The sequence below is a fragment of the Thunnus thynnus genome, chromosome 1 (genome assembly GCF_963924715.1).
Source record: "Thunnus thynnus chromosome 1, fThuThy2.1, whole genome shotgun sequence".
Lineage (NCBI taxonomy): Eukaryota > Metazoa > Chordata > Actinopteri > Scombriformes > Scombridae > Thunnus > Thunnus thynnus.
Window position 1 is genome coordinate 17046541 of NC_089517.1, and position 55558 is coordinate 17102098.

The window sequence follows — 55558 nt, forward strand, 5'->3', positions numbered from 1 at the left end:
GACAGTGTTTTCAGTTTCAATGACAAATAATGCCATTCGGTGGAGTTTCCTTTCACCTCCACTCACAAGTCATGTTGTCCACCACTGCTGGCTCCCTTCACTCGTGTAGTGAACTGCAACTTGGTGACGAGTGAAAAATAACCTCTGTGACTGCATAAAGAAACAGACATGAAATTCAATAAGTCCTATTTAACTCTGAGCCTTGTCATATTTGTGAATTTTGGTGAAACCGCGTGTCAAAACACCTGGCAGAAATGGAGGCGCTGTTAGACATCCGTCATGTTAATAGAGACCCTGTGACAAGTACAAGGCTGGTTGGATCTTTTGCAGCTGTACGTTGAGAGGGCGCAGGAAATATTTACATTAAAGGCATCAAAGGGATAACTATGACGCTACGACAGCCCCTAGCTGCTTGACGAAAACCACCATGTGTTCCACTTCCCTGACAGATGTCCTCTGTGGTAAAAGGACATTCCAGCTATTCCAACCCTTCACACACATCCATCTGTGGTGTGGACATTAGGCACATGCCTCACACCTTTGGCTTTAGCACGGCTTTGCTACAATAAAACTAAGCCCTCGACAACTTTTGTTCATTCCACTGGACTTCTGAGTATCAGTGGCATGCTTTATGCATTTTCTGTATACCATGGTTGCTACAGTAATCATGTTGGCAATTTCAGGAGCACCACCTGTGCACTATTACTCTTGCAGAATACTGCTACTGCTAATATAAATGAAGGAAACCACTCAGTGTTTTGGGTTTTTGAAGCAAATATATTGACCTTTGTATGCACACAAACAAAACCAAACATTACAATCAAATTTTTTCCTCTGTTAATTGAAGTAAGTGAGAAACAGGATGACAAATCATAAATAAATTTCATAAATAGAGTTACTTTCTTTGGCTATTATCCATATTTACTAGACACATTTTTTCATTTAAATATAGTCTTTGAAATGGATGAGGAATAGAGTGACAAAGCATGAATGAATTTGACAAATAATACAGAAATACTACTGTTTCTCTATTAATGAACAGCGGACATGACCCTCAGTAGGTTCAGAAACCCAGCGCTACACATCATAACATACATTGAGGATGACGAGATGCAAGATGATTGCAGAAGAGGGAAATTACGCGAATACAACAATGTCTGTGAAGCAGGTGAAGAGTTTCTCGTGGCACAAAACAGTCAACATGCAGGAGTCGCTGAGGACAAATCCTCCGTCTTCTCTTCATTCCTCCTCTTTTTTCACCTTCTTTTCTTCTTTAGTTATTTGAGCTGCGAGCAAGGAACATAAATCAAGGCACAGAGCTGTTAATAAATGAATTTCACATAGTTGAAGTGAAATACAAAAATAAATTCACTGAAAAATAAATATCAGTCAGTTCTTGTCGATATGTACATTAATGCCATTAATTTATATAAACCATATAAAAAAATTATATTAAAGCTATCCAAAGATTTTCGTTTTGTGTGCCTCATGTTAGATTGAGGTGATTGAGGGAGTAAAGAAGTGATTGATATCTAGATCAGGTAATTTTCTTTAATCGTGGATGATTTTACAAATCCTTCTAAAGCATTAATCACTGTGTCGGGTGGGGTCGGGTCTTACCTCGGGATCACAGGTTGGATTCATGCATGGCAGGGCAAAACATTGTAAGCAATGGGTGGGAGTTCTAAGAGGTAAGGAGTCACCCATTTACAGTAAATGGATTATGCCTTTGTGAGTACCAACAGTAATTAATCTTTTTCTAATCCATAAGATTTATTTAAAACTTTTGAAATATATTCAGAAATACATTTGAACAGTGCTAATCTTGAGATTTTGACCATACTGTATGACAATGTGCTTTTATATTTGTATTTTCTGTGTAGAAACTGTATGATACTGTAACATATCTTCTAAAAGGTGATGCTAGAGAGAGCATGTAGAACCTAAGCAGGTGATGAAAAAGGGGACACATGCGCTCCTGTTACTTACGGCGAACCTCCAGCTTACACTCCACGACGTCCTCTCCACTGTCATTGACTGCTTTGCACATATACACTCCCCCATCGAACGGACAGGGCTTACGGATCTCCAGCGTCAGAACACCCTGCCTACTGAGCATCCGGTACTTGGCTTCATTTGAGATGTCCATCTTGTTTTTGTACCAGGTCACTTTGGGCTAACAAGGTAGGATAAAGTGTTACATCAGGTGTTGTTTTCTTCAACCTGCTGTACTCTTACTATTGCACAATGTGGTAATGGTCTATTAGTAACAACCATAATCACTGGATTTATTTGGTGGATATCGTTTCACTAAGAATAGGGTGTTTATCACTTGCTACTAATCCCTAATTGTTTGCATGAAAGAGGACACAGGAATGTTTGTGTGTGTGTGTGTGTGTGTGTGTGCTCACGTGCATATGTGTGTATGTTTGTGTACCAGGTATTCCTCATGTTGTGGGGACATCTGTTTACAAAGTCACGTGGGGACTGGCACCCCTTTTGGAGATAAAAAGCATGTCCCCATAAAGTAACTCATTACTTTTAGGGTGAAGACTTGGTTTAAAGTTAAGATATGGTTAGTTTAAGTTTCCAGGAAATGAATGCATGTCAGTGTAAAATGTAAATGTAAGTTTCGGTCCAGTATTTTTTCCTTTGGGGTTTGAAATCATAATAGCTACTGAACTGATGAAGACCATGTAACATAATTAAATGCTCCGGAGAAAGTCAGTAAGTGGACCTTAAATTGGGATTGTTTTGTCCAAATTTAAATATTTCATTACAAAAACATGTTATAATGGCAGCTGTTTCCATAACTGCATTCAGTCGGCAGATCACATTCAAGATTTGTGTTGGGTTTGATCAAATTGATTGGCGATCATTTGCGCATTTTCATTTAATGACTCCACTGACCTTTGGTATGCCGCTGACTGAGCAGCTGAGGGTTGCGTTGTATCCTGCTATAATAGAACGGTTCACCAAAGGATGTGTGAACTTGGGAGCCTTTGAGAAGTCGTGCTCCTTGTAGGATGGTGGCTTGTATACGATACCTGAGGAGAGAGATAATACTTAGTTTGGTTTTTGCGGGTATGTTTTCTTCAGTTTATAATACTTTATTGTATTAATAATGACCACTCAGATTTCAATACTTCTTTGTCCTAGATGCATGTGTCCAAGCCCACCTGTTTTCTGGATGTAGGCACTGTCTTTTGTGTTGCAGGGCTCTGGGCTGAGGCCTACCAAGTTCATGGCATAGACACGGAAGACGTACTCATTACCCATGATGAGGTCGGAAACCCCACAGTTGGTTCGCCGGTAGTGTTCATAGACTGTGAACCACTCCTTGATAGGAATCACACAAAAATTCAGTTTTCCCATTCAATATAAAGTATATATGTTGTTGTATGTGCTTAATGCGCACACACAATTAAGACTGAGTCCCTGTTGACATTTCTGACATGCTTGTATATACAACACTTGACAACATTTCCTGTATCTAATTGGAAGGCTGTATTCACTCCCATGAAACCTACACCTGATGATGTAAGTACAGCCTCAGTAGTAGCAAGAAGGACTCATCCCACCCAAATCTCCATCCTCATCGCTCTCTTTACAAACTGAAACTGTAAAAAGTAGAATAATAATTTACATGGCATGTACTGCAGTGACTTTAAGTCAAATATTTGAGAAATGCGAATGTGTAGCTTGTTGGTGAGGTGAGTAAGGAGCTGCTGTGATTAAGAAACTCATCTTTTAATTATTAACTATGACTAAAACCATAAAAAAATAGGCTAAAACTTTGTAAAGTGTGTGGTCAGATTTGCATCACATCATGTATGTGTTTAGCCAGTTAATGCCATAGGGCTTAACACTATTATGGCCCACCTGAATTGACACAGTCTAAATTAAATCTGTTATTTGTTCAATCAGATAAATCCTATTTGGCAAATCAAATGTGACAAATCTCATTTAACAATTATGATTCAGAGATATCACTGCACCTTTGAACAAAATAATTTGTAAGTAGTTGAGTAATTACTGACAGAATTTACATATTTATATCTAATATTAATAATTATATTCAATACATAATTATCTGTCTAACTAATATTTAACTGATACCCTGTATATTGTCTTTGGCAACATAATAATTAATATCCCCAGGCTTGCTATGAAGAGATGCAAGTGAAATTAATTTGATCTAATAATGACTTCAGTGAAACATGAACCATCAGCCACACTGGGCAGGAGAACAATGGCCCCGCTTCACTGTACAGACAGTCCAGACCAGGTCAAGGCTACAAGGATAAGATTAGGACATTCCTGGCCGCCCCAGTTGCTGGCAGCTCGAGGTGGCGAATGGTGGCAGTTGGAGCTCTTGCCAGCCGGCCCATAATGCATCACTCCTGGCCCACGGAGGAGCACGTTTGCTCAGCGTTGGCTCACTACAGTATATGTTTATTTATTTTTATACATATATGTGTCACAAGGGAGGTTAAAATATCCCTCTGTGTCCATGCAGCATTTAGCCTGTACAGACACACTCATTCATGTTCACAGAAAGGGGAGGTTTGCAAATGTGACGGAGCAGCAGCTCCGTTGAAGGTTGTCAGAGGTAAAACTAAGGGCTCAGTTTCAGTGAACATGACAACTATGAGCTGCTATGACAAAGGGTGATTTCACAGCTCACTTGTTAGGATTTAGGTAATTGGTTTGGTTTGGTTAGGTCAGTGATACAGCTGTCAATGAATTTGGTGCACTGACCAAACCACCTAGACCTATTGAAAAGCCTTGGTCCACCTCCAATCAAACTTTAGTTCAGTTTGTTTGTGGTGTGAAAGCAAAGCAGGCCAACCACAGGATTTTGTGATGGTAGATATGTGATTTTATCATAAATTAAAAAGCTAAACTATCATAAATCCATCTGTTGATCATGGGAACTGTCAAGAAAGTGGTCTCCTAAGCACTCTGAATAAGCAATCTATAAACTGGTAGAAGATGCCTCTTTTTCATGCTGTTCCTCATTATTCATGACATATAAGATTTAATCTCAGTCTTGATTTAGAATGCTCATAATCAATCATTTCTTTGTAAGCAATATGTCGCCACCAGAGAGACAATACAGACATAAAGTGAGGCGCAGTTCAGTGCAGCATGACTTGCTGGCAGCCCATTTGATTGGCCCTTAAATTAATGAGTTACAGTCAGAATGACTTCATGTTTACACCTCTTGGTTTGTTTGTAATAAACACAAACTAAACTAAAAGGCAACAATGTATGATTTTTTCCCCTCGATCTGGACTAAATAATCCAAACTACAAGTGTGAAAGTAACCATAGAGACCCCGAGATGTCATATGAATATAAATCCTGTGAAGGTTTCTTCTGGCTAATTGCTGTAAAATTATTTAATTTGGATAATAATTACCCGCCATTGACAACAGAGGCTTAATTTGAATGTACTAGAAAAACAGATGTAAGCTGTGTGTTACCATGGTCTTTTTGTCAGCTTTCTGAACGGTGTAACCGGTTATTTCACAGTTTCCATCGTCCTTAGGCGGCTTCCACTCTAGAGCCACATTGAAGCCCCAGACATCCGTGATCTTCAGGGCCTCAGGGGGCCCTGGGACATCTACAGAAGAGAAAAATGTGCTCTTACAGTCTCATCCAAATATCGTATTTACTCCTGTTAACACCCACAGTCAGCTCTGTATGTCTCCAGTCCTGCTTACCAACAATCTGCAGTGTGATGCTTGCTGTGTCTTCCACGTTCTCAATCTGCACCTGGAGATCATACTTCCCCGAGTGTTTTCTCTCCGACTTGCGGATGAAGAGGATCGAATCTACCTCACTGTTCCTCACGTTGGCGAATGAGGGTTCAAGAACCTCCCCATCTTTACTCCATGTAACCTTAGGCCTGGGCTTACCCTGCATCACAAAAAAAGAAAAAGGAAATGTTTTGAATTGTCAAATTTGGATTAAAAAAATCTACATTTTAGTGTTAGTAATATTAATTATGCACTTTCAGTTCATTGGAGGATCAGCATGGCCCTAGTATGTTGATACTTTGGACACGTCAGAGTGGAAACTCAACTATCGGAGAGTTTGCTATAAAATTTGACACAGACATTCATAGTCCTCAGTTGATGAATCCTAATGGTCTTGGTGATGTAGTGCCACCACAAGGTCTAAATTTCCTCTTTCCCAACATTTCAGATGGTAACACTTACACATTAATATCATACTATGCATGCAAACATTAGCATGTTAGCATGCTGTGTAGCCATTCCACTGGTGTCACCCTGAAGCTATAATTTACATTTCTTGCCCCACTGGTGGTAAAATCTAAGAAGTGCAAACTCGCCTCCCCATTTTTCATCCATCTCACATTTTCTGTTTTGTAATCTGTCGTGGTTCAGTATGTTTATGTAGCTGTATGACATAAGTAGAAGTAAAAGTAAAAAAACATTGTGCCAAACAAAAGACATGGGGAAGACCAAAGACAAAAAGTACAAAAGGGGGTTTGTACACCCAAATCAATTAGTTTATAATTATTTCATCTAAATCGTCCAATACAAGCACACGGGGGAAATGCACAGATGTTTCAGCTATGCCTTCCTCAGTGTGCAATAGTCCTCTAGTTTCCTGGTTTGGTCCTCTTTTCACCAACAATGACAATCAACTTATTACCAAGTGGCTCCCTGTAAACCTTAAAACCTCACAAGGCCCCTTCCCAATGTTAAATCGCATACGTTTACAAACCAAAAAACAAAATTATACACACATTCACAGTAGTTGTAGATATAAGAAAAGCATTTGTGATGATTCGTGGCTTCCGCCTGGTTGATACTGCACCTGGAATGGAATCACAAGGTTGATGGTGTCTCCAACTTTCTTGATCAGAGTCTGGCGGAGATTTCTGGGAAGCCAAATTTTAGGGCGTTCTGTGTAAGACAAAACACAAAACATAAAGAAGGAAACATGAAAGGGACTGAAAAATGGAAGATGGATGAGTTGAAGGGAGGAGAAATGTTTGGCTATATGAGAAAAAACTGTTGTCATGTATCACTATTTTTTTATATTTACATCACTCTACCACAGATGAATCAATCAGGTGATTTCAACTTTAATCTTGAATACATTCCTGGTGCTGAAATAAAAAGTGGAGCAGACAGTCAACAAAAGGAATAAATCTGTAACTACTGACGCATTATCTCTCTGATGGTGACGGGCTGAGCCAGAGTGGCGGGAGTGCTCGGTCCTGCCATGTTATAAGCCCGCACGCGGAACTGCAGCTTGTCTCCGGTGGTGAGGTCTCTGATGATCAGTGATGTCCTGTCTGTCAGACCCTCAATGGCTGGTATCCACTCATCCGCTGTGGCCAGAAAACACACAACAAAACTGAAATAACATGATCCACTTAATTGCAAATGTTTCACATGTTCTAACAGTTTGGACATTTGAAGTAATTAGTCATTAAAAAAAGTTTTTTTGAATGAAGACTCGGGCATTAATCTAAACTAGTAAGTTGAAAGAAGCACAAAAATGCTAAATTTTTGCTCATAGCTTATAACCTTTAAGTTTTAAATTAAATTGTGAATTTAATTGAGTACTTTGTCAGATATTTTCTGAGGATTTTTCTCTCTGACAGTAGATTTTGGCAAGTCCACACCTTCCTATGTGGGCAGCTTGAAATTTTAGAGAGATCACTTATGTTTGACTGTTATTAACTGATTGCTGTATATAAACGTCCATATTATATGCTATTAAAAAACTTCCTTATCAAAAGCATGCAGGGGTTTGGCTCCAGCACTTACTGCCCTCCTTGCAGTACTCAACCCCGTAACCCTCGAGTTCAGCTGCGCCGATCCTCTCAGGCGTTCGCCACTTCAGCGAGATGGAAGTGTCACTGATGTCGTCCACGCAGAGTCCGATGGGCTCACTTGTAGGAGCTAAGAGAGAGGCAAAGGGCAGATTAACGGGCTCTGGTAGTCAGTTATAGCATTACGGCAATGATTTTAGAATGAACGAGTGAGAAAGTGGACCTAATCAGGAGTTTATGAATTATGTGAGTTACTTTGTAAGAAACCATTATCCATTTCAACTTTACTTTTCACTGCAGCATCTGCTCATAAACCACCATCAAATGAGAAAGGAGGGGTTATTTTATAAAGAGCAATCTGGAAATTAACAATTGGCTTGATGGTTTTTAAATACAGTAGTTTCTTGCAGATTTACTAATATGTCATCTGATTTCACAATAGTTTCAGTGACATCATCACTGTATAAAGATTGACTGATATCTATCACAGGACCCATATATTACTGGACACAGTGATGACCTAGCTCATACAATGACACAGAACTACTGGCAATGAAATATGCTGTCCTAGATTTAGTGTTATATAGTGTTAGATAAGTGTTATTAAAGTTGATGATTGATATACAAGCTCGGTAATGAAATCCTGAGAATGACTGATCAATGACAAATTACAGGTCAGAGTGTATTTCAGCACTTCTCTGCCATAAATGTCCACTGACATATCTAATTTCAGAGGCATGACCACATGTAGTCTGAGGTATGCATCACACCACATTGGGTATCATTCAAAACATCTTTACAAGCAGCATGTGAGCGAGCTCTAAATGTAGCAGGTGCTGCAATCATAAAACCCTTAAGTAAAATGTGATTACTAAATGCAGACACACGATTAGACTTGGCCATTAACACACGGTCCTACGGGTCATTACAGTGTCTCTGTGCTCGAAATATAATATTACTGTCATGTTGCTTGTAGTTTTGAGAGTAATTTTAACTTTTTGGTGGCTCCTTAATTTGATTTGAACTTTGGCTTGTTTACAGGCAAGTAGCACAACAGAAATTCTAGTGCTGCAACAATTCGATCAACAGAAAATTAATCAGGAATTATTTCGATAATCAGATAATAATTTGTCATTTTTTTATACCAAATATTTGCTGGTTTCAGTTTTTCAAATTTAAGGATTTTAAGCTTTTCTGTGTCATACATAATCATAAACTGAATTTGGATCTGGATTTTGGACTGTTGATCAGACATTTAAAGACATCACATTGGGCTCTAAGAACAGAATAGAACAGGCATTTTTCACTATTTTCTGACATTTTATATACAAAACAATCAATTCAGAAAATTATCTGCAGATTAATGGACAATAAAAATAATCGTTAGTTGAAATTCTTCCTAGGAAAATGAACAATGCTGCCATAGCAGTGGCAGATTAGTTCATTTGTTTGATCTTTGAATCAGTTAAAGGGGAATCAGAGGTACGTGGCTATATGGACCTGGTGATTCACAAACTTATTTTGTGCATTAATTGCAAGTCCAGTTGTAAAGTAGAGAAGAGTTATATTTATAATTCGTAATTGTATGTTATATAACCTTTTTGGTTTGGGACGTTGCATCTACTGCATTAGTGTAGCTACATTTATCTTCAAGAAATGTTCACCATCCAGGGCCTGTGCTGCCTGCTTGTGTTGGAAACCACATTTAATTTACTTAAAGTGATGTAAAATGATTAAATATGTAGGTGATCTACAGTCTGCTCATGGTGATAGTCCCAGTCCAATTAACAACAAAAACAATATTCATTTCATCTTTGAATATTCGTGGCTATGTCATCACTTATCAAAACAGTCTATTAGCCTTTTGTCATCTGGGGAAAGATGAGCTGTCTGGCTGACCTGATGTGTCTGCTGTACTTTCTGTCCCGCAGGGATGAAATTACACGATATAAGTCCATTTTGGTTCATCAGCTACTTCCCACGCATTGCTTTCACCACAGAAGTGCCAAAAGCAAACAACCAATGTCACAACAAATTTTAGCTGCAAAGACTAAAAAGCCCTGATCTCAGGCAAAAAAGCAAATGGCAAAGCAATACTATCATTACAGTGTTTAGAACTGGGATTTGGGACCTGTACTATAATTTGCATAATTTATGTCTGTTATAAAACTGTAGGGGTCAGGGAGACTACATACTAGTACTATTGGTTGTACATGGTGCAGTGTGCAAATCAACAATCCTCCAAGAATATACTATCACTGTCATACTGCAGTAATATTTAGTTGACCATATATTGGTATGTTGATGCAAACACTTGTTGAAAACAGACTGTAAGGTGTTGATTTTTAGTTCTGGCCCTGTCACCAGTAAGACCAGGACTTGAAGTATACTGTGCAAGCAGATGATAGGAACACCTGTGAGAGGTCAAGGGTTTCCATGTGTGTTGAAAGTTACAGCAGCAGGAACAAAAAAGGTGCAAGAATCTCATTCAAATTTGTTTTAAAAGCAAAATAGAAAATTTTCATGATGGACCACTTGCAACATCAACCCTACAAATATCACACCATGCCTGACACTTTCAAATATGTACTCCTCTGAAAAAAAAGACTCTGCCTGTTTGAAGGGCTGAAATGCAGCCAATTCTCCAATTAATGTCATGCATGTATAAACAAAACGAAGTCTAATTTCTATTTTAAAACCTACGTGTCAATCCAACATCTCAAAATGAATAATGCCTACTGCTAACAGGTTGCGGCTCTGGCTCTGGTTCAGCAGCAGGAACAGGCTCCATGGGGGACCCCTCTGCCGGGGGTGCAGCTGCTTCCTCTGCTGGTGGTGTCTCACTCTCAGCTGGAGCTCCATCTTCCCCACTGTGGGCTGCTTCTGCTGGTTCACCACTGGCTTCTGGTTCCAGCTGCACCTCAGGCGGTGGGGGTGCCTCTTCCTCAGGCTTGTTGGCTTCCACCTCTGCTGGTGCCTCCACTGGAGCATCAGCTGGACTCTCCTCTGCCGCTGGCTTCTTTTCAGCCGTTTTTGGAAGCTTAGGCTTTGTCATTCTGTCTCAGTGTGTAGCAGTCTTACTGCTGGTTGAAGTTGTTGGTGGTACTTATCCGCCTCTTCTGCTCTCTAACCTATCCTCTCATTCCCTCTCGGAGGCCCACTCCCCCATTCTCTTCCCCATTGTCTTTGCTGCAGTGACAACATAGCTTCTTCTGCAGCAGCCTCCACAGTAGCGAAGAACCCCTCTGTGTTAAGCAGCTGGTCCCAGCGGAGCCAAGTGCTTCCAGAACATTATTTATAGGGAGGAATGCCATGGATAGTTTCCCAATCAGCTGCCTTACTAGCAACCAGCCATCTGGAGACAATGATGTACACTCTTATATCAACAAGTTTTGGATGAGATGTGAGAAAAAACTCATTCAAACCTGGGCCTGTCACAGATAATACATCTTACCCTCAGATTCGGCGTACACATCTATGATTTGTTCAACGATTCGTATAACTGAAGTGAAACAAAATATCAATTCAGTCCGATTAACAGGTTAACATCTTACTTGTTTTTCTCCTCATGTCTCTACTTTATGTACAGTTTAAACATGACTGTAAAATATCAGAATATCAAGGTGTTGTTGTGCGTTGACTACTGCGTGGCAAATATGAAAAGGCTGCTCCTCTCCCTTTTCACCAGGCTGCATGGGTCCCAACATTACTTGCATTGTTTTGTGTAATAAATCTCTAATTTTAGTCCAATGTTTCTGTTTATAAGTCATGTTACACAAATAACAAATATTTTTATAACAAATAACAAAGCAAGCAGGTGGCAGCTTGCTGAGAGGCTACAGATTTTGTTTTTTAGGTTTTTTTTTGTATGTTTTGCTTCAGCTTAAGGTATTTTTTTGAATTTCCCGAGGGTTCATTTTTGCATCAGTTTCATTAATATTTGGTTAATAAAATCACCTTTTTTGGACAAACTCCTGCCTGCTAGACTGCTTTCTCAACATCCTTTTTAAAGTTTTCCAATGCCAAACAACATCATCTGCCCTTATACAGGGCAACGGCACGACAGCATACCTTACTTGACATACAGTAAACATGTGCAGTAGGAATCTACAGAAGAGCACCTTAAAGAAAAAAGTGGATTCCCTAGAACAACAAAGTAGAGGAAAAATAAGACATTATGAGAGGTCCAAAAGAAAAAGGAATGTAAACTCATTGAAAAGGATTTTAGCTCTGACTGCTGCAGTGGTGGTTCATGACAATTAGCAGGATTTGTCTGTAATTACAGGAAAAAGACCTGAAACAGCTCAGCTCTTTGATATGACAGTTTCAGTTTTCAAAGCAACAGGAGAAAACAAGCAGAGCTCAGAAGAGGTCAAAGCATGACCAAAGTGATCATTAGGGTAAAGACTATTTAGATTCAATACATCAAGGTAGAATTTCTACACCAAGTCAGTGTGAGACTCAAACTATCCAAGACAGAATTTGATCATACAAGAAGGAGAAAAAAAATACACAACACTTTTTTTAGATTTGATTGAAAATGCAATTACCAGTCAATATTGTTGCCATGTGATATGGGTTATATCAGCACTACAGAATTCACATTGATGCAATGTTATGAACGCTAGAGAGGGGAAGGTTCACTAATGCCCGAGTTAACATGCCTTTGGTGTGTTATTTCCTCATCTGATTATAATCACAGTAACATTTGTACGGCACTAATTCCTCTAACTGTTCTATGTGGTAATGACACACACAGCACCTTCATGACTGATGGTACTCAGGAATGACACGAATATGATGTATGTTCAACCTATATTTCTGTTATGCCTTGGATTACAACAAACATACAACAAACATGACCCCATCTTGTCATGACCACAAGTCAGCCGCGACCCCCGTGAACCGAGCGAAACCTTAGATGGACCAAACGGGCACGACACAACTTCAGAGTCATCAGAAGTCAAACACATCACGCTCTACCATCACTCATCAAGAAGGAACATCAATCAACATCGTTGTGACACTTTAGTGTCCTAAAATAGATCCTTTTATGTTAGTTTACAGTGAGATTTATCTGATAAATGAATGATCTCTATTACGGAGGAATTAGATTGAACATTTTTAACTGTGAAAAGCTCTTTTAATGAATTTACTGTGGGACTTTTGGGGAAAGACTCACCGACTGGCACGAAAGGTTGTGAGGGAGAACTGTGGCGTGACATGCCGATGCCATTGACAGCATAGACTCGCATCTCATATTCCACTCCTTCAATCATCCGCTTGGCCTCATAGGTTGTTTCAGTGTAAGGGTCAAAGTTCAGTCTCATCCACCTGTAGCTTCTCTTCTTCTTTCTCTCCAACACATAGCCTGAGAATTAAAAAATGAAGCATTACAAAAGTCTAATGTAGTTTTTATATCATTTGCTTGACTTGGAGGAAACCTAAAAATAACCTAATAATTTCAACAAATGAAGCATTTTAATATGTTTTTACCAATGATTGGCTGTCCACCATCAAACTTAGGGGGATCCCACTGGACAACGCAGGAGTCCTCACCCACACTGAGGATTCTGGGAGCCTGGGGAGGATCTGGAACATCTGGGGAAAATAATGTTCACATGATCAGGAAAAAAACAAAAAACGAATATTTACACCTATGAATGGCTGAACTAATTGGCCTGACAGATTGGCTTTATGCATACATCAAGAGATTTTGCTCCTAGTTATTGTCAGTGTTAAAAGCTAATGTTCATACACACTCTGTCTTACCAACAACTTTAACATTGATATCCGCAGTGTCTTCCCCAGCAGGGTTGCGAACCACAACAGAGTAGATTCCCTCATCCTGCCTCTCAGCCCCCTCGATGGTGAAGACACAGTGGCCTTGGGTGGTTTCCACATGGACCCTCCCATCTCCCTCTGTGACGATCTGCACCATATGAACCAGAGCAGCGTTAATGGAGTTTGCCTGAATGGATTATATATATTGGTGAGTCTCTTCACACTTTAAACTGATTGATGCACATACTGTAGGTCAAGTCGCTGCATACTGTAGTAGATGTGGTGGCATATTAACATTATGCCATGTTTGTATCCAGAGAAAGAGAACGTTCTTCTTTCCAATACAAACTTTCTTTGAGTATTTGGGCAAATCATGCTTTTCAAGGTCACATTTGAAAACACAACTCCAGATGTCACCATGCGGATGCAGGACCATTACTGGACAATGTCTAAACTTACTCCAAGTTCCATGAGTTGCAATAAATACATTTGTATTCACACTTCTTGAAGTTTGAAAATTCTTTGCATTGTTATTTATACTTATGTTAACAGTGGTTGACAATCAGACAATCAGATTGCTGCCCTTTAAAAGAGAATACCTCAGCATGTAATGCAAAAACAAAGGAGGCTGGGTTGTGCCATTATTGCACATGCTTGTTCCAAAATGTATGAGTAATTCATTAAAACTTCTGACTCTGTATGTTGTTTCTTTTCTTGATTATATAATCGATTATTGAAGGTTGTTATACACAAATGTACTTACTGTCCAGTCTCCTCTGACATGTGTATGCTGAAGGGAGATTAAGAACATGCTCTTACCTCATGAACATGGATGGATACTGAATAACGCCACATGCAGCTTTTAACTTGCACTTGCTGTGTGACTATAAAACTGCATCACATCAAATCAAAACACACGTGTACAGTGGAAAACCACTGGAGAAGTTGTTTTTCATGTGTCTGTCTGCATCTGTTCATCACTGTTACTGCTGCGGTCTGTTTCTCCAGAGGTGTAAAGCAGTAAATCAATCAAACAAACGCACAACCTGTTCAATCAAGTTGTTGCAAGATCAATTCAGTTCATGGGTGTTTTGATGGCTGCATGCTGATCTTTTCAAAATTGCAAGTTTATATGGGATGTAATGTATGTGGATTGCGCCTTCTACCATGACTACATCTGAGCCTGCGGTGTCAAGTACAAGAGTCAAAGAGTCAAAATGCACACACAAGCAAAGGTTGAAAAACAACGTACTGACAGACCATGCCTGAAGAAAAACGATTCTGGAGTCTGAGTCTGGATGCTACAAACAGGCACAGTAAAAAACCCCAAAAAAAAAAAAATCATAAAGGACATGCACACTTACCTCCCCATCCTTCATGGTCCAAGAGGATGTCCGCTCTCCTTTCTCTTCTCCGTCAGGTTTTACAGAACTAGCCTACATTTGAGCAGAGCAAAGCAGTAAAAGCCGTAGAGAACAGAGAGGACATGTGTCCTCTCCTTCTCCTCTATAGATCAAGCAAACTACGAGGCATCAATGAATTAAGCTGTTAGTGGCATGGCACCTGTTCAGCTTAAGTATCAAAGTTTAATAGCAAGGAGGATTGCAGACTTTTGTAAAAATAACTAACCTATGCCACTTAATAGTTATTTTTATGTTCAAAATAGTCAATAAGGAAATTATCTTGCTTGTATTATTGTATATATATTTTTTAAATATGCTAATATTTCTCTGACTTTTACATGTAAAATTGTGGTATTAGTAGGACTGTCTTAACTGTGAATGAGACAATGCTTTCTGAGTGAGTCTCATACCTTACATACTGTGTTCTGGACAGATGGAACATGTCACACAAAAGGTGTGCAGCTGACTGAACACTTAAGTCTATTTGTCTTGTTTTACCTTCTCTCCTTTGGTCCAGATCACAGTGGGAGCAGGATCTCCAGTGATAGGGACATCTAGACGCAGTTTGTTGCCAGCCACCACCACAATGGTTGAGTCGGCAGTGCGCCCCATACAGTCCAGGTGGATCTTAGGAGGATCTTAGGAAGTGAGACAAATGGTTATAATGAACAGGCCACTGAATTTCAACTGGCATAGTCCATGTAGTACAAGAGATAAAGTTTGTGGCACCTTGGCGTGGCACATAATCAATCTTCACCTCTGGGAAAAAACAAGACAAAAAAGGCAGTGAGAAACTCATTAAAGAAAAATGTGGCTTGTCTTGCTATGAATGTTAATTGTGAAGCGTAAAAGCATCAATATTACCCAAGAAATTGAGTTTGGCAGAAAGGTTGAAAGCGTGGCCATCTGGCACAAAATTGTAGTCTCCCTCATCCTCAGGTTTGACCTCATCAATGGTCAGTTTGTGGATCCTAAAAATGTCCAGAATTTTCAAAGGCTCTTGTGCTCTGTGTAACACATTTGATGAACTAGAAGGTGCATGCATAAAAGTATCCTCACCTGCCAATATGTGTGATATTTATCCTGGCATCAGGTTTGACTTCTACCCCGTTCTTGTACCAGGTGCCCCTCACATTCTCATCCGAAACCTCACACTTGAAAACTGCCTCATCCTTTGCCTTCACCGTAAGGTCGGCAATGCTCTGGTAGACCTCCAGGTTTTTCTCTACACAGTCAGAGAAACAAAAGCTTAGAGTGCAGATAATGGAAACTGTCGAGGCCTTCAGACATCAGAAGAGGTGGTACTGTGTGAGATGATGGAGTAAGATGCAATAAGATGATGATGTGTGAGGATAATATGCTAAAAAATTAGATGCAACTACTGTATGTGAGGATAATATGGTAATAATATGTTTGAGCATGAGGTGTTCATTATTTTTGTGAGGCCTTTGTGTGTTGTATCTTAGCAACAAGGGGAGTAGTTAATTGGATTCATGATAGAAAATAAAGTGGGAGGATATGAGGACCAGATGCAGGAGCCTCAAGCTCTTACCGTATATCACAAGAAATAATGTACATGGGAGTTAATAAAGTTATCCCAAAGAAATTGTTATCTGCATGAGATAACTCACACCACGCTCCTCGTAAAGGTTACAGGAATTTCACGTCAGCTTGCTGCCAGGGAGGGCAAATAAGGCAGAATGGCATTATAATGGGAGTTGTGCTGTGGACTGAGGTGTTGATCCCTGCTGGTAATTCTTGGCAGGCTCTGTGTTCGATTAACGGGACAGATAAACTTAGCTGGACCCAGACCAGGAACAAAGATCAGGTTTAAATCTACACACAACAACCTCTGGGGCACACACACACACGTATCCAATCACACATGTGAATATATATGCAAATATGAAAGGAAGTATATATATTCAAATTTAGCTAGGATTAAACGATAACCTCTACATGAAAATGCTCAAATTATAATAAAAAATGAATGGCTGTTGTATGATGACTGAAGTTTTTTCACTCAGAATGATTTTTTGTGCTCTGGAAGCTAATGATACTAAGATGAAATTGTTATTTGGTGGTCACAAAGCGGGTGAAACTAGCTGATGGTTTCTTAGAGGTTTATATTTTGCCTACGTCCATGTTGGGATGAGTTTGAACTGCCCCCATCCACCGTTTTTTGATTACCTGTGAATTGAAATTAAGACTTCTAAGCATCTTAATTCACCTTAAACCTTCGCCTATAACATGTAATTTCTAAATATACTAAAAAAACATCATATAAATCAAAAATATATATCAAAAATACTAATACTAAAAAGACTAATATCTACAGATTAAACTTACAAGATTCTGAGGGGCCCAGTGCAGATCTTTCATCAGCATCACCAGGCTGTTGTGACATGGTACTAGAGGGAAATCTATCATCTAGTAATAAAACATACTTTTAGACCACAACTTACTTCTTTTTTCCACTGTCATGGTATATTTGCCTCCTCAAACATGGCAGATTTTGGAGGCAACTGTGTCAGAAACATACAAGCTGCAACTGTTACTGAGTTCTATGAAAGTGCTACATTTTTAAGTGTAAACGTATCACATGGCTGTTTTTTAAAGGGGACATATTATGCTTTTTGTGATTCTCTGTTATTAATATACTGTTATGATGTCAGATATCTATGTTAAAAATGGTCAAAGTCCCAAAACTTGAGGTTGATGTTTGTAAAAATGCTTCCTGCAAGTCAAAAGCCATGACTTTTGCAGACCAGACCTGCTCTGAATGCTTAATTAGCAATGTTTTATTCTACAATGAGCTAAAATGGCCTCTTTCAGACAGAGGCTGAACTGAGGGGCTATGTAAAGGGTCAGTATAAGATAAATAAGGAGTTTTATGAGCTGCAAATCATGCAAAGATATTCCAGTAGAGCCCCAGGTTAAAAATATAGACCTGGAAATGTGCATAATATGTCCCCTTTAATATACTGTAAGGGTGTCAGCTTACACATGATGGTAGAACAGCTGCTGAATGACAGAAAACAGCAACAAAGGAACAATACAGAAAACAAAGACGAAGGAAACAAAGAACAGAGGAACCGTGTCACTTGTGCAGACCTGTGCCCTTCAGGTGAAATATGGTCCATGTCTTCTAACTTTAGCTGGCATGTGTGCCTGTGTTGGCACAGTAACCTTGGCAGAATGATGTGGGCAATGGCAACATCAACTATGCCCCGAAGATAGACAGCATGCCAAGAGCGGCAAGGCCATAGGACTACTGTGTTGGTGGGCTATGAGAATGTGCACTTGAAGTGTTCATCACTGACAAAGTGGTTGAAACTGTACTCACAGCAAAACGCATGACTGACACTCACCCTGCACCATAAGCTCAGCCATAGACTCGCCGCCGTTTGTTTTAACCTTGTAGTGGCCGCAGTCTTCTTTTGTGGCCTCATTAATGATCAGTACGTGTTTACAGCCGTCTTTCTTGAAGCGATACTTGAAAGATTCATCTCTTGTCAGCTCCACACCGTCTTTCTCCCTGTACAGATATTCACACAGCGACCAAAATGATTGTGATTAATAAACGTATCATAATTAAGCTCACAGTTAGGTTTTTAAAAGCTGGTTGACACTTCATAACTCAGAAAAATGCTTAAAACATGATATGCTAACGGATATCTGAGCTCAAAGTTTTTGTTGGTTTACAACCTCTCCCCCATATACAACCACATATTATTACTTGACCTGTAAATCAAACTTAGGTCATGTGATAACAGCTGAGCCAGCTCCTTTTGCTGAATTAAGACTATAAGATGCAGTTAAAAGCTCATACAACTAGTAAGTGGACCTTTGAGCTTAGACACCCATAAACTGTTCTAAAAAGTCATAAAATTAACATCTATGCACAGACAAAAAACAGAATTTTAACATCCTAAAGAAGTGCTAAACTAAATATATTAAGCACACTAACCTTATAATTGGGATAATTGGACATTGTTTTTTTTTAAATTTTGGATTATGGCAGTCATTTGGTACTTCTTACATTACGTCACTGTTACATTTCTAAGTCTCACTGTCATCGTGTACTTTGACTCTTTACCTCACATATTCAAGTTTGGCTTCTGTTCCAGGAAATGTATTTTGGACTCAAATGATAGCACGTACGCATTTACAGCAACTTTTTTCCTCAGATAAAGGTCACATGGGGCATACTAAAATGCTCATGTGACCTTTTAATCCAGGTGATAATTTATAGCTTGCAGCGATACTTCAGTCTGTCACAGAGACAGTGCTCAAAGGTCTGGCATCTGTCTGTGGACATGACAAACTCAAATGCCATCTGCTGGGTGTCTGAGCAATGAACACTGTGTGAGTCATTGATTTTTTTTTACTTTAAATTGAAAGAAATGCTAAATTACTCCTGTTTAAATTAGATTTACTTAACAATTAACCTGACACCCGTTTATCACTCATGGCTCTTTGATTTTATTTCTTAGCGCTCATTTATCATGTGAGCAACCCCACTTTATAAACTGATTGATTTTTGGGACATTTTGCTGTAATTTGATTTGTATGGGCAGTTATCTAATAGAGGATGTTCATTTGAGTGTAAAGAATAATATCTAACCATTTAACATTGGCTCCTTCCTCCGAAACTTCAACCTCCAACTCCACCCGCTCACCCTTCATGACCATCTGATCCTCCAGATTCTTCACAATCTGGACAGGAGGCTCTGGAGAACACAGATAATAATGAGAGATTGAACAGCAGTTAATCTTGCAAATACCTCTTCTGGATAATAGTTATATGGTTGATTTCCTCTGAAAGCTTACACACCTTTAACAAAGAGCTCAGTGCTGCATTTCTCGTCTCCCACCACACAGCAATATGCTGCATCATCAGCCAAGGAGCAGTGGTTGATGGTGAGGTAGCGCATGTTTCCAACACTCTCAAAGATGTACCTTGACAAAGAAGGCATACATTGTAAACACTCTTTTGATTTTTCACAAAGGGATCTATCTTTTTTCAGTACAGTATTTGTGACATGAATTTACTTTTTGGACATGTTATTTTTCAAACAACTTAAGGACTTGAAAACATGCTGTTGGCGAACCAGCACATAGCTGTTTTGTGAGCTTTTAAACTATAACATCCAAAAAAAAAACAAACAAACAAAAAACTATTTTTGCATTTGCTCTTGGACACTTACTTGCTAGTGATGTAATGAAATGACATGGTAGGGAGGTAATCCACATATTAGGAGGCAATAAAGAGACAAAAATAGAAAAAGGTTCATTAAAATCCTTATCATCAAGAATTGATAGTCTTTGCTTAATGCTGCACAGGTAAAATATATTTTGTGGAGTTGAGGTGAATAGTTTGAAACTATATATTCTAACCTTCCAGTCGGATTAATTGGTTGTCCGTTCTTCAGCCATTTCACGTCAATATCTTGATTAGCGACCTGAATTGCAAGCTTTATTTTTTGTCCCTTTGTCACTTGGTAGGCAGGATCCAACTTTTTGAGGAAAGCTAGATTCAGAGCAGTGATGCATAATCAGTCACTGTTAGGTCTATACTTTACATTTTTAGATTAAGATCAATTAATTTACAAACTCCACACCAACCGGCACTTTTCTTCTCTTCTTTCTTCATCTTTTTCAGTCTCTTGAGCATGCCTCTGAGGTCAGTGATGCCATACTGAAAAGCAATCTTCTCATATTCTGAAACGGGAGCACGGCTGAGAATTTCCCACACATCCACGTCCGGATCTGAGCTGCTTATCTGCACAGTTCTGAGAGACGTAAACCAAACAGAGAGATGTCAAAGCCAGTCACTTAGCACAGTTTTCAATTTACAGTGTAAATATAGACATTAAGAAGTAGACCATAATAGAGCATTTTGATAATACTTCAGAGAAACTAATTAAAATGATTATTATTCATCATAACTTATTTTATTTACTATTATATTATGAATAAGGAAGAAGGTAACATTATATATTGTTTATTACTTTATAGCAAATGATAAAATGGTTAATTAGTTGATGAAGACTATTGTTAACCATGATTAGTTATGCTGTTATGTGTTTTTTAAACAAAATGATCATTTCTTTAAAACCAAAATAGGCTGAGTGTTATGCTAGAATTGCTTGTTTTTGTTATGACTGTATGACTGTAATATACTTTCTGTTTCATTAGGCCATTTCTTATTTCAGTACAGTACAATACAGTATACCCATGATTTTTGTATGGTGTAACTGTAGCTACCTACCTCTCTTATGGGAGGTTAACTACTAATAAAATAACTGTTATATCTCCTCATTTCATATATCATATCTATATCATACATTCTCCTCATCTCTTCCCCCTGCGATGTCTGCCTGCTTGCCTGAACGGTCTGCATCTCTGTCCTTTCCCTCATTAGTGTCTGTGTTATTTTTTAAAGCTTTGAGCAGTTGTATCACACCTGTCCACTAGGTGCCCTCAGCAACTTTTCTGCCTTTGTGAGTCACCTGACTGCTGACTACCTCTGCCAGTGGCTGCAGGCCTGCAGCTTATTCTGATCAACTCTTTAGCTCAGCAGCACAATGTACATCGTCTCTTATCTGTTACTGACATCCTTCCTGCCATCTGCAGCCTCTAAGCCTGACTGGTCAGAGTCAAGTGCTTCTTAACTACACCTGCCTTGTTTCCAGTTGTTTACTTTTGGGTTCAAGATCAGTGCTTTGAATAATGTGCAAATATTTGGTTGCTATCATGTTTTAAACTGACAATTAAAATCACTGACTTACAGCATTTAACAAATAATTAGGATACAATATAATGTGAAATATTATTGACTGATTTGTGAACAATTATTAAACAATTCACACTATAATTTATGCTAAAGTTTAGTAAACAATGTATTTCTATATTCAATAACTTTCTTGGTTGATCATTGAATAATAATGATTTCATCTTCAACAACTATTGTTTCAACATTTTAGTGAATATTACAGTACAGTTATATGTTTATTGATTTCAGCTGAATAAATAAATATATAACTTAAGATGCACGAACAACAAACAGTTTTCCTGCGACACCCAGGCAGCATGTCAGCAGTTTCTTACCGAGTTGTGGATTTATTGAAACTGCTGCTCATTCAGAGGTAGAACCCAAGAGGCAAATATGGCAAAACAAACCAGACAAGTTAAAACACAGCATTTCAAAAGCAATTCAATCTGCATATTAGAAATATGAATTTAAAGCAAATCAAATATAGTAATGGTGGTTAAACTGCTACGAAGCAAACCTGTTTCTGGTTAGACCTAAAATAATGCCAGTCAACCATAAATCATGTGCTAACATGCTTTGTTAGAGGTGTGGTGTCCAATTTTCTTGTTAACATTAATGATCTGGTAACAGGATGGGATACACTGAAGTATTGTTTGAGGTGTGGGGGTGGTGGTGTATGTTTTAGAGTAAAAACTGTGAAGTGTCAGAGAATGTGCAACAAATCTCTATAGACAGTGTGCTAGGGAAAACTAGGAATAGCATGTGAGGGGAGATAGCAACAACAATAGAGCCAAACTTTATGTCAGATAGGTATAACAGGTTTGTCATGTTCAACATTTTGAGATATTGTTGTATGAGTGAGAAAGCTTCACTGAGATTTAATTGTCTGCACTTGTAAACATGAGCATATTTGAGTATGTTTGTACACCTTGTTTAACATTTACATTGAGACAAAATTGTTGGAAGAGTTCGGGGTGTAAATTCCAAGAAAATTGTGCAGTGAGTTAATGTTCAGGCTTAGTTGCAATCAGGTTAGTGTTTAGGTCATCAATCCAATTTTCAACTTGCAGATGCTGAAGTTGCTTACTCTCTGCAGAGGCAAGATGGTCCGGAAAGAGTATGAGAGAGAAAGACAATTAAAAGAAAGTAAAAATCTACAATGTGTTGTGGAATTATTGTCACTGTTTTGTAACTGCTTACCTCTTCTTCAACAACGTGCTGAAGTCCAGCTCTCCTGAGTCTTCTTTGTCTACACTACTGCAGAGATATCAGCCACCAGCAACAAAACATCAGCATCAACAGAACAACAGGCTGGTTCACTGCTAATATTTTACAGGCATGATTTGTTTTGAATAAAACAAATTCATATTCCTGAGCTTTTATAAAATCATAGTGTTAAACATCAACTTCCTGTTTACTCTAGTGACAATATGCAAGAGGAGATACTAATGGTACAACACAAAGCTAACACATCCATCCAGCTAATGTTGGGCTAAAATAAGAAGATAGACATATTGGAAAGAATAAGTCTACATGTCTGAAAGAAAATGAATGGATTTATGGTTAAAAAAAGTGACTGGACAGACAGTCTTGTTGGAGAGACAGGTGTTGCCATGTTTAAAGGAATTTGGTTGAAGGAATTCTTTCTTTCTGAATGTTAGACGAGAAGATGATACCACTCTTATGTCTGCGCATTAACTGTGGAGCTAGAATCAGGAGTCGATTAGTTAAGCTTAGCATAAAGAAAAATATGTTTATCTGAACCTCTAAAGCTCACTAAATAACATGTTGTATCTTGTTGTTTCACTGTACATAAACTAAATGTTTTTTTCTTGGAGAACTACTGACTTAGTAGGGTCTCGTTGTCACTATGAGTTTGCCAGGCAAAAGCAAAGAAGATGCACAAATGGACTTAACTGTCATTAAGAAATAGTTACATCATGTAATTCCCTCTAGATCCATAAATTGTCATTTTTATTTTTCTGTTTGTATACGGATTAAACAAACAAAACACACCATGTTAATTAGTGAGCTTTCTGACCTTCGCAGGGCTAATTGTGTCTAGTCATGCAAAGCTAAGCTAGGCTAAGCTAATTAGTTCCTACTTTAGCTCTAGCTCCATAATTTACTTAAAGGACATGGCTGGTGATTTTCTATATCTTTCTTAATGTCAACAAATCTCATGTGCAGAGCCAAACCAACAATGAACTCATCCTACTTACAAGTATTGTGTGTTTATCCAAAGTCTGATATATCGTATTCCTCTGTACCTCAGAGCTTCGTTGTTGTCCAAAAACTATTAAAAACATGTCATTGAGTAACACTGTTGCACTGGGTGACATGTTCCTTTACTACGAAGAGTTTGGTCATGGTAGTCTGTTTAGAAAGACTAATGTTTTCAGTCTCCAGAGAGTAGTTCAGTGTAAGGCAGACACTACTTTGCAGGAACACACTTCTATTTACAATGTTTTGATAGCTGGTTGTGCTACATATCACAATCTCTTGACTTTGTACTTAAGTTCCTTACAAAGAAAGAAATTTACGATGTAGCAAAAAGTCAAGAGGTTGTGATATGTAGCAACTCAAGCTAGTGAAGCTCAGTTAAAAGAACCACATTCTTACACATGTGCAGTGGCGTCTTACACGGAACTACTCCCTGGAGACTGAAAACGTGATTGCTGTTATTAGTCTTTGGAGCCATTTCTAAAAAAGTTAACATGCCATCCAACGCAATGACATGTTTTTAAGAGTTTTTGGACAACAACAGAGGTTTACAGCACAGAGGAATATGATGTATCAGGCTTTGGATACAAACACAATACTTGTAAATAGATCAGCTCATTGTTGGTTTGGCTCTGCACATTTTTGGCAATAAGAAAAACATCGATAATCAACAGCCTTATCCTTTAATGCACAAACATAAGACTGGTTTTCATCTTCTTATCTAGTTCTTGGAAAGAAAGCGAACAAGCATATTCCCCAAAATGTCAAAGTATTCCTTTAAGCCATGAGTAGCAGCAGCAGTCATCCAGGCAAGAACAAAACAAAACACTCAAGGTTAAAGAAAACACTGGTCACTATGGAGTCCGCTCCAATCTAATCAGTGGGATGAAAGATAAAGACAAGGGTGTAGATTTAACTGTGTGCTTGTCTCCTGACTCTGATCCGACAGCAGGATTAGAAGGTGAGTCTCTGGTTTATGTGGTGAAGTTACAACACATTGTGCTGTAGCTGCACTTCCTCTATGTAGCAATCCTGTGGAAGAGCTCGGCTACTGAAAAGCCGGTGTCTTAGCACATCCTGCACTTTCACTGTGATCAAACCACCGTCAAAGCTCACTCTGCCGGGTAGCTGTTTGTGCAGCTGGCTCCGCTGTTTTGATTGAGACCCAGAAGGAGATCAGAGAGAGCTGATGGCTGCAACTAGCACATGTTACGTATAAGATTGATAAATTAAACCTCCAAATAGTGAGATGTACCTGAGTCAAAGGTTAATGCAATGACTGCTAATATACAGTAATTAACGACTGTATCAAGGGATTTCAATTCAAGTATGTTGAGCTCTCGCATGTTCTTCCTTCTGTGGTCATTGGTCAAAATTCAGCAGATTGGAGGCTGTACCATCAAGAACACTGGTTCTGTTTGACTTGAATGCAGAGAGATAAACACAGGCCACAGGAGAGAAAACAAGTCTCTGAACCTGGTCCTTATTTCTCGAGTTCTTTAACAATCAGAGTCCCCAGATTTTGAATATGAGCCTCCATCATTGCAACAAACGCTTTTACTACCTTGTTGATGGTCCACTTCTCTTCTTAGCGGCATCACTCCTAATAGGTTAGCATTTCCACAGTTATTACTTACATAACATGGTAATACTCCACTGAAGGTCATGAGGAAACGTGTCATTTTTTTCCTGTTTTTAATCTCTTAAATAAAGTCCTGATTATCCGATGTAATAATTAAAATTAAAAGCGTGAGTAAGGTCCGATAACCAACTAATGGTCACAAAACATATTCTGAGGTTATTTTTTGGCACTTAAGTGGTTCCCATTTGTACTTGATGAACCATTTTCATTACTCCAGCTCATTTCACCAATTAATGCTTCTTCATCCCTTCAATCTTTAATATATCTTTTATTCCTTTAGGATTAGTTCATATTTTTAACTTAACGGTGCTGTTTATATATTTATTATTATATATCAAAAGGCACTCAATGGTGCATAAAACTCGATTTAAATACACCTAAGAGATCATTTTTACATATTACTTCAACAACATGGCATCATCATGGCAATTTTTTATCTAAATTTCGTGATTTTTATGATGCAAACGCTACTTAAAAGTTTTTGTGGTAACTTCGATGGCCTGTTCCCAAAGCTCACAAATTCCCCCCCAAATTGTGAAAACGTGTGTAAATGAGCATTTTTACTGTCTTTAAGATTATTTTAAATCAATTTAAAGCGGCTGAAAGAATATTTGCAAACTTTTCCAATATATGATTGATATTGCATTAAAACTTATATCATACATTTAAAATTGAAAAAAATTGTTAAAGTTATTATCATTTTCTATCTTCCAGTATCCAGTATTAGCCCTGTAGAGAGAAGGAACAGTGACTGACTTATACATATCACTGTATGATGCTACTGAAGAAATGTCCAGCAGTCAAACCCTCAGTAACTCTGAGTAGTTAATATGAAATTTCTCTAACCTGTGAGTTTTACCTAAATATCAACATATCAACTGGAAAAAAAAGAAAACTAATTGATTAGCATGTATTCCTTTTTCTATGTAAACTGTGACCAAAAGTATTTAGTATTTTCTGCAAAATAATAAAGTGATTTAACTTACGTGCGCCTAAAAGCTGCTCTTATGTCGAAGCCTTCACCAGCAGAACGAGCCTCTGGGATGCAGAACGGGAACCAAAATCATTGTGATATGAAATGACATATTTCTGAGTGAACTGATGTGATTAGAAACATGTAGAGCAAAGTTGTAAGAAGAGGCATACTCACCATGTACAGCCAAATCAAAATTACAGCTGTCAAATTTGTCCCGAGATGACACCTCACATCTGTAACCTCCAGCAAAGTTAGCCTTGGCTTCGATGATATGCATCTCAAATGTGTAGATCTGCAACCACATGAGTTAGGTGAGAGATGTGAGAGGGGGGTTACACTTTTTTATTATTTTTTATTATATGTATGACATTAAGAGTCAGTTATAACATTCAGTCAGTTTGGGATTATCACGGACTGATTTTCCTGCTTTCTTCTTTAAATATTTCTTTTTTAAAGGTTTTCTCTCTTTGTCTTGTTTCTGAAAATGTGAAATGAAATTTGTAAGGGTGACAAACAGTATCTTCCTGTCTCCCAATAATATTACCCCTAAGGTAGCGTGCTTGTGGTTCATCAGGATGAGCGACAAGTGCTGAGGCAACAACTTGCAAAACTGGGGCTGTGAAGAGCAGGTCTTGCAAAATGACTCTGTTGCCTCAAAGCAAAATGTTACACATTGTAGATTTAAGCTCCCTATAGTAAAAATTATATATCATGTCTTCTTTACAAGAATAAATAAAATCCCACAGGTTATATTGTCTTTCATGATGTCAAGATATGATGAAAAATCTCCTGTGTCTGTTTCTGTTTTAATGTTTACCTTTGTGTTCCGGTCATACACTTCTTTCAGCTGCAGGTGTTTTCCAGACTTGCTGGCGAGGTCCATCCACTTCCCCTTGAACCATTTGATGGTTGGTTTTTTCAGCAATGATTCAGCATTCACTTTAGCCACAAACGTGATGTTTGCACCTGCAAAGAGAAATGGATCATCATATTCCAGATTGTGCCTGGTATCTGCTGCAGCTGCGTCTTACAAACGTTGACTATTATTTAGTTTGTTCGCTATTGACATGCTAAAAATTATCAGTATATTTGGTGTATATTTCATGCTTTCACTGCCATGTTTAAGTATCTCTTAGCCCCGTTTGAGAGCATTTCATATCCTCCATTTTATAAGAGAAAAGGCTTCCAGGATGAGGACTAACTATTTGGTTTGACAAATTGACATCTGGTTAACTTCCTCACTTCTGAGCAGAGCTTTTCTAAAGGAACCATCTGTGACTGCAAATAAACATATATTTTATTTCTTGAATTCAGGACATTTGTTGGAAAACCCATCAGAAGCAAGACCATCAACATAATCAACAGCTAGTTACAAATGATAGTTTGCAAATAAAAAAATAGTTTAGACTTTATGGAAGTTATTTCCATACATTTCCATATCTTCCTTTTACAGCTGAATGCAAAGAATGTAACATCCTCAAAACCTGTAACTTTTCCCAAGTGGTAATATGCTGTGACATACCTCCTGAATGAATGTTGTAACTATATTCTGATGTATTTTAATGTTTGACTCTTTTGCAACTGTTCCCTCACAAAGATTTTGTATTCCTTATTTCAAATCATTCAAGGTAGGGTGGTATAGTTTTTTCGAGAGAGATCTTCATCCTATTTGATGCATGTTATTCAGTACTGTGGAGACGCTCACCTTCAGTGACCTCTGCACTCTTGGGTTTCTCTGTGAAGAGGCCAGTGAGGTCCTGCCTGGTGTCTGGAGGCTGTGCGTCTGTAAGCAGGTTCATAACAGAATGCCTTAACAGTAAGTTGAAAGATCAAAATCAAACAACATCTAATTCAAAAGCAAATCAGAAAAGCAGAGCAGGAAATGAAAACCACCATCACTCAGTTGACCGATGAAATTGCATGAACTCTTAAATACTGACCTTACAGGTTCAGAAGTACCAAACTACTGTGTGTTGTTAAAATGTACAGTATATGGTTAAACGACATTTAAAAGATGACACTGATTCATAGTTTTTCTGGCAGGTCAATCCAAAAGATGTGGAGCTTAGGCGGTTCAAAACATGAGAATAATAATTTTTCAAGTTACTGAAACACTCTGTTTTTTTTTTTTTGTCAATGGTTATGAAACTAGTATAAAACTGTACTATTAAATATTTTTGAATACTTTTATTCAGCACTCAAGGGTGCGCATATTGTAAATATCCATACATGTCAAAACATACTGTAGTATATCAGATATAAACTTAAAGAAATAGTTCGATATTTTGGGAAATACACTTGTTCACTGGCTGCTGGCTGTAAAGATTGTACAGACATGAGTAGTATCAATCTTCTCATCTCACCGTCAGCAAGAAAACAAATTAGTGTATTTCCCAAAATGTCTAAATGTCAAAATGTCTATTTCTTTCATAAAACCTGTGTCATGTCAAATAGACTGGGGTGACCAGAATACACTGTCAGGAAGGCTTAACTCAAAAGCCATGACGTAATAGACAGTATAATAAATGAATAATGAGTAGAGGAGAGAGTGAATGAATGCTGCTGGTACGGACTGACTCACCCTCAGATGGAGCAGCATCAGGTGCTGGGGCAGCGGTCTTGTCCTCTGTGGGTGCTTCTGCAGGCGGAGCAGGGGTCTGCTCTGGTTCTACACGGGGCTCCACGGGTGCATCAGCAGGGGTCTCAGCTGGAGCTTCTATGTTACCATCACCAGAGATAACAAGGCACAAGTGAGAAGTACAATACAATTACAATGGCAAAGACTGTGTCCATAAAATGTGCTCTATATTAACAAATAATCAGCTCATGTGTGGTAAAAAAGGAAGCAATCAGTCTATCAAGCTTGACACTTGTCACTTGATTCAAGAAAGTGTTTTGAAAATCTGATTTGTTTTACATGAAACATTAAGGAGGACTTAATACTTGACATGGACACATTTTGTTGTGTAGCAAGACACATAAGCAGTTAAATTTAGACTTTTGAACCATTTAATCTCCAACGCTGTTTTGTGAGTGAAATTGAATCTTTGGCGAACATTTATCACCCAAATATTTCTTATGTCTTATCATCCTTCAATGGCTGACTGACTTTCCATGTGTTATCAGCTGCCTCTCATGCCTATCCTGAGCGCCAGTCAAGTGGTGGTTACTCATGAGGAAATAATGTGCTGGTGCGAGGGTCAAGGTCACTCCAGACAGACAGAGTAAGGGTGGCTCTGATATGAGCCACAGACAGCTGTGGGTAGTCGCTTGTGGCACATTGCTCCTATTAGTCTGCTGCCTTTCTTCGAAATTTGTTTCCAGCTTATCAAATCCAAACAAGCGACCTCAGCGGGGCGCATTGACAGACAAACGGCACAAGTATTATTCCGTGACACACTTAACACACAGTCAGTGGAGCATACAGTACAATGCTCTATAGAAAGCACGGGACAAAGTTATTTTTTGATGAAGCCAGTGATTGCACAGATCCTATGCCTTAAAGGAATAGTTCAACATTTTGGGAAAGCTTACTGCTTATTCAGTTTCTTTCTGAGAGTTAGATAAGGAGATCAAATAGTTTCATGTCTGTAAGTTGAATATGAAGCTATACAGCCTGGATATGGTTAGCTTAGCATAGCATAAAGATTGAAAACAGGTGGAAACAGCTAGCATGACTCAGTCCAAATAAAGAAATCCACCTACTGGCACCTCTGAAGCTTGCGAATTAACATGTTATGCCTTGTTTGTTTAATTCATAAATAAATAAATAAATAAATGTAAAAATGTCAAGTTTGTGTTGTATGGGGGGGTTATGTGCAGGACTATTTCTTGGCTGGAAGCAGTGACCTCCCTGGAGTCTGGTTGCATGCCAACCTCATGGTGATGACAAGATGTTTTCACACTTAGGTTCACACTTTTAAAAATCTTAAAACAATAGTCAGGTGCCCAAATGAACATTGACACATATACTGACCATTAAGAGAGAGGGCGGAGATAGTGAACCTGACACACCAGATTGTTTGTTACACAGATCTGAGAAATCGTCCTTGGAAACTACTTGGAAAAGGGCAGGCACTTTCAAGAAATATTTGGCAAGTGATTAGATGAACCATCTGTCTATCACCATCTTACCTTGTGAGGCAGCTGGATTCATGAGATCACACAAGAACCCTCACAGGACACTGATTGGTTCATAACTTGAAGCCTGACGATGGATTCTTGTATGATCTCATGATGTCATGATCTCACAAATCCAGCTGCCTCGCAAAGTAAGTGGATAGTAACAAAAAGGGGGAATTTGGTAATAAAAAGACTTTAACTTTGAAACATATTGACTTGATTTGACTAATTTGGGCGGCTAAAGCTTCATATTAGCTTCAAATAACTTTTAAATACATTTTTGTGCAGGGAAACACTGTCCCCTGAGAGATAAAGAGGGAATTTGGTAATAAAAAGTCTGTAACTGTGGACTGTAAATATTATTTTCAAATAAACTAAAACACATTTTGGCTCAAAACAAGGACTGTGGAGTTTGTCCCCTATTACTTACATTATAAGTGCATTTGGAGGGGATCTTCTAATGGTCAGCATTAGCAAGAAGAATGATTACAGTGAGAAAATCCTGTTTCAGTGTTCATATTTGCATCTGACTATTGTTTTAAGACAGACCTGAAAAATTGTTAACTTGTCCTGTAATTGGTGAGCTTCAAAGGTGCTGGTAGGCAGATTTTTATTACTTTTGGAATAAGTGTAAAGTATTTCCCCAAATGGTGAACTATATCTTTAAGAGCAATATTTCCACACAAAGCTGTCTCAGAGATTTGGTGTGGAGCAGCTGTCAGAGATGTGAGTTCATGTGCAGAAACATCAAGTGCATGCAGTGCATCAAGTATTTACTGCCTCAGTGGTTTTCTGCATCAAGTGCAGCATTTTGCTTTGTGCTCTGTGTTGACTACACAGCTCGTAGGTGAGCAAGCAGAGACCTCAAACGCACAGCTGCACCATCAAAGTGGCCCACCTGGCTTTGATATGACCTTCAGCTCAAACTTGACCTTTGACCCCCCAGCAATCACTGCATAGACATTGGCATCTTCCCGGGCAATAGCTTTTATAGTGAGGGAGTGCTTGTTTCCATTGGCTGTGATCTCGTATTTGTTGCCACTGGCAATGTCCTTTGCGTTGCACTGCCATTTTACTTTAGCATCAGGCTTCTCAGTCTCTGCTTCAAAGACCACTGAGGACCCCTCTTGTGCCTCCTGAGTCTTTGGTTTCTTGGCAAATGCTGAAACTGAAGAGGGAGGGTGAATTCAAAATAAAAAGTAAGACCTTTGAAGTGTCAATTAGGCGTTTTCATGTCTGCTGTGAGAGTTAATTGATGAGAATTTTGTCTCTTTGCACCCATAACTAATAACTACAAACCCAAATTACTGTATGTGTTGATTTTTGTTTTATTCAAACTTCATCCTGTTCATCCATTCAGAAACAAAACACATACCCAAGGAAAGAACAGGAGGTGGATGGGGGATGGGGTGGGGGTGGGAGAAGATGAGTCATTCATATTTTAGCAAAAGAAGAAAAAGGCTCAAGAGCTGAGCAGAGCTGCTCATGTTGTACAGTCTCAGCACACTGGGTGGGGCTAACTGAAAACCTATGAATTTGCCTCTTTCCGCTCTGTTTCCACCCAGAATATCTCAAAACACTGTACTGACTGTACAATAAATCCTCTCTGTGTCGTCTTGTTATTATCTTACACATGCTTTGTACATAGAGATATACTGATTTCTGAGGAGTACAGTATGAGCTCTTACTTCATTTGGAAAAACATGAATTTAAGCATTACTTAAGAAAGAGATATAACCTTAGTTAAAAAAAAAACCCAGCAGATAATTGGTCTGAAAACCTGTAAGATATTAACAAAGAGAGAAACTTATTAAAGTCATGATAAATTAAAGGTGTTCCTAAAAATACCAACGCAAAACTAGTCTCTTTGTGTTTGTGATGTGGACTCTAGGGAGCTCTTTGACATTGTAAATGTGTGTTAAAGGACTAGTTTTTCTTCGTGTGCAGGAAATAAGAAGACATTCGTCATCAAAGGATCAACAATATCTGTCACAACCACATCATCCATCCATCACATCCATCTAATCAGGTTGTGTATTAAAGTCTGTTTACATTCTTTAATTAGCATGTAAACTGAAATACTTACATGCTTTTGATTGAAATTGGATAAAACACACACATCTGCAACACTTATAAATTAACATTAGCAGACAATATAAAATCATCCATATATGTTAATAACCATAACAGAGGTGATCCCGAATGGAAAACTACCGTCAGTCTGAAAAACTATTAATAGTAAATTTTACACATGTTGTGTAAAACACCAGCTGTTGTCAGTACCTGCTGTGCCAGGACTTTTTTTAAACTGTTTATTAGTTAAATAAAATGTGCTCAGTCATGTCATTCCCCAATACTTGTCATCTTTAAAAAAAGGACAGTAAACATGTGTTTTACGGTAACATGTTTTTCAAATAATGAAATGCATGTAGTTCTAACTGAGGTGCATGTTTCCATGTGTAAAGCAGGTTTGATTCCTGAATAGTTCAGCATTACAAAACCACATAAAACAAACGAACAAAAAAAAAGAAAAAATCCCTGCGTTGCAAGATGACCCTATGAGTTTAAATATAGGATGCATATGCAGTGGACCAATATATGAGGCTGGCAGGCTTCAGCTGCAATAGGGGCGCAGGTATCACAGCCGAGGGATTAACTTGACTCTATTTTTGTGTCTCTGGAGGCACAGAAAGAATGATGTGCCCTCAGTCTGTCTGCAGCCAGCGCTTTCTTCTATTACGACATTGCTTGTCATGTTGTCAGTCATTCATAATCCTTTACCTTTCTCATCTTCATCTGTCGTCATTTAAAGGGAAGAGGACTCTTCTCAATATCAAAATAACCGTAACAATTTCAGTTACTTTAAAACTCATTAAGAGGCATTAAAAAGTAAAAGAAGTGAACACGTATTGGCTAAGGAGAAGACAGTTTGTTTACTCTAAGAATTACCTATTTTGTTCACTTTCAGTAAATTTCTGGCTTTCTGTGCTTTAAACAACTTTGTTTAGGGACGAGGCTACAATTATGTTTAATGTAGCCACATAAAATAAACATTGCTGAAGTTTGGGTTATTTTGGAGAGAGCAATGTCGCTGACTCATGAAATAATTAAAATATATTCTCCCAGACTGAGAGTCATTAGATATTTATCTGAAGTCTGTTGATGACTGCCTCTTTGTTTGGCTGAATACCAGAAAACTTTTGAGCTCAGTTTTTGAGTCAGTTTTGATCAGTCAGTCAACTGATAAGAATTTACATTCACAAATCACTTTATTACAACTTTTAATGTTGCATCCTAATAATAATAGGATCTCATGTAAGACTTGGCTTGGCCGTCTTATAATATTTATTTATTTAGTTAAATAAATAATAATGACAATAATAATAATAATAATAATAATAATAATAATAATGACAACAACAACAACAATAATAATAATAATAATAATAATAATGTTTAATTTTACAATTGATTATTTGTTATCTATTTTTTTATTATTTATTTATTTATTTTTTACTTTAAAGTTGACGAACCATGTTTTATTGCAATATTTTCCACTCAGCAAAAGAAAGGAAAAAAAAAGCTCGAGAAACATCCTGATGATTGCATTGGGTGTTAACGATAATGCTACAAGCTCAAGCCAATCATAACTAGTATCTTCCTGAGGAGATCCTTGACACTTGAAGTCTTAACACACACAAGTTAACTATCTGGGCTGCACTGTGTCATCTGATATAAGGGGCTTCTCACCCCACAAACAACAATGCATCCCCACTGAAGAGAGGGGGGAAAAAAACGCTGTGGAAAGTCATTTGTCAAGTTGGAATCCTGTCGGTGCATTTTTGGATCAGTGGTGCATTTTGTGAATGCAGTGATGCTGGAAATAGTGTCCATTTCACTTCAGACAATGTTTCCAACTGGATCATGTGACGTGTTTCTGAGCTCTGACACCGCCAAAAGGGGCTTAGAGTGACTGTCACACTTCTGGGAACTAAGGACAGATAATTAAATGTAGTATGTTGTGATTTTAACTACTGGGTACATAATATTGAGACATTACATTAACTAAGCAGCTTGTGCTAGCTTAAACCTTGCCGTACTTTGGAATTATCTGTCTAATTTTCTACTGAATGGAAATGACTTCATCTTGAGCTGCATCTGAAATGTATTTCCCTCGAGAGCAATTTAAATATTTGATTTACAGATGCATGTTCCTATGCATCTGTTCCTGTACTTCTGGTTGTTGTGTTGATAAAATAAAGTTTATTTTATCTTGCCATACAGTATCTTGTTATTAAAAAAAATAATTTACTTTTTTTTACACATTGTTTTATTCTAAGCTACATACTATCAGACACTAGACACTTTAACTAGTGCACAATTTAATTCCCTAAAATGTAATTTTTTATTGCAACACCATTGGCTACTCACTTTATTTGTGGATTTTTTTTGTCCCAATACTCTTTATACTATAGTTACTATTGATATATGTAGTATTTAGTATGTTTCATTTTAGTGTTTTCATTCTTCATTGGTATATTGGAGGTGTTCATAGTGTATATAGTACTATACTGTTGTTTTTTAAAGTTACTTCTCCACTCTGCTCTACTTCTTCTACTGTTCTTGTAGTTCTGCTGTTGAGACACTTTGAATTCACATCGTGGGAAAATCAAGTTTATTTCATCTTACCTTATTTTGTTTTCAAAAAAAAAAAATATAAATTACCGTATTTACTTTCAGATATTTATGTATGGGAATAATTACCTGTAAATTTATGTGATATACATTTTTTATACCTTTTTTGTGGGGAAAATGGCAAAAAATAGCTTTTAATTGTGACAAAATAACAGAAATTGTGACAAAAAGAACAATGTGTTCAAATGATTAAACCATTTATTTAAATGTGAAGTGTAATTATGATATTATTCTGCAGACAGTCAAAATCCATTTGTCACCGTGTATCATGAAAACAGTGTTCAGGTCTGTAGTGAGTGGTTTGGTTGTGGTTTACAGTTGCTTAAGAGGGGTGTGGCCCAACACAATGGACTGTTCTTTCACACATATTGTAATATCACACTGTTAGTTTCTTAGAAAAGTTTCTGTTTTAGGAGAAGATTATATAAAGGAAGTAACATTGATAGTAGGTCTACAGTTGCAACATGCTGATAACACACCAATGAATACAGTTAAGAGCTCACTTTTTTTGCAGGTCATACTGCTGACATGTGACTACCCTAGTGTCAAAAAGTTTGGGTTCTTAGAGAATGTAAGTTGTTTAAATGTTCAGACTAAACTTCAAAAGTAGCTGAATGTGACCGAGCACACTGACCTGCTTTTTTGGTTGGCTCTGGCATCTTCCTGAATGATCTCCTCTCCTCCACAGGGTGAGTCACTGTTCCTAAACAGTCTGCAGTCTACCTCAGCTCTTTGCCTTTTAATAGTGGTGCTGCTTCCAAACAGCCCACCTCTCCTGCCACTTTTTTTTTTTCTAGGCCCAATACAACGTCCAAAAAACACAACAGCCACCCCCACGCATTCCCCATCAAAGTTCATCCCATCCCAGCAGCGAGCCAGCCCCCACCCCGCCCCCATCCAAGTCCAGGCTATATTTCAACCATCCTTTCCTCCAACACCTCCGCTGAATGATAGGCCTTGAGAGGGAGGGGATGTAAGGCAATGGTTAAATATAGAACCTTTGAATCCAAAAAAGTCTGTTTGCTCTCTCCACATCTGTGCTGCACCGTGTCACCCTGTGAATTTAAGAATGAATACAAGGTGGTTGAGAATAATTGGTAGGGATGAGGGTTTTTTTTTTTTACAAAGTTTTTAAGAAATTCTTCCATTTATGCAGAGCTGTTGAACTTTTTTCTGGTTAGCATTTCGCCCAACAAGAAAAACAAGGACATGCTTCAATGGGCTGCATATGTTGTAGTATAACAGGTGTGTTTAGAGGATTATTTTCATTACTATTCAGAGAGATTTACCAATGATATCTGAGTCCCTTTGTCTCATACATGTCTGAATGGGTGTTTAAAGGAAACATATCATGCTTTTTGTGATTCTCTGTTATTTTTACACTCTTATGATGTTGGCTGTCTATGTTAAACATGGTCAAAGTTAAAAATGCTCCCTGCAAGTCCCTTCAGCTCCCTTCAGCCTGCTCTGAACGTTCAGTTTCATGGCTGTATTAAGAACTAGACTCAAAGATGGTGCCCCATTCATTCTTATGAAAGCTGCTCAGTGACGCATGAAGCCAAAAAAATCAACTTTCCGCTGTTAAACGATTATCAGGATGTTGCTCACACACTTCCTGATTGTCTGGTCCATAGAGCATGCGCACTAGAGACTTCCGCTGGCCAATAAAATCCTTTAATCATGCGGCTCCTCTAGACTTTCATAATGTTATTGTGGGGGTTGTGACGCTCCAAAATTTTTATTCACTGTTTCATAGCTGTTACTTTTCCAATGATTGATTGCAGGAAAAATTATTTTTTGGGCACAAGTGCGTCACATGATGGACTTCAATTCAGTTTGTCCACTCACATATTTTGGATAGGGTTTGGGCTTGAACATGTACAGATGTATTTGAGAAGTTTATATTTTGAGTGAAGAATGGGGGAAAGGGAGCAAAATGCGACTATTGTTTGTTTATGTTGCTCCCAGAACAGCCAGAAGTCTGTTGAGACGCAGCTTCTGGGAACTAATCAATCAGAACGGAGTGGGCTCATCAAGAGGGGGGCTTTAAAGAGACAGGAGCTAAAACTGATCTGAACTGAGGCTCTGAGATTTTTGAACTGTAAATCATTCAAAGAGCCCCATAATATAAATATAAGCCTCGAAATGTGCAAGATATGTCCCCTTTAAAGGCCCTCAATCAGCTTCTTGCTGATGAATGTCAGGGTCCTACATGAACATGTTATTTTCTACCAAAGTTAGACAAGTTTTGTTTATTTCACATTCTGTATTTGCTACTTGTCTGAGCCTCAGTTGGAAAAGGCTGATGTTATGTTGTCCTGTGCACCAATCAGAGTTTATCAATATCTGAATCAAAATGTGATGACAGTTATTAGGTTGTTTGCTTAAAGCATTGTCAATCAAATATGATCAAACCCCACCCACACAGTTGTGATTAGTTTTTGAGAGTAAAACTCTTGATAAATATTGAATTCAAGTTCTTTAATTCTGATTCTTTCTGATTTTGAAATATATATTAAATCTTCAGTTTTTCTCTATAACATTAAGCTATGGATTTGAGTTTTCAGGGGGCTTTACGTATGTAGCATGGGCATAACCTTGGTTGAAAATCTTGATCGTGTCTGTTTTTCCTACAAGATCTTAATTCGTAAAACATACACCATGTACTCACTGAACCTTGCAGTCAGCAGCTGAGAAGTGGTTTAAGTCGACCACAACATTGACTAATGCTGTATTTTGAATTTTGAACTGAGAACCACATTTGGTGCACATTTCACACACATTTCAAAACTCCTGAACATTCTGAATAATGATTTAATATTACAGAAATGAAAAATTAAGCATATTTCAGCAACATCTATTTTCTCAAGATTTATCCAGAGACCAGTTTCAGATAATTCAGATTAGATATGTTAGGCAAAAATGTGGGTATTGCCATGAATGCTTCTGTTTCTGTTTTTCTCCAAGATGAAATATATAATTCAAATATAAAAAAGGTTTACAGCCCATCATGTTCAGTCTTCCTGAAACTGTCCAATATTCATGCTAAAGCAAGCACCAAAGACTGCACTGCACCTCCTTTCTGCACCTTCCCTTGAGCCACTCCTTAATAACTCATTAGTGTACTTATCATCAGCTGCCATCCTTTTTCCTAATTCACAAGAGCAATTATGTGAGGCAGGAGAAGCCGTGACATCCTTTTTGCAACAGGAAGCGCCTTTAAGCTGGTCAATCATGGAAAACTTGCTGTGATGCATTTCCTGAACCTCACCTCTGTAAATGTGTCTTTCATATCTGATATCTGATCCTGCATTGTGATGGATGTCAGTGAGAAATGTTGGTTTTAAAAGCTGAGCTTCAAAGTTCACATGAAGATCATGTGACATGATTGAAAGCACCAGAACAGCTACTAAATGGGCCTTCTGGGGATAATTGTTCTCTCATATTCTATTCTATTCATATTCAAGGACATTGCTTTTGATCTCCTCACTTGTCAGTTATGAGTATCAATTACAACTTGACCATTGAGGGGAGCTGTTGGCTCTTAGGATACCAGGTGCTGTAGTATATTTATATTTACACACCACACTTTAAATTTTAGCAAGTTATTACTCCTTTGTATTACAGTAATTTTTAAAATCATGTTATTTATTTTATATTTTATTTGAGGAGTTTAGTGATTTAGGTTTAGATTTCATAGACAACTGCATCACAAACTTGTTTAAACCAATACAGTGAAAACTCCAGATGTGTCACTGTAGACTTTGCTTACAGTACACCTGCTTTAAGTAGAGAGCCGGCATCGGCGTCTGCATTGTGTCAGAATCCACAGGCCGATATATGTAAGAACTGGGTGACAGGCCACTTCACCCCTGCTTCTCTGTATTAACCTCATAGTTCCTCATAGTTCACCAGTTACCTTATTATTTGTAATAAAAGGGTGAGAGAACTAATCTGCAAACCTGAAACTTTACAACATTAGGCAATGTTTACTTCTTTTCAAAAGTTACAGTACACATACATTGATTAACGTTTTATTTTATTTTTTTTACAAGCATTTCTTAAGTAAAACTGACAAAGTTTAATATATTTGTACAAACAGATTACATGCCGTCATCACATAACCTAATCAAAGTGACTGCTCAATGTAAGTCTGCCTCATTAATGACTTCTTTATGTTTGTATGTTTGTTGTTTTAAATATTAAATGGAATGCATGGTAAATATATATACACAGAGAAATATAAACTAAAATCTTAAGAGAACTTAAACATGTCCAACACAAGGATAAGAATACCTACTGGGACATTTCAAAACAACAAGCTCTATAAGGACCACAAGTAGAAACAAAATTTGGTCATTCACTTTCTTGGCAAGAGTTTGACAAGATTCACACCACTCTTGTATCTGTGCAGTAAATATTAACTCTTAGCAAGATAGAAGCATATTTCCCAAATGTCAAACTATTCCTTTAATGTTGAGTACAATTTATCTTCACAAAAAAAAAAAAACCAAGAAAATGCATACTGAGAATTGTGAATGCACAATCTTATGCTTGCAAGGGTATCACAAATATTTGAAAATGTGCACGGAAATTTGTGACTGTGCACTATAAGAGATTTGAAAGTTATACACTGGAATCTGCTTACACTCTGCTTAATGCTCATACAGATGTTAGTGTGTTTCCTCTGCTGCCAATTACTCTTGGTGGCCTTTAAAACGAATTAGACATCATGTAACAAAATGTCTCTCTGAACCCAAGCATCACATGACTTGCAGTTCCAACTTTGGCCATTACACCAAAATCTCTGAACTACAAAATAAATCAAGGACAAAGCTCACAATCAAGAAATAATTGTAACACATTCTCAAATCTGGGTAGCCATTCACAATTTTCTGTATACATTAGCAAATGACAGGTTACACATTTTCACATCGAGCCCTGAGTTTATTTCCATATTGCTATACTTTGCAGTATTTCGTCATCAGTTGGTAACTCTACTCTACATCACCTCTCCAACATGCCTTGTTATAAAGAGTAACTGGGGATTTTTTCTTTATAGCTCCATACCTCTATGGAAATTATATACATTATTCTGTTTTAGATGGTATCTTCAAAAGATTAATCCCTCTTTACAACAGTAATGATATTGACATAATGCTATTTACCCCGTCAGCAAGGTCAATTAAGCATCTACAGTAACACCAGAAAGTTCAAATCAAATGTCAACACTTTTCATGAACCAGTCTTGACATTTCAGTATCCCTCCTACCTACATATATGGTTTTCTCTCTAGATGACTCTTCCCTAGCACCTCATCACTGAACTGGTATGTCAACTTTTTCTTAATCTTTTTCACCTCTCCAGTTTTGCCGTAGTTGCGTAAGGCACGAGCCATCTTCTGATAGGTCATTTTTTTGCGGTTGCCCTTCTGGATTCCCCAGTGGTGTGCGAGAGCCTCCTTGTGTTTGGAAGAAAACTGGAATGTCCCTTTGTCTCTGTCCACCCACCAGATACTGTCCTTCATATCGCCATTCCTTAAAAGGTCCAACAGGAACTGGTACAAGCGGATCTTCTTTTTATTGCCTTTTGGAAACATCAGACAGTGGCATCATTATTACCCTTGAACTGATATGCACTGTTCTCCTCATTATGTATGAATTTATTGATATTACTTGAATATAAAAGATAACATTTTTATAAATGTTCAATTTAAAAAAAAACATTCAAACAAGAATAAAGTCCCATTTATTAGTCCTGGAATAGTGACATAGAAATGGGGTGAGTAGAAGAATTTTAATTTACATTTTTCTGGTGTCAGCTGCTCTAGACCAACCATATATAGACATGTATCGATTGTACGCAAAATAAAAGAACCCAGACTTTAGGCAAATTAGTTGAAAAAAGCAACATTTTTGACAGTCGAGGCAGAATATTTGTTTTCTTTAATGTAAAATATCTTTACAAGACAGTACAAAAGAAAACCAACTGTAACTGTACCCCTGCATGAGTGATCGTTTTAGTGTTTTCAGCATTGTCATGGTACTACGCAATAAACCTAGTTGATGACATGTTAACTGTTTCTTAAGAAGGCTATTTAAATGCTTACGTATTACATGATAAAGTTTGGTGTTGTAGGTTCTTCAGATTACTTTACAGATGGCTGTTTGTACCAGTACAGCAGAAATGATCAAGTTCAATGGTGAAGTACTAAGCTTGAGAAACCCTCTACATACTCAAAAACAAACCACTGACAATGTACAATACATAGATCTCATAACATCAACAGATCCTTGTTATTCTTTATTATTTTAATATTGATGCTGAGACATTTCTCACATACTTTGTAATATAAAGTTACCATCTAACTGTCCTCCTTGGCAAGATAATGTTTACATTTTGTTAATGGGCTGACATAAAACGTATAGTTATTAGAGTTATTAAAAGTTATTAAAATTGTCACTGACAGTTACATATGTAACCACAGTTCTCTGAATTTAGAGACCCTTCAACCAACATAACTGCAATCATTTTTTAGCCTCTTAGGGGCGATGGAAACAAACTGTGACACCACACATATTGACATATTATAATCTTTTTAAGTTGATATGGCGAACTTGTTACTGTAAACATTTGCCTATTTACACATCCAGCAGATACGAAGCAACAGTGGCATTTATTTGGAGTCATATTTGTGTCCACCTGAGGGTAAGCCCAAATTCACGCTCCTTTTAGCTTTGTGTTGGTCTTCACCGAAATATGTGGCTCTTTAGCTGCTAAACTCTGTTAACTACCAAAACAGCCGCCTTCTGCAGTCGAAAACAACATGAGAGCGGTGAGACTCAATCAAAATAGTTAAGTTGCGGACTAGAAACCAAAACAATGATCTGACAGATACTGAAACACTCCGTAGAGCTAAGGGGAACTGCAGAATCAGGTGTTAACTCTCTGTGTCTGTCACTATTAGCAACCATTTTGAAATGCACATTGTCATGTGATCCATTGTTAATCTATAAATGTTGATAGTAGTCACTTTAAGATACACCATCTGTGGTTGCCATTTCAAAACTGGCCATACGTGGTAAGTTAAGAGCCATGCATGTGTTTCTTGTCTGGTTAATCTTGATTGGAAGATACATCTGAAAGGCCTTGAGCTGGATACATAGTCTCTCCGCTGCTGCAACCACAGCTACATATTTATTTATCTGCTCTCAAATAAATCTCTCAACCCTAAATATTACAAATGTGCAGGGACTCCGTAAGGCTGTGTTCAGAATAAAACGTAGAAAAATGCAAAGGCCTGCTTTGTTGTGGGCGTGTTGCTATATGTACCATTGAGGTAGTTTACATGCAATCACTGCCACCGCAGAGCTCACCTACTGTATTTGCTTGAATAAAAAGGAACCCCACGCAATTATTTACAAAGGTACAGTACATTATGCACACACTGCTTGGCTTCAGGCACTGCAGACACAGTGTATCACGACCCCAAATTTGCAATATGCAAGCTACGATTTGCAACATGAGATCATGTCCTCTCGCTTTGATTTTGACAAGTTTTACTAATCAAAACAAAGAACATACTTTTGGCACATGCATGAGCATGAGAGAGCCCTGTAGGACTTTTAAATTTGGCTGCACTTTGCGCTAGACAATCATTTATCAAACTTGACTCTGTTACAGCTTGCAATCTGCGTGTAAGCAGTGCTCACAATTGTGAAACAAGCCCGAGGATCAGCTTGTGAAGTCAAAAACTGCCCAAAAGAGGAAGTGTGGAGTCTGTGTAGTTGGTCTGCAGGCTGCAACTAACACAAAAACTAACTACAAAGACAAAAGGACATCACTGAGCCAAGGTCTACTGAAACATGGACCCTGTGTCACTGGCATCTGTTCACCAAACAAGGTGCACGCTAACACATTTATGCAGAAGAACCTATAAAAGTAAACAGGGCTGCTGGATTACTTCCACAATCCAATGTGAAAATCCAATCTTGGATGAAGGCCACCTAAGAAATTCCATTCCATAATAGACAAACAACAGCCCGGATCGAGTGAAGATCCATGGCCTGCAGTATAAAAACAGCTCATCCTAACGCTGCATCTTAAGATGTCAGCATCATATTGGCAAAGCTGACATGACTCAATGCCAAAATCTCCACCATTCCAGTGCGAGAAGGACAACACTGGCCCAGTTATCCAGAAAGGAGCCTGTAGAGCAGCTTTCCTTCTTACATGGTGAGAGGAAACCAACTATGGTAAGAAACAATCAGCTAAGAAATTCAATGCCAAAGCAACTGCATACATCTTCTCTCTTGTTACAGGGAATCAAGATATCTTGTTATATCTTATATATTTTATATGATCACATATTGCCAATTGGTGCATGGCCAGCAGATGTAGAAAGGCTGCCAAAGGCAACTGTGACTTAGCCCTTCTAGATAGATCATGATCTAGATGATTGAAACTCTGCACATGATCAGCAAAGTTGGTGTGTCTTAAAGTGTAAAGTGGTAACAACTAAGTATTGCTCACCCTCTGCACATATGTTATGTTGGCTTATAAATCTGGTTTCTTACCCATCTCTCCAGGTGTGACATAAGTTGCTCGATCTCTCAGACACTCCTCATCAGACACCTCCAGTGGGGGACTTCGTCCACCATGATCTTCATCATCAGAGCTGCGCTGAGACACATGTGGCGGATACATGCCCCGAGGGAAGAACGTTACCTTCAACATAGGAGCCAAAGTTGATAAATATTAAATTAAAATATTTTAATACTTAATGCATCATTATGCGGAATCCAGCATGACATATCTGGTATGTTTGGAAACTTTGGTATCTGACTAGAACTGAAAATGAGCTTCTGTGATTTTGAACAATGTAATATTCCACCAACATTTTTAAAACACTATCTTTACATGCATTTTAAATTTAATACTCCCAATATCATATTCAAACAGCCACCATTTTGGGATATTTTGTGCATAAGACTATTATCATTATTATTATTATTATTATTATCATTATTATTATTACCTCTCACTGCAGTTGTGCCTTATAGATTGTTGTAAATTGGTAAATTATATTGTACTCAACATCAGGCACATGCTCTGAAGTGTGGACTTTCAATAAAAATCCTCTCACTGTATTGTAAGTGGGCTTAGTAACATCTCTCTCTGCATGAGCTGTGATGTGTAGATGCTGTTATAGCTGTATGCCTGGGTGGGCAACACTTGTCAACATATTCATAACAAAAAAAACAGTCAGTGGTTGAAACCCGCCTGTGAATTCCACGTGTGAAGAGTGATTTTCACATTTCATATCACGTAGTTTATACTAATTGATGCAATAACACCTTATTTTCGACCCCCGCCCCCACCCCCCACCCCCACAGAACATGCACATTTCCCAGCATTGTAAAAATGGCAGTCCTTTTTTTTTTGAAAGGGACATTTGTCTCACTCACAAGTGAAAACTATCGTGTGACCTAAAAGCACACATGTTTTGTGACTTCTTTGTAGCTTCATTGAAACATTTCTTGTGTTTTAGTGGGTAAATGTTGATATTAGTGTTATATCTGAGCTCCATTTTGTAAGAGGGGCAGACAAAGCACAATACTGAACACTTGGATATAAAGTCTTTTAGTCAAATCAACATCCTATTCAACTGGGAATGCCTGTCATATTAGACATAGATGTATAAATCACAATCTAAATCAAACTGAGGTTCATCTGTGAGCAGTGCTAGATGAAGGGATAATCTGACAGAACTATTGATATAATTATATAAAACTAAGTGTACATTTTGGTTGAAAATATCATTATTCTTGGAAACAACAATGGGTTTGTTTAGGTATGTTTAAAATCATGTGAACACAAAAGTCCCTTAAATTTATAATAATTTAAAGTCATTTAAAATATTTTTGTACCACGTAGAAAATGCTTGTATTTCATGTTTGACACACATTTTTCACATATTCTGTATCATCATATGTTCCAGCACTTCACTGAACCTCTGTCATACATTGAGTGAAAGATTCAAATCCATGACACGTCTTTATTTAGCCTCAAATGGAGAAAGTGTAGTTGCTCTATCAACCATTTTACACACACCGTTAACTGTAATTTAGCCTGATGTTTTTGATATGTAAACCAGAGATCTCTGTTCTAGTTCACTGGTTCACATCTGATGAGGTGAAGCATGCCGTTGTGACATTGAGTGTTCTAAGATGAGCCTTGAGATCTGATTCCAAGAAAATATTTGTAAGTTTAAAGCTGTTCTTCTAACTCACAGATTCACTTCCTGATTTTGTCAAAGGACCCTAAAATGCCTCCAAATCCCAAAATGTCTTCTCTGATGTGAAACTCAAGCGAGAACTATGCTGAGTTCAAGACATCACCAGTGAGTTAGAAGGACATTTTAGGACTTATTGGCATCATTGGACACCAAAACAGAATCAGTGAGTGTATCTTTGAGACAGTTTGCAGCAGGTCATGAAGCCTCTGTGTAACATTTACAGCTGTTTCCTGGTTATTATACTATAACCACCTAAGTATCAAAAACACTAGGAGCCTTAGTAACCTACTTACTAATAACCTTAGTAAACCTTACTTCTTTTATTTTTATGTGTCATTATCACTGTCATCATCACCATTCTTCAACAGTCTTTGCATTGTAGCTCTTCACTAATAATATGGTACTTAAAACTCATCAATAACTCTGACTCAGTAAAAAATGAATAAATAAACTAAACAGATCTGCTCTAGATTTAAATTAAATTAATATTTATATTTGTGTAAATGCACACTTTGGCCACATAGTTGTTGTATATTTGAAACTGCTTTTATGCAAGCACATGCATCCATGCATGTGTTGGTGGGTGACAGAGGGACTTACTGGTTGCTGTAACACATGAGCATGTGCTCCAAGATTTGGATCCAGCAGATTATCTGGGTCATATCGTATGGCCTCGTGTCGTATCAGGCCGGGTGGGTGCAGAGCCTGCACACTCTGCAGCTCTGTGAAGTTTGTCTCTTGGAGATTCTCAAACTCTACAGGGTGCACATGAGGGTGAGGGTGGTAGTCCCAGTGGTCTAAACAAAGAAGGTGAGAAACATCATCATAGCCACATCCTTTTGTTGTAAGCTATGATCAGCACTGTGCTGTTTCAACGTTGGCCATTTGAATTATTACAAGTGGAATACACAGCTTCATACAAAGAACTTAACAGGATGTTATACATGTTTAAAAGCTTAGAAATGACTCATGAAGAAACCAGACTGTTTGTCTTTAAAAATTTGTCATATCTTTGTCATTTGATATCTAAAAGTACTGAGTCAAAAGCAACTGAATTTGATGACAAGCTTCTTACTAATAGCGCTTGAGTTCAGCATGAAGCTCTTTCCTGTTGTTTCCACACAAGCAGTGTTGCCACAGCCGTTAACCCTGAATTTGCACCTTTTTTTTTTATATTGTCCTTGACTGTATTTCAGAATTTAGAAATCAAACTAGAAATTTCCACTTTAAGGTTCTAAGGTAAGTTCACAATTTATATATTTCCTGTGTGACATGGAAAGAGGAAAGAGCCAAAAAAGGACATATTTTACATGCAAACAAATGCGAAATACAGGGTGTAATAAATGAAACTGGTTAAAAAAAACACGTCTTACATCCACTGTAACACTGTGAGAATACTTTTATATGTGCATCACAGTGATAATCACTGTTGAGTGCTACAGTATCTTCATTTATATTTATTTTAAAGGACATTACAAGAGATATTTCAACATCAGACATTACAGATCTATCATCATAATAACAACTAAAGCTGAGAGGCAGTTTTTGCTGTAAGGTCAGGAAAATAATTTTTCCCTGTTTAGATTATTTTGGTGTAATATTCAAAACAGTTGATTACAAGAGAAAGTAAAGCACCTCTCTTGTATCAACAAAACCCCATGGGGCGAAAGTTGTTCTATGTCTGTAGTTGTAGCGGCCGAAAGAAATGGCATCTGTTTCCTGTGTTCCATACACCCTGATGTGGTGCGCTCCAGCTGCACACACTGCATGCTTTTTATGTACAATACAGAGAAAAGTAATTGTCACTGCATCAGGCTGTGTTGTTTTATTTGTAGAATAAACTGACAGACGACGGCTGTGTTTGATGTCAGTGAGAGAAGAGAGCATGAAAACGTGTTTAATTTTAGTGGATTCAGTCGTTCACATCTCGTTTCATCAACATTTGTGGCCAAAATGCTTCATCTGCCTTTTGAAATGTTTTTAATCTCAGAAAAAAACTCACTGTTATTTATAAGAATGATAAGTGATGATTTAATTTCAAACACTGGTCACATGAAAAAAAATTGAAAAGGTTGAAGTAAAACTCACCTGCCTGAATATCTGCGTCTAGAACATATGGATTATAATATTCTGCAATTTGATGCCTGTATATCTCAGGATCATACATTTCTTCTGTGTGCTGCAAGAGCAAATAAACACATTTTCAGACACAAAAATAAGAATGAAAAATATTTTTCTTGGTGGAATATATGCTGGAGACAACATACAGTATATTATATACCATTACTTTTATAAACTATCAAAGGCAACATTAATCCTTACCATCCGTCTCTCATAAAATGTTCACATTTTTTCTAGATATGTTACTTTTGTGAATCAGCTTAGGCATTAGCAATATTTTTTACACAATACTGACAACATTTTTTTTCACTTGCCACCACTATTCTGAAACTCAACAAAAACTTTAGAGTTTCATTTTCAGTAGTATAAAAGACTCTTACAGTTTGTATCCTGTATTCAAATGGAAGTAGAGATCACATTAAGTCATCTAAATGAAATATGTTGTCCATCTTCTTGATTATTAAATGTATTTCTGGTTAATTCTGCATTTTTTAAAAAATGCTCAATGAACTCATCTGACACTGGGATACAAGAAAGTCCCCTAAAAGTTTAGATAATAATAAAAGAAATTATACTTACAGGTGGGATGAGATAGCTCTCCATTCTGTATGGATGCAACATGGAGACCTCTTCTCCAACAAACCGACTCTCAGACACTTTGCAGGCAAAAATGCTCTCACAACCTTTCAAAACTTTTGCGGCACCATTGCACAATGTTTCAAAATTTCCTCTCACTCAACGAAAACCAAAAAATCTCTCTCTCTCTCTTATTGTATAGCATACACTTATGAGCTGAAATACTCCTGGAGGCCTTCGAGCTGTATTAAATAAAATGGAATATACAAGGCCCCTCTGTTTGGCTGTTAAATGAAAAAGGAACTTTTGACTTCTGTAAATGTGTGTGGGTGGGAGCAATAGAGTGTGTCTGCTGAAGGTTCCTGGTCATTGATGATTTGTCAGGGGAGACCATGAAACTTGGCATTTATCAGGGTCTATATACTGTCCCCTCCCTTAGCAGCCAATCGTCAGCAAGTGTTAAACTCTGTAGGTTTTTTCCAAAAAGTTGTCTAACAGGTGATAAACACTGTGTGTATATGAAGCGTTTGCTATTTTATGATTCCAGCTTTGGTAAATTTTATTTATTTCATTTGCTTTTAAACAATTTTTCATTTAATTTTGGCAAAGTTTGGTCTCAAAAGCAGCACAGCCATCTGTTGAAAAATGTAGTTTATCAATGAGAAGAGATTAAATACTATTCTTATGATAACATGCTGATTTATATACTGTTCTTTATAATGATTGATCCATATGTTTGAGCATACAAAGACTCCAGTTTCCAGTAGCTCTAAATGTATTTACACACAGTGCCACAAAAAAACCATCAAGCTTTTAGAAAATTAGACAAAAAAAACATTTTTATTTGAAGGACATGCTAGAATATACAGTTCACACACACCAATAACAGGTTGTTTTTTTTTTAGCAGCTACTACAATGTGTGTGAAGTGTCACACTGTAAACAACCAAACACCCAAGGTTCTCACAGCACTCTTGAAACTGACAGACTGAAAGTGTAGCAAAATGACTAAAACATGTGTTGTGTTGTTTGGTGATGCAAACAGATAGAGATGTTTGTTGAGGGAAAATGTAGACACACACACACACACACACACACACGCATGCACACGCACACCCACACACACAAACATACAGCTGGAAGATAAGATGAAGGGTCAGTATCTGTTATAAGCATACTGAGGTGAATGGAGATTATTATTGTCACACAGAGGAGAAACTGTTTAGCAACTCCTCAGGGGGAATTGAGTCCTGCTGCAAAAAAATAATGATCATATAAGAAAATGCTGTAAGTTAATTTGTTTGGTTGGGTAATGCATCATCTACTGTATGTTCATAAGGTATCAGGGTATTTACTTGTGTCAAAATATAAGTTTCGTATTTGGAGCTACATCATTTTTTTTGCTGTTTCTGAACATATCATGGTGAGTGTAAGAGCTGTAGCAGATGCCACGATAACAGTTGAACAGTACAGTAGCGCAAATCTGAGTGTATATTGTTAGTGCTGCCTATTTAAGAGGAAGACTGCAGCATTGTGATAAGGCAACGCGCTGAAAATATTACCTTTGTTTAAGATCAAAATACTGAGGTTATGTTTATCTTGTAACGAAAGTTAGAGTGTTTATTCCTTTGGGGGTTGAGATCTCAGCTACACATTAAAAACATGCAAATCCTCTTTAAAATGTAAATGTCAATTTAATACTTTATGCAGCACAGTCAGGATTATTAATCACAGGGAACTTACTATTAAGCTGCAGTAAACAGTGATTTTAATTGATGATATTTACTTTGATCATACTGTGTGTGTAGTTTTCATGTCTGTTGTGAGATAAATGGCTTTTGATCAGTATGTCTCTCTGTTTTCCTTCTTAACTGATGGACCATAGTTGCCTGAGCCTCTGTTTGGGGAGCTGTTAAAACCACACAGACTGTCGCCTACCCCGACCAGCCCCCATCTTAATCACAGCTGCCAGAGCAAAACTGATGTCATATACAGTAGCATTTTCCGCAAGTATTAATACACAGAGCGAGCTGCAGTGAGCCAGGCACTATTTCCATCGCAACTATTTTCAGTGAAGCCAAAACATATTTCTTTTTTGTCTTTTTCCTGGTGACATTTTGTTTGTGTCAAGCGACAAAATACAAAAGTTGTGCGTTATCATGGACGTAAAACCCCTTTACTATAAGGACAAGTTTTTGTCAGCAAAGCCAGCGAGTGAGTCAAAGAGTTATGTCAACTGTTCTGATCACAGGTCATTTTAGGTTGAAACTGAACTGTGCAGGAAGAAAAACAGTCCTGCACATTGTCGATCACTTTATACTACTCACTTTATTTACAATCTTAATAGAAATATAATAGTCAGTTTTGACCGGGAACACCAAAGATGCTATTTTGTACCATTGTTTAAAAAATTGAGGGGAGTTACAAATAAATGTCCTATCTATATATTGACATCAAGTGGTCTGTGATAAATAGCACAATATGTTTCATTGGGTATTTTAGTATAGTCAACATAATCCATAAATGACATTTACAGGCCTGCAAAACTACAATCTCCAGAGAGAAGTGCAAAACTTGTTATCATTATTAGAAATTAAGTTAATAAAACTATATAACACAAGATCAGGTGGTAATTATGTATTATGATAGATTTATAAACAGTTATAATGGATTGGTCAACTTTGACAAAATATGGTAATGTGAAACGAACGGAGGCAAACACACACCTGTCTTTAAGACTTTCTGAAGTGTCAGAGCTTTTTTTTAAAAAAAAATGTATTTCATGAGAGTGGATGTGATTTCTCAAAATAAGTGTGTTGTCTGGGTTTGATTGTTAGCCATTAGGACTGAAGTGTCGCCTTTTGTGTCCTTTTCTGACCTTACAGGCTTTTAGACTACAATAATGTCATTGTGTGTAGTTGTCTGGTTGTTATAGAAGAAATACAGTTTTGAAAAATGTCTTGCAGCAATTTAAGATAACGATTCAGTCGAGAAAATGTATTTATAAATATAAAAAAACTGTATTCAACTCAAGTGATGTTAAGTTCTGTTGAAATAGTTACTGTATCAACTTTTATCTTTATCTCCTAACCAGACATTGACATTGACTCAATATTAACTCTGACCTGCGCAATTTCACCCAACATTTGAATCTAAAGTATCTATATTTTAGATCATTCATGTAATTTGTTCCTCTACTTTGCTTCTATAGTGCCTTTAGAAAACTTGTCAGACTCCATGAAGTCTTGTTGAAACTGTATTAGTTTGTCTTCCTTGTGGCCTTAGAGATGAAGTACATGCAGCAACAGTGACATGCTCTTAAATGAGGAACTGGAAACTTGTCTTTCAGATTCAGTTCCTTGAAGGCCACCTTAAAATGAATCCAGTTACGTGTCATATGGTCAGGAGGGTCCAGGCCTCAATAAGAGCTGGTTGACTTGTTGGTGTATCTTTCTTTTAACTTGTGTGTAACAGGGAGGTCTAGAGGTTTAATCTACTGTCCCTCAACCTTGCTAAGTACGAATTCTCTCATACAATACAATATACAGCCTGCTGAAATGTCCTGAATCCAGTCTCCAGCCTGCCTCAATTCCTACCAGCTTCAGGTGCTACATTATAGTAATAACTACACTCTGACCTCTTCTGTCGGAGAGAACAAGCAAAAAGGACATTTTAAATTGTACTGGATCTTATCAAAAGAAGATAAGGAGATAATGTTGAAAAATGTTAATGTCACTGTCACAGTGTCTGTGGATACAAATGACATAATTGACATGATTGAGTAAGACAGATCATAAACTTCAGTAAACAGAGGCTGGCAGATTTGCTTTTTGGCTTTATTACATCAAGTTCCACACAACTCGGTACAATACTGCTGAGACACAAATCAACTACAAGTGCTTTAAAAAAAATCGAATTAATGAATAGTTTTTAAAAAAAAAAACAGATTAAATAAGCTCAGAGTGTGTTTAGTTGAGCTCTTGCCTCTTGTTTTTCAGACTCTGCAGGTATATTGCAACATCATAAAAAGACCGTAAACAACATTACCCTGACAGATCACATGTCAAGCATCTTGTTTCCAAAATGTTTCCATTTTTAATGTGCATGTGACTATACAATGACTATGTAGGGAAGTGTTATTGATCTTAGTAAAATAGCATTGTGAATAATGAAAACATGTGTGACAGAGTTTGATGAATCCAGAAAAATTACCGGGAAATTTTCACACACACTGGTAGACACAGTAACATGGAAACCAAACCAAAACAAAAACAAAACCCAAAACACATGTGACAACTGAAATGTTTGTTTTTTTTGTAAAATCTGTGTCAAAGATGTGTTGATTCATTTAAACTCTACAAAATCTTTTGAGTCAGTCTTAGTGTTGTTGTATTAGCCTGCAGAAGGTGTTTTTTCTACAGTAAATAAAATACTTCAATACAAATTTGTGGTACTTTTCTTTAATATTTACACTTGATGCCACTTAATACTTTTACTCACAGAGAAATATTGTACATTTTATGACATTAATTTGTCTCCCATAGTTACTAACTACTTTACAAATTAAACATTTACTCAAAACTTCAAAACATATGATGGGCTTTTAAAATATGTTGCATTGTTATAAATTAAACCACCAAACAGTATATATATTAGTTAAAATTAGCTCCACTTCAACCAACTAAAATAATGTCACTTACATTAGTGCATCTGTAATAATGATAATCAAATAATATAATATACAATACTATAACACTCACAGTTTTATACTAACTACTCTACTTAGAGCAATCCTGTTTAACTTTGTTTGAACTGCAGCAACTGAGGCAACAAATGTAAGTTATAGGATAATAATGCAAAATGCTGAGATGTAGTTTAACAGTAACACCAAGAGAGTCAGCGAACAGACACAGTGTCAGTTGCACAACAATGTCTTTTTAAAGTTTGCCAACATTAGCCACCATAATTGGTCATAGCAGACCGAGTGAGGCAGGAGCAGAAAAACCCCTGAGTGTATTGAATTAGGCAAGAGTGCATTTTACTGTTTGCTTTTTTTTTCTTTCATAAATTAAACTTGAATTTATCAGAGGAAGAATGTGTTATTTGTTCTTTCAAAAGTCAGTCTTGCTTCAAGTAACAAGGAGAAACTTCTATATTGTTACAGCGGTAATATCAACAGGAGGAATAAGATGTTGATAAAGACCTGCACTATCTTTATCTATGGTGGGACTCCTGTTAATGCCTTGCATAATAGCAGGCAGAATCTGTTACCTCGCCTAGCTGTTTTCCCCTGTTTCCAGTTGTTATGCTAAGATAATGGACTGCTGGTGGTAGCTTTGCATTCATTGGACATGAGAGAGGTATTGATCTTCTCATATCTTTGTAAGAAAGCAAATCATTTCCCAAAAAGTTGAACTATTCCTTTATGTAAAAGTCAAGTCAAGTCAAATCAAATTTATTTGTATAGCCCAATATCACAAATCACAAACATCCTCTATGCTTAGACTATCGCTTCAGGAAAGGAAAAACTCCCTCAAAAATCCCTTTAGTGGAGAAAAAATGGAAGAAATAAATCTGAATACTTCTTCCACCAGCGAATGCAAACCAAAATGGGCTGCTCTCACCCTGCACAAACAACATATCTAATGAGGTATATTTAATATCCTACAGTACCCAGCATTGATATTTATTCAAGTGTATATATACAAGTGTAAGTGGCACACTGTGAAGTTACATACTTGAGACCCGCTGTAGCTTTGACCAAGTGCTAAATTCTGGTTTGGTCCCAACACAGGGTGTAACTGAGCATTTCACAGTTTTCTGTCTAAATGCAGTCACAAGATACAGATCTCTGATGGATAAAACCCACCCAAGCATGCAAACAGTTCCACTGGCAACTCTTAATTCACAGTCACACAGTTTGGCCCCTCGAGTCTTCAGGCCTGCTGGTTGGAGGTGTCAATGTTCTTATCTCTATCTTCGTACTTATTTTTAATAGACTACAACTAATTTTAAGGAAGCACAGTCAGTCTCCTGGTTAGCAAGTGGTTCTGTTATAGCTTTTAACTCACAGTAACACTTCAAAACACAGAGATTTTGTAATTAAATGGCTCAGTTATTTACTGTAGTCTGCCCTATCAACTTTTAGTATGAATCACTGAAGTCATACTAATTTCTCAACACTGGATACATTTTTTTTGTTATAATACATATTTTTTTTGCTGACATTTTCTTTCTCCCAGACATGTGGCGTCCCCCCTCGATTAAGTTTCAGAAGATTCTCAGCTCAGGGTCACAAGATCGTGCCCACACAGCTTTGCAGAGGGGAATGACACGCATGACCACTGACTGTGGAAAACAGGATACAGGGTACGTCGCAACAGGAAGTGTTGCACTCCTCCTCTGCAGAACATCAGTTTGACCAGAATGACTGCAGGTTTTTGATGTCCACACTCTGTAACTCCTGTGGCAGTATTCAAATTTCGTAATCATCTTCGCTCACCATTTCTTCTGAGATAGTTGAGTAACTCAGTTGAAAAAAAAAAAAACGTTTTTGCCAAAAAGAAAAGAAAAGAAAAATCCCCCAGGCAGTTAATTGTGTACCGTATAAAACATTTAATCATGTCAGACATCATACTTTGTACTTACTAGGTTTGTAGGCTTTTAGGAAAAATGGAGTTACAATCCCATAAATAACTGAAACAAACACAAGTACATACACTTCTTCTTAATTTGTGCTTTTTAACTCCACATAAAACATATTTCAGTGTGTAACATGAAAAAATCCAAGTATTTATATTGAAAACTGCAGAAGATATAACATTTATGAATGCATTTTAATTAAACAGTAGTACATGTTTGTATGTCTCTTTCTATCTATGCTGAAATTCTGATGATAAGCAAGAGGCAATACAGTCCAGCCAAACTCAATTCAGTTTTATCAAGAGAATTAAAAAAATATTTGAAGAATCAAATTCGACATTATGTTCATATGATATGTGCAAAGTAGCATATTAGTAATAAACTAAACTAATTTAATCTTGTGTGTATTCTTAGCAAAAATTAAAACAGGAGCAAACTGACAAAAAACTCAATTCTGGAGATAATAAAATGTCATTAATTAT

General features: G+C 37.5%; 2 protein-coding genes across 3 annotated transcripts; both read right to left on the bottom strand.

Moving 5' to 3' along the window:
• Nucleotides 1–756: 756 nt before the first annotated feature.
• mybpc3 (myosin binding protein C3) lies at nt 757–36231 on the bottom strand. Its single transcript, XM_067587396.1, has 32 exons — nt 36076–36231; nt 31645–31914; nt 29206–29340; nt 28330–28407; nt 27442–27590; nt 26799–26916; nt 26635–26686; nt 22984–23040; nt 22119–22145; nt 20634–20800; nt 20406–20538; nt 20216–20218; nt 19843–19967; nt 19633–19738; nt 18377–18543; nt 16065–16230; nt 15870–15976; nt 15735–15764; nt 15504–15643; nt 14967–15038; nt 13591–13750; nt 13315–13419; nt 13001–13189; nt 7814–7948; nt 7204–7371; nt 6852–6940; nt 5729–5924; nt 5489–5628; nt 3180–3339; nt 2911–3047; nt 1990–2176; nt 757–1286 (listed from the first exon to the last, which is right to left on the bottom strand). The coding sequence occupies exons 1-32, from the start codon at nt 36098–36100 to the stop codon at nt 1240–1242; spliced, it is 3840 nt and encodes a 1279-aa protein (XP_067443497.1). The 5' UTR covers nt 36101–36231; the 3' UTR covers nt 757–1239.
• Nucleotides 36232–39463: 3232 nt separating this feature from the next.
• Nucleotides 39464–48825, bottom strand: spi1b (Spi-1 proto-oncogene b). Of its 2 annotated transcripts, none has more exons than XM_067587409.1 (5): nt 48439–48825; nt 47827–47917; nt 46339–46535; nt 44018–44171; nt 39464–41027 (listed from the first exon to the last, which is right to left on the bottom strand). In XM_067587409.1, exons 1-5 carry the CDS (start codon nt 48478–48480, stop codon nt 40714–40716), a joined length of 798 nt encoding a protein of 265 aa, XP_067443510.1. In that variant the 5' UTR covers nt 48481–48825; the 3' UTR covers nt 39464–40713. The 2 variants fall into 2 exon arrangements, with proteins under 2 accessions (XP_067443510.1, XP_067443515.1); XM_067587414.1 differs by having other exon boundaries at nt 44018–44168; nt 48439–48824.
• Nucleotides 48826–55558: the final 6733 nt, after the last annotated feature.

Bases quoted from the DNA above. Each gene is read 5' to 3' on its own strand.
- spi1b (XM_067587409.1), bottom strand. From the start codon at position 48,480: ATGTTGCATCCATACAGAATGGAGAGCTATCTCATCCCACCT. The intron at 47,918-48,438 runs GTAAGTATAATT...TTGCTCTTGCAG, and splicing joins AGAGCTATCTCATCCCACCT to CACACAGAAGAAATGTATGA. The intron at 46,536-47,826 runs GTGAGTTTTACT...TTCTTTGTTTAG, and splicing joins AGACGCAGATATTCAGGCAG to ACCACTGGGACTACCACCCT.
- mybpc3 (XM_067587396.1), bottom strand. From the start codon at position 36,100: ATGCCAGAGCCAACCAAAAAAGCAG. The intron at 7,372-7,813 runs GTAAGTGCTGGA...TTCTGGCCACAG, and splicing joins TGAGTACTGCAAGGAGGGCA to CGGATGAGTGGATACCAGCC. The intron at 5,629-5,728 runs GTAAGCAGGACT...TCTCTTCTGTAG, and splicing joins CATCACACTGCAGATTGTTG to ATGTCCCAGGGCCCCCTGAG.